Raw genomic sequence first — 72,089 nt, forward strand, 5'->3', positions numbered from 1 at the left:
GTCGTGGTAAGGGGAGGGCGGAAGGCTCAGTTGTCCCTCCTTCGGTGTCCCAGGCCGCAGGTACCTATCGATCCTGTTATCGCAGATATACCGATTATGTGGTAGTATCTGATACCCTTGAGGGTTTGGGTGTTCTAGGTAGTGGTGCGGCTGCAAGTGGAACTGCTGCGGGTCCCCCTGTTGCTGGTGAGAAGAGAGAACCAGAGCAAAAGGCTGCTGGTGGTAGTGAACCGAAACGTCGGAAGCTGCAGTCTAAAAGGGCTGCTCCGGCGCAAAAGAAACCTGCGGTTGCTGTTGGTAAGTATAACTTTTTGCATTGTTTTGTATGCACAATGTGTTAGATTAACAGTTATTGTTCTTTGTATTGCAGAATCCGAAGATGCAGGTTTTTCCTTTTTTGATTTTCCTTCGTCTCCCGTGCATACCGCTGCTGCGGACGCGGAGGTGCCGAAGGAACCTGTGATGCCCAAGGAGCCTGCGGCACCTTTTGTTGGCGATCCCACCGTGCAGGTGGAGAAGAAGGTGGAGAAGACTGCTTCCCAGATTTTTGATACTGTGGATTCCTCCGACAATTTGATCTCTCCCAATGAGGGTGATGGATTGGACTTGAGGTTTTCAGATGCTAGGAAACAGAAGTCTGATGCTGAAGTGCGGCAGCATGGTGTTGAGCCGCAGAAAGCTGCTGCTGGTGAGAAGGTTACCGGTTCTTCTTCCGGTGGTGCGGGTTATGATGGGCCTCCTATTCAGCCTGGGGAGTCTGAATTGGAGTACTATTACCGCACCTACACGCAGGATCGAAGTACCGCGTATCATCGACCCCCCTGGACTGTTATGCAGGGGGATGATATTTCTAACGATCTTCCGCGTGCAAGGAGATTTTGGGTGGTCTGGGCACCCCTTTTGAAACGGAGAGTGCCCGTGCCGCACCCCGTGAGCTGCGCATCAACCAACTTTCTACAATGCTAGTAGGAAGTTCCATTGTGGCGAATGCCATTTTGGAAGACTACAAAGTATTGGGCCGCAGGGAAGAAGAAACTGCTCGTTTGTGGGCTGAAGCGGAAGAGTTGGTGAAAGCTGCTCGTGAGGGTGCGGAGCAGCTTGAAAGGGATAGAGCTGCTTTTGAGAAGCAGAAACAGACCTCGGAGTGGGCTGCCACTGCGCAGCTGAAACAGGTTCGTACTCTTGCCAAGCTCCTTTCTGATGAACGCAAGAGTTGGAATGAAAAGTTTTCCAATGAGCGCAAGAAGTGGAATAAATCTTGGGCTAAGCAGAATGACAATCTGTTTCGTGCTCGTCAGGAGTTGACGAATGCCAAGACGGCGAACACTGCTTTGGGCAAAGAGAAAGCTGCAGCTGAGGCGATTGCAGTGAAGGCGCAGCAGGCAGAGGCCGGGGCCGTTAAGGCGCTTGAAGAGGCCAAGGAAGCGGGGGCTCGTGCTGCAAAGGCCCTTGAGGAGGCCAAAGAGAGGGAGAGCCACTCTTCTAAGGCTCTTGAAGAGGCGAATGCTGAGCGCATCCGTTTGGATAAAGTTATTGGCAGCCTTCAGGTATGATTCGTTACCTCTGTTGTATATTTCTCTGCCTTTTGAGAATGTTTACTGAGTAAACTGTTTTCTGCTATTTGAAAGGCTGAAGTTCAGGTCCGGGAGGTCGCGGTTACGGACCTTACAGCCCGCGCGACTGTTGCGGAAGAGCGGGCTAACGCTGCTGTTGAGGCCAGAGATGCTCTGACCTCTTCGTTTAACCAGCTTGAGGCAGACCGTGAGTGGATGCGGGTTCACGGCATCGCACATGTAAGTATTATCTGACTTTGTATCAAAGGTTGACCATATGATGACCTTGTTATCCTTTTGTTGCAGATTGTTCAGGCCATCATGGATGCTCCTGAAACCGCAACTGGTCTGGAGTTGGTCAAGGAACGTGCCCGCGATGCCGGTTTTAAAGCTGGTTATAGCCGCTGTGTCGGTCATATGAACGTCATGTCTGAAGGTGGTTTTACCGAAGAGCGATCCGGGTTTCGTGACGTGGACACCGAAGGTCGCCTTAACGCGGCTGTAGCCTCCTTTTATGATACGTCCCTCTCTTGTATGGAGAAGTTGGACGAATGTTTAGAGGCTGTGGATTACGTTGACCGGTTGCGGATGCTGTATGCTGATGCAGAAGAGGAAAATCCCGCTGGTGGCGGCCAAGATGGCGCGGGTATCAGTGGTACAAAATAGGGTTTAGGTTGGCTGGTGTGCCCCCTTTTTTGCTTTCCTTTTGTAAATGTGGGAAACTCTATGTAAATCCATTAAGCATCGCGTGGGTGCTTGAATTTTTTGAATATAAAGTTTGTTGTTCAATTTGTACAAGTGTTTTTAATTCTTGCATGTTTGAACGTATATATGCGGAACTTTACCCATTTGTGAATGGGGTCAAGTATACTCCATACCTTTGTCGTATGAGTACGCGTTAATTCCATTGTTTACCTTTTTAGGGTTTAGGAATTGTGTAAGTTTTGTAAAAACTTGTCTATCCAGCCGGATAGACACTTGATATTCTGTCTTTTGCTGGCTTATTACAATATTTGTGTGTGGTTGACACTTTGTGTGGGTATCGCGAATGAAGATTTTGCCAATCTGTTTTTGCGGATACCGCAAAGTGGAACACGCATTTGTAATAGTAGTAACAAACAATATTGCATTGAATCGTTCGTTTATTTAATTGCAAATGGCCTGCGGCTCGATAGGTTACATGAAAATGTAAAAATATGGCTTACATGTAACAGCGTCTGAGCTGTTGTGCGTTCCATGTACGTGCGATAGGTTCGCCTTCTAACGTTTGCAATTTGTACACGCCTTTTCCCAAGACCTCATTGATGAGGTAGGGTCCTTCCCACTTGGGGGCAAGTTTCCCTGGGCGTTCAGCATTAGATGCTTCATTGTCACGGAGGACGTAGTCTCCCGGGTTGAAAGTACAAACGCGGACACGCGAGTTGTAGTACTTTTCCAGTTTGGATTTATACTTAGCCTCATTGATGGCAACGTTTTCACGCCTTTCTTCCAAAAGGTCTAAATCGATCCTGCGTTCCATACTGTTGTCTATTTTTTCAATAGCCAACATTCTGGGTGAAGGGAGGCCTACTTCCGCGGGGATCACCGCTTCTGAGCCATAGACTAGGCTGAAGGGTGTTTCCCCATTGCTTGTTTTTGGGCTTGTACGGTGAGCCCATAGGATACTTGGGAGTTCATCGACCCAGCCACGCCTGGCTGTTCCCAACCGTGCTTTGATGCCTTCGACTAGACTTTTATTGATACTCTCAACTTGGCCGTTTCCTTACGGATGTGCCACGGATGAAAATATATGTTCAATGTGTAGTTCTTCTAGCCATTTTTGAAATTCGTCAGCAGCAAAGTTGGTGCCATTATCGGTAACGATGCACATTGGTAGACCGAAACGGCAGATGATGTGTTCCCATATGAATTTTCTTGTTATCATAGCAGTGGTCGAGGCGAGCGGTTTTGCCTCTACCCATTTTGTGAAGTAATCAACCGCTACTATGATAAATTTGACTGCACCTGGTGCGTCAGGGAAAGGTCCCACAACGTCGATTGCCCATTTCTGGAAGGGCCATGCGGTGGTGACCGGGACCAAGTTGTTCTTGGGGCGCAAAGTTTTTGGAGCATGTCGTTGACAGTTGATACATTTGCGCAACTCTTTGACGGCGTCCAGGTGCATGCCGGGCCAGTAATACCCAGCATTCATGATTTTGGCCACTACCATGCGTGGTCCTGCGTGTATGCCGCACATACCCTCGTGTATCTCTCTGATGAGGTATGTGGCATCCTGAGGGTTGACGCATCGTAGGAGTGGCCCTAGGTATGATTTGCGGTATAAGATACCGTCTCCCATTTGGTAGTGGCACGCTTTGTATTGTAACTTGTGTGCCTCTGACTTGCTTTCGGAAGTCACACCTGATTGCAGATATACAATAATTGGTGTCATCCAAGATGTTGTGCCGTATTGGATGACGTTGACCTGGCGCAGGGGTACTGAAGGATTTTGTAGAATTTCGATACGTATCTCCTTTGCCAGGTATTGGAAGCTGGTGGATGCAAGTTTGGAGAGTGCATCTGCGGATTTGTTTTCACTTCTGTTAATATGTCGGATATTAAATGAAGTGAACTTTGATGTTAGTTGCAGGGCTTGCTCGAGGTAGAGGATCATGATATCCCCCTTTGCGGCATAGTCGCCGCGTATCTGTCCCGCAACCAACAAAGAATCGACGTGTGCTTCCAGGTGTTGCACGCCGAGCTTGACTGCTAAACGTAGTCCTGCCAGTAAGGCTTCATATTCGGACTCGTTATTTGTGCTTTTGAAATCGAGGCGGATTGCATATGTAAGTTCTTGGCCATCAGGGCTGACGAGTCGCAGACCTGCGCCCGCACCTTCTTCGTTGGAGGCCCCATCGGTAAATAGTGCCCATGTTTCTGAGGAAGATGGTGTTGGTGCGGGGTTTTGTGCTTCTTCGCATTCTTGGATGCGATTCACCGGTACTTCGGCGGCGAAATCAGCTAAGATTTGGCCTTTAATCGCGGGGCGCGGTTTATAGTTCAGCGTGTGTGCGCCTAGCTCTATTGCCCATTTTGCTAATCTCCCAGAGATGTCAGGTTTGGATAGGATCGGGTCGATCCTGTAATTGGTTAGCACCGTGATGACATGGTTCGCGAAGTAGCGTCGCAGCCGTCTTGATGCGTGCACTAGTGCTAATACCAATTTTCCATTATTGAGTACCTTGTTTCTGGGTCGTTGAGCATCTTGCTGATATAATAGATGGGTGTTTGAACCCCCTCCCGTTCCACTATCAACACCGCACCCACCGCGTTGTCCGCGGCGGATAGGTATAATATGAGTGGCTCATCCTTGCGTGGTGCGGTTAAGGCTGGGAGTTGTATCAAACACTCCTTCATTTCCCGGAAAACGTTTTCAGCCTCTGCGGTCCATTGGAATTGTTCTTTCTTTAAACAGTTCCGCAGGGTCTTGATGAAAGGATAAGACTTAGCTGCATGGTTGGCTAAGAATCTGTTGAGTGCTGCTAGCCTGCCGGCCAGTCGTTGCATTTCTTTCATCGTTGAAGGCGATGGCATGCGCTCGATCGCCTGAACTTTCTCCGGGTTTACCTTGAATCCATCTTTAGTCACGATGAATCCAAGGAATTTGCCTTCTTCCATTCCAAACGAGCATTTCCCTGGATTAAGCTTTATGTTAACGCTTCGCAGAGTCTGGAATGTTCTGTCAATGTCTGTGAGCATGGTATCTTCTTCCATGCTCATGACGACTAGGTCGTCCATGTAGATTTCGACACTTTTGCTTATTTGCCCGCGGAAAGTGTCACTCATCAATTTTTGATAAGTTGCGCCCGCGTTGCGCAACCCAAACGGCATTTTTGTATAACAGTAATTCCTGGTAGGAGTCCGGAATGCCGTTTTGTCTTCATCCTCGATTGCCATTTGTACCTGATGGTACCCTTTGTAGCAATCGAGGAAACATTTCCATCTGAATGGTGCGAGATTATCGACTTTTTCGTCGATTTCTGGAAGCGCGTAACAATCCTTGGGGCAGGCTTTGTTAAGGTCTTTGTAATCGACGCACATGCGCCAGCCCTTGGATGGTTTTTCTACCATGACTGGGTTGGATAACCAAGTCTGGTATTTAACTTCCCGTAGGATGCCTGCGGAGAGCAGTTCTTCGACCTGCTCTTGCATCGCCTGATTTTTAGCGGACCCAAGGTGGCGTTGGCCTTGGATCACCGGCTTGATACATGGTAAGGTATTCAAGTGATGTTGCGCGATATCACGTGGGACCCCTGTCATGTCTGCGGGTGTCCACACGAAAATGTCTTGGTTCCTGAAGAGAAGTTGCTTCAGGTGCGCTTTGGTGGTTGGGGACAAGGCGTGACCCAATGTAACCTTTTGTTCTGGGTATCTCGCGTTGAGAACCCATTTTTCTGGTTGGTTGTTGGGGGTGGGCCTTGCGACCTTGGTCGGACGTACTTCGTCCGACATCATGACGTCCCTGCGTGCATAGATTATCGCGACCCCCGATTCGGTTGGGAACCCGACAGCGGAGTGGGGGACGGATGTAATCATATTAAAATCTCCTTGGGATTCTCTCCCAAGGAGTACGTCATATCTGGAGTTGTGAGGTAAAACCATGAAATTTACCTTTTCTGTTCTTGTGTGCCTTCCGCTGGTAAGACGCACAGGAAAAGTGATCTGCCCCAGGGGAAAGACAGTTTCCCCTGCGAACCCGGCCAACGGGTAATCTACTGCTTGCAATCGATCTTTGTCCTCCTGGTCGAACTGGTTGAAGCATTGTTCGTAGATTATATCAGAAGTACTGTCCGGGTCGATGAATAGACGCTCGGTGCAGTAGTGTGCCAGTTGGCCTGTAATAACGACGGCGCGCCTATCGCGCGGTCCACCTCGGACTTTTGGAAAGACGACTTGCTCGTCTTTCCAGTCATTGTCCGGCCTTCTCGCCGCTTTGCGCGGCCTACCTTTGCCTCCGTTGATCATGTGGGTGGAGGCCACGTACATGGTTTTCTTCCCGAAGGAGGTACCTTCGCCATGAGGGGTGATGCGCTTGGTGGGTTTTTGTCCACCTGGCAAAAGATGTTGCAGTTTCCCCTCTTTTAAGGCTCGCTCAATCTCCAGCCGGAGACTGATGCAGTTGTTGGTGGTGTGGCCCGAGTCCTTGTGATACTCACAGTAGAGTGTGAGATCCTGATTTTTCTTGGACTTCATTGGTTGGGCCGGTCGCAGGAATTGCGGGTCTGCAAGAAGGACCTCGCTTGGCGACATAGTGATCTCGGTCCAGTTGCGGTCCCGAGAATCTTTCTTTGACGCCCAGTTGTCCCGTTGGGCGTTATAGTTCCTTGGGTCGAACGGGTTGGTTCGCGGGAAGTATGGTTTGGAAATACTGTCGCGATTTCCCCCGTCCCTGTTGCGTTTGTTGTTGCGCTTGGACCCTTGGTGGGAGGTTTCGGCTTGGGGCTGTGCCTTTGCCAGATGCGGTTCAAGAGACCGCTGCGTCTGGGCATATGTCTTAACCGCGGTCATGACATCTTCCCATTTTTTAGGCAAGCCCTCCTTGCCAGAGATGGTCATGACCATCTGCTTGTCCCTGACGGCCTTGATGAAGTGGTTCCGTGCCATTTGGTCTGCCACGTCACCTATCTCCAGGCACTCTTTATTGTAACGGACGACGAATGCTTCGATAGATTCGCCGTCCCTACGCCAGATATTCATGACGTCCATCGAATCTCGTTCATGGCGTCGTTGCTGGCTAAAATGGGCGAGGAACTTGGTGTGCAAGTCCTCGAATGATTCCAGTAATCCTATTGGCAAAGAATGGAACCATGCCCTGGCCAGGCCCGTGAGGGTCTGGGGGAAAAAATTACACCAAGTGGGTTCATCCCACTGGCCATTGCACCCCGCACCCATGAAAATGTTCATGTGGTCGTCCGGGTCGGTCGAACCACTGTATTTCCCAACATTGAATGGGAATTTTGTTGTAGTGACATGGGCGCGGGCAATCCGCGGGGCGAATTTGGAATTTTCGGCCGCTGCCTTTGGTCTGTAGGGTTTATTCTCAGGGCGCTTTGCAGCCCTGAGGTATGTATTGCGGGGGTGAGTGGGAGGAACATAGTTGCGTCCTCCTGGTCTGCTGCTGGTGTCATGCGAATCCCCGCGATATGTATGGTCGTCCGGGTCGGTACGACCATACCCTTCGGTGTATGGCTGTGGGCCCAACCGGCTCTGAATTCCAGAGCCATGTCGGGATGCGGATCGTTGCCTGTCCTCAACGTAAGGACCTAGGCGGGTATGCACTGGTCCCCTGGTGTGGGACCCGTATGCGGAATCATACTCGTTGATTGTGTGGATCGAACAGTAAGATGATCCGCGGTCTTCACGTCTGCTTCTCGAAGCTGGACGTGAATGTGCCCTGCCTTCGTATTGTAAAATACGATCGGCAGGGGTGTGCGGTGCCGGGGTGGGCCCAGCTTGTATCTGCGCTTCCGCACAAGCGCGGTTGTATGTTGCTGTCAGCAAGGCTGCCTGCTGGTCGTACCAGGCATGAACGTCCATGCCTGGTGGGATCACAGATGCGTACTGTGATAAGTCATGTCCAAACGTAAGGGAGGGACCCCTTTGTGTGGACGTGCCGATGTGTCCGGGTTGCGATGTTGAGGGATTGACCCCTAACGGACTTAGATTTGTGGGATTTTGGTTATCCCCAGTGTTGTTTTGGTGATCAGTCATGATCGTAGGAGAGGGAAAAGGATGGTTTGAAAAGTGCTAAGAGTAGCGGTGGGCGCCAATGATGAAACAATGGTTAACCGGGCAGGGTTAACTCACTGGTCTCGTCAAGAAGGGTTAATCCATTCCCCTCGAGGATCGCTGGCTGGATCACCGGTGGGTTGATCTCCTGCACAAGGAAACAAACCGTGACTCGTAACAAGGAGGATGGGGTGGGGGGTGCTCCTTGTTACCACTCTCCGGCGTGAGAATCAGTAGTCTGCTTGGGAAGCAAAGTATGATAGTAGTAGTAGTGAGACAGTTGTGAAGAGATACCTCAAACCTGGTTTGGGGTTGGTATTTATAGCCGAGGAGTGAAGGAGGAGGATGATGGACGGACTGACGACGTGCTGCACCTTTGCAGGTGTGTCAGGCTTGTCGGTTGTGGATGTTATGCCACGTCAGTCCGTTGCTTACGTAGCCCTGACAGGTGACTGCCATTGGTGCCACTTGCACTGTGGTGTCAGTCCCACTTGTTGAGCTTATAGGATGCGGTGCGAGCCGCATCGCTGCCTGCGGTAACATCTGATGTTATCGCGTCTCTTGCTTGTGATCAAGAAATATGCGAGATGCGGTGTTGGCCGCATCGTCGCCTGTGGTGACTGTTGCTGTTATCCAGCTTCCTTGTATTGATAAAAGTGTTCACTGGACGCGGTGCGAGGCCGCATCGCTGTGAATACTTCCGTTTTCATACACCAGACGTGATGCTATGTCGCATCACTCTACTGTTCTCATGTTCCAGGTAAGTCCTCCTTCATCACTAGTCAGATTGGATTCAACCCTTGTGTCGACGCGTTCTGGCATGGGTACAAGTAGGTTGTTGGCTGGTGGGGATTTTGATAAGGGTAATAGTCACTCGCGGTCGATACTGACGCGAGATCTGGGACCATACCCCTTCAGTATGTTAAACCATTTTTTAGATATTCATGTGGGGTTATAAATGTCATTTTCCAGCCAAACTTTTTTTTTCTTCACAACATTTCAGCTGCCAAACCCTTTTTTTTTAACTTGCATACCACATACATGCATGCTAAGTCATTTTCCAAGAATCCTTTTCTCAAGTTAAACCCATTTTTGTCAACATGCGCATATGGAGGCATTGCTCATACCAAATCATTTGTTGTGTTATATATGTATATATACACACACATGCGCACACACATGTATATATTGAAACCATGGAACAAGAAAAGGTGTCACATATTATGGCCTTATTCCCATTTTGTTATTTGGATTTTGCATCACTTTTTCCAATTTTTTAAATGTTCTCTACTACCAATTGATTCTATGTTTTCTCCATTGTCTTTCTCTTTAAAGTAACATGGGGGTAAAGATGCCATTTCTTTAGTTTGTCCTTAAAAAGAGAAAAAAAGTAAAACATATATATAAAAAGATATAAGTTGATTTTTTCCAATTTGTTTAGTACAAATGAGAGTGATGTACGAAAGAAAAAAAAGGGTGCTACTTTCTACACCCCCCCTATTTACTTTTTTCACCCCCCTCCTCTCACATACTTACAGGTGGGGCCTGCGTGGGACCGACAGTTTTCCTCTCACAAGGGGGGGGTATAATCAGGAAAGAGGGGGGGTGCGTATAGAATGAGCCAAAAAAAATGACAAAACATATATGAGGGAGATATGTAGCCAAAATCAAATCCACTTGCTAATGGACCCTCTTTTAGAAAATACAACTCTGGTCATCATTAACACAAATTTTCAAATTTATTATAAAACTTTATATTTTATACATAATTTGAATATTATTCTCCTAAAAAGAGAAAAGAAAAAAGTATTTTCTTTAAAACATATATATTACTTTTCATAAATAAATTACATAAAGATTCTTATTTTGAATTAAATTATTTAGAAAATAAAGAAAACAGAAATATAATAAATAAAATAAAAGAAAATCCTTGTCACATGACTCCTTCCCCACACTTTACAAATTTTGATGGAGCCATGAATATCACATCACAGTTGGCACCCTCCCTCAAAACCAGGTAATCCATCAACAAAATGCCAAAAAGAAAAGGTTGTCTCAGCCCTTTTATAAAAATTCCATCACTTCTATTATATAAACAAGTTTTTGGATCATCCAAATAAACCTCTTTTATTAGTAAAGATTGTAACCATTAAAAGAAATGATTTCCATTACGAGCATAGGTAGTAATCTCATATTTTAAAGTCAGTTAGTAAGAAGTACTCGAATATAGGCGACGGGGACATGAAGAGAAAGAAGAAAAGAGAAAATGGACGGTTAGCGTTACATCTTTCTTTAGTTTGTTTAATAAAATGGTTACAAAAGTTATTTCATAAACTTAACAAAAGTTATTTCTTTAGTTAATTTGTTATAAACTCATAATAAATGAATGGTGAGAACCATATTTGTAAATAACTATAACGTTTACCTAAAATGCCTTTCTTTTGCATAGGCTATAACCAGGGCCGACTCTATAGTCTATTTGAAAAAAAGGCTTTGATCCCCATTAAATTTAAAGACTGACTTTTTTAATAAATAAAACTAGTATTTTTAAAGCTGGACAAGAAAAGTTGAGCTTGAGGTATGAATGTATGATGCATAGTCTCATAGATGCATTAGGGGACTAGGGGTGGTTCACTAGTGATAGAATTTATCACTCACAAGCACCAATCAAGTTTCGCCATGTCATTGACCATTTTTCCATCACTCACAACCATTTTTAGTAGGGGTGGTCATCACTCACCACCACACCCAACAATTTCCCCCCAACCAACAAATACCCTCACAAAAATAAACCATAACGCGTGAAGAAAATAACGGAAATCGGTTTCCGTGGAAGATTAACGCGTTGAAGAAACGACCGGCGGTGGGTTATAACGCGTTGAAGATGATTCCGTGATACTATCACGCATGTGCCCCGGGTCCTCTTATTGTAAAGCTTTTGTTGTGGGAGTTCTTTTAATGACATTTTCTATGACGCTACTTTCTTCAAATAAGACTGGAGGGTATGGGGGTCGGCCTTGGACCGGCGAGGCCTGACGTCGCACCCCCACACCGCCCCATGTGGTCCATCCCGTCTTCCCCGTCCTCCAGCCGACGCCCAAGCCGGGCCACCTCTTCACACACATACCTATACATACATACATACATACATATATATATATATATATATATACATATATATATATATATATATATATATATATATATATATATATATATTTAGTCTCATCCTCCACCCCTTTGGTCCATCCTCTTTAGACCCATCATCACTCCCCGTGACGTGACAGGTGACGTGGCGGCCCATCCTCCCCACTCCATACCTTCCGGTCTAAGGGTTCAGTTTGTAAGCATTTTATTTGTCACATCTCTTTCCGTCATTAATGTGAGAGGACATATTTTTCTTATTCATCAATCTAAGATAGTAGCTGTCCTAAAAAGAAAATTGAAAAACGGTAGTTGCAATGTTTTGTTAGAAAAAAAACTGATTATGAATAAAAGTTTATTAAACATGTAAATATAGAAGACTAAATATTATTTAGAAATATGTATATGAAGTTAAGTAGTTAACACACGGTGCAGATCTAGGAGTAGGTTTAGTGAATACGTGGATTAGTCGTGATTTGGTCATTTTAATGGTTTTGCCCCAATAGTTTAAAAATAGCCATTTTCCTCCCTGATTTTTCTAACTTATCGTCATTTTGCTCCCCGCCTCTAACTCCATCCAAAAAATCTATTAACTAGAAGGGTATTTTGGTAATTTTATAGATAAAAGGAAGGCCATATAAGTCTTTTCACCTAAATAAACCTATAACTTGTTTATTTACATGTATATAAGTAATTTTTTTCTAATCCCCCATCTTTCCAACCACTCTTTCTACCGGCCACCACCATCCACCAACACCTGCAACTACCACCTGCCGACCACGACTACCGCGATTTTTAACTAAACGTTTTAATTGAGTTAGAGCCAGGAAGTAAACTACTGAAACAACCCTACTTTTAATTGAACGTTTTAACTGAGTTAGAGCCGGGGAGCAAACTGGCGACAAACTCAAAAGATCAGGGAGGAAAATGGTTATTTTTAAACTATTCGAGCATAACTGTTAAAATGACCAAACCACAAGGAGCAAAACGAAAGTTAACTCTATTATTTATTATTCTGATATACAACCGGATATATAGGATGACTTTTGAGCTAAAAATTATCTAAAAGACTTGAAATTCAAATTTCTTTTGGTAGGTTGACTCAGAACTTTTACAACTTATTTAAGAACAACATTGCCAAGGAATATGATGTTTTTGGTTTGTTTTATCACATGATTTAATATTAGTTCTAGTGATTTATATTTAGTTAAATGTTATGATACTTTCATTGATAAACAAAAATAGAAAATTTGTCACTTTGTCAATGTCTAAGTGACATAGAAAACAGAAAATACTTATTAGGTTTGGCCACTAAAAACGTTATTTACTAGAAAAAAAAAAGTATAATGTTTTGATTAGGCTGGAAGGTATGGTTTGGGTCATTCCTAAGATGGACCGTTACGTAGACCGCCACGTAAGTGGGTGTGAGAATGAGTCTAAAGGGGATGGACCTAAGGGGTGGGGGGATGAGCCCCTTTATATGTATGTATGTATGTATGTATGTATGTATGTATGTATGTATGTATGTATGTATGTATGTATGTATGTATGTATGTATGTATGTATGTATGTATGTATGTATGTATGTATGTATGTATGTATGTATGTATGTATGTATGTATGTATGTATAGGTGTGTGTGAGGGAGTGAGGCCCGGTTTGGCCGGCCACTGGCGGACGAAGGAGACGCCCCTAGGACGGCGACGGAGCAGGGGTGTGGGGAAACCGGGCCGGCTGTGGAGGGATGGACGTGGGGCCGACCCCATACCTTCTAGTCTTAAACATCAAGTACTTGAAATGTCATTAATATAGCACACGAATCTAAGACAAAGATATTCGACAAAACATAATCATTGACAAAATATAACCATTTTTGTTTTCTCTCCTACATTTTTGCTTTAGATTTATGATTTATCCAATGATCATACTGTTCACAGGATCTTCTCCTTTCATGGCATGGATTTTGTCATTCATCATCATATTTTTATAACAAAAAATGTAGAGATAAATAGAAAAAATATACAAATGAGATTATAAAAGTTTGGAAAACGTTTTGAGCACACCATCAAGCTTTGAAAACGCCAAAAAGCCCCATCTTTTTAAGTGTTGTCACTTTTACAAAATTCTAGGAATAATTTTTTTTTTTTATAAACAACCTGGACGTCTAGGATTATTGATACAAATGAATCACTCTTTCGTCCGAAAAACATAACATGGTGACCCGGCGTTCCCACCTGTAACTAGGAGAACCATCAAGCTTTGAAAACACCAAATAGCCCCCATCTTTTTAAGTGTCGTCATTTTTACAGAATTCTAGTAACGCCAAAATTTTCTTTTATGAACAACCAGGCCTAAAATTTTCTTTTATGAACAACCAAGCCTGGACATCCTGGATTATCCTGACAAATGAATCACCATTTCACCCAAAAAACATCATATGGTGACCTGGCGTACCTACCCACGAGAAAATCCATACTTGGGAAAGCCCTCAGCTTAACCCAAAATAGAATTTGTTTTAAGTGAGACTCCAAGCAGTGACCTCAAATTCTTGATTTACAAATTTTAATGGGATGTAACAAGTATTATATTTTATAATTATTATTTTTTTTTTATTAAAAATGACTTCACTCAAAACTGATTTCTTTCTTTTAATATATTAGTTGGTTATGATTATTATTTATAACTCAGTGGTCTAAACAAATTAAATAATGAATTTAATTTTGTATTTATTTCATATTTTTTTTGAACAGTGAATTTCTTTTTGAATGACCCAATGTCACACCGCCTAATCGGCGGCCCTAGCCATGTCTGCCCAGACTTACGTTGTCTTAACCGGGCCTGCTCTGGGTTGACCAGACTTGGTTACGGCGTTCCCCCGGAAACTGTACTGCCTCCACACGAGAAGCCTCGCTAAAGTAACAACCGGATGAAAACCAGGGTGCGGCTCAGGACCGAACCCCCCTCGGTGGGTTTGTCACCATCAACGCCCAATATCCACCCCAATATGACACAAGTGGGAATTGAACTTAAGTCTCCATTGGAAAACCAAAGTCTCCTACCAATAGGCAATAGGTGAGGGATTGTATTTATTTCATATGAAAAAATTGTTTGAACATGCTTTATTTTACACCGTATATTATAAGTAATATCTATTAATTTTAAACTTAATATTCATCCTAAGAAAAGAACTAAAATATAATTTCTCTTCCTTCTATAATAATTCACTAGTTTGGCACAAAATCATTTGATGATGTTTAAAGTAGCCGATTGTGTACAAGACACTTCATGATTGTTTACACTACGTGTCCAAGATACTTATATGGTTCATAACTTCATATATTTGTCCTCGAAAACGGAATGGTTTTAAGCCAACAAGTTTAAACTCAACGATAAAAAGTAAGAAGCCACTTTTATTATATAGTTTTCTCTAAATTTTATTTAGATAGGACAATCCAACACATAAAAACTATCTACATTTAAACCGATGACGGTTTGGCCTGCAGATCCAACAAAGCTGGCCGGTCTGATTTAATGTCTACAAGACAACAGTTAGCAGTTCGACATAGAATTTTCGTAAAAGTGGTTTAACTGCAACGCGAACACCTCTACGGTCCCAATGTTGCAAAATGCGCTCCCTTTGTATTTATTTTAAACCTTTTATGTTATAACTACTAAAGGGTTTTCTCTATGCCACTTTGGTTGTGCTACATTTGAAAAGGTAAAGATTGCCTTATTGTATATTATACCACAAGATAAGTCAAGATTTGAACAAGAATAACACACTCAAGGTCATATTCACAAGCTGTTGGGAGGGAAAATGAACCAAATTCCAATACAAACATAAAAGTGTGGAGTACATTTTGTCACCTTCAATAAAGCAAGTCACATAAAGACACAAAATCAATCACTTCCACAAACCAAACCAAACCAAATCACAAGTAAAAAGGTAAAAACAAAAGCCTATGATTCTATGAAAGCTTCACCAACAATTTAAAATTTTCATATTATCTCATATTCAAACCAGTGTACAAGTCACTTCATAACCTAAACTAATTAGAAAACTTACCACCATTTAGATTATTTCTTGATGGTAAACTTACATTAACAGATGAATCATCAAACTTATGATTATCATCTTTCTTTGACCAAAGCCAAATCTTGGAAACAGAAAAGCTTTCACCTTTGCTTCTACTACTAATTTTCTTCCCATCATTACCCCCATCAACTCCCTTATCTTTCTCAATCCCCAAATCTTTCTTTCCAATATTACCCCTATTAGGGCAAAACACCACTTGCAACTCAGACTTACCCACCACATACTCATAAGATCCCATAGAAAAACACCTTCTTGCATCAACAACATTCATGTTACTACTACTAGTCTCACCAACTTCTTTTCCAATATCATCCCCATTTGTGGCTCTAAACTTGCCAAGTCTAACTGGAAACACCCTCTTCTCAACCCCCCCTCCAACTTGCTTCAAATTACCAGAATGCCCTTGATCATCTTCTTCCACTAAATCATCAAACTGAAAGTCAACCACTTGACTTTCTGCTTCAGGGTTGAAAAGGGTACCCCTGCATAAAGGACAAGTAGAATTTGACAACAACCATGTGTCTATACAATGGATATGAAAAGCATGACTGCATAAAGGCAGCAGCCTTAGTTTATCTTGTTGTGAGAATTCACAAAGGCAGACTGCACAATCAAAAGGCTCATGTAAGCCCATTAAATCTTTGTAAAGAAACACTGGTAATGCATCAATGAAAGCTTGATCTAAACCAGAATCATGTAGAGTGAAAAGCTGTTGTAACTGTCTTTCATATGCAACAGCTTCAGGATCACTTGGTTCTTGAAATCTTGAAGATTGTTGACCAGAAAGTAATGATCTTTTCTTCTTGATGAGACATCTTAGAACAAAGTGAAGTAACACAAAGATGAACAACATTATACCCAACACAATTACAATGTTTCTTGTAAAAGTTAAGGTTAATTTAGGTTTAGGGTCATTAGAAGAAGATGAAGGTGGAGGATAAACAGGAGGTGAAAAAGAATCAAAAGATGCAAGATTTCGTTTCATGAGGCGCATGTTAGCAGATATGAAATGCTACAAAAATCATCAACCTGACAGAAGGTCAGAATCTTGGAGAAAACTTATGTGTGTGTGTGTGTGTGTTTTCACCTTCAAGTGTGTGAACTGTAAAGATTGGATTTTTAGTAGGTTGGAGTGTTCTTGGATCAATACCCTGTTCAAGAAATGCAATAAAGAAGCAATTCAAATACAAATTTGATGAAATTACAAGAAACCCATTTAAAATATTAAAAAAAAATTGCAATCAAACCCAGATCTTGAATTAAAAAAAAAATCAAAATTTTGGGAGTTTTAGTGATCAAGATCAAGACTTTACAATACCCTTTTGGAAGATAGAACAACCAACACTTTCTTCATGAGTAGATTAAGTGACACATGTGATTCTTGAATGTATGTTGTTCAAGAAAATCTTGAAAAAAAAGAGGGTTTTGAGTGAGAAAATAAAAGAGGATTTTATATTATATTGGGTGAGCGTGCGTGTTTTTGTGTGATGCATACCTGGAAACTTCCAAAACAAAATCTTATTTAGGCCCATGGTAACAGGAAGGTAGGATCCAGCAGGGATTGTTTTGTAATTTCACAATGATTGTGAATGGGAAAGATGTGAGAAAGTATGCTAGTTATAGAAAAAGTGTACTAGGATTTAATGGTTTTGAAATTTTTTAGCTAATGGGCCTAAAATCACTATATGGGCTTGATGGTGTATTAATCAGGTTGTTAATTGTGATACAAACATGTTAGCGGACATGATTTGACACGAAGTTAAATGAGTCGGTGTGGTGAACGAGTTCGGGTTATGAACGGGTTCACATGTTAAATGTGCCTAACCGGGTTTAACATGTTTAAGTTATCTTGTTAAATAAGTACACATGTAAGAAAGTATGCTATAAACGTGTACTTTAATGCTTTTGAGCCAATGGGCCAAAAATCCCTATCGAGGCTTTTGGGTATGGTATGTTAATGCGGACATTGGTTGTCAACTGTGACACATACGTGTTTGTGTACATGATTTGACATGACTTGAATGGGTCACTAGTGAACAAGTTCGGGTCATAAATGAATTCACAATTAATGACGCAATATAAAACGTGCCTAATCGGGTTTAGTCTGTCTATAATAAACATAACATATTCAACTTATCGTGTAAAATAGGTAAGCAGGTTGACACGAGTACACAGAACATTTATCAACACAATATTGCTTTACAAATAAATAATTTATAATTAAAAATGCGGTGTAATTTTGATAACATTTATTTTATCATCGAACAGTGTTTTATTATTTCTTAACCATATTTAGTAGATTGTGTCAATAATCGTGTTATCATTCATGTTATTGAATTGCTTACATTTAATGTTTTAGATATGGCATTTTATTTGCGTTATGAATTGGTTAAATTTAATCGTGTTAAGCGTATCATGTAACCCGTTTATCAAACATGCTTGTGTTGATTTCTAAATAATGACACATTTAGTTAATCTTTTGTATTCTCATTTACTTGCCGTGTTAAATGTGTCATGTCAAACACGAATAATACAGCACAACACAATACGATGCATATTAGGGACTCTAATTGGGATAAGTTATTTTGTAATTTGAATTTTTTAATTAGAAAAGCTTGTGAACGTCACTTATATATAAATGTGTACTAGGACAATACATTTTGTGTGAATGGACCAAATATCACAATGAGTAAATTATTCTAAGTGTTAAATGTGTAACAAAAGCCTACTCCAGGGCCAAGAAAGATAGAGATTGGGCTGAGGTGCCAAGATTGTTTCTTAGTTTGAAAGCCCATTAAAATTAGCTAACGGGCTAACGGCTAACCACCAAAATACCCATATCATATCATACTAGTCTAATATGTATCATATCATTTTACAAACAAATGCACTTATAATATAATATATTACATTTTGCAAATCATGCAGCTCAAGTTTGATCTTTAACTATGACAAACTTATATTTTGTAGAAGGAAAAGATCATCAAGTAATAAGAACCAGGAAATATATCTTACCCCAATAAAGTAAATGATTGCATAAATGAATGACAACACTATCTATTTATACCCCTCTTAACGACCTTCGGTGGGTAATAGCAACATGATATGTGGTCTCTAGGCCTGTAAACGAACCGAACGAACACGAACATAAACATGTTTCTGTTCGTTTATTTAGCTTTAGCCGAACACGAACACGAACATGAACATATAATCGAACACATTTTCTTGTTCGTGTTTGTTCATTAAGAAATCAGGCATGTTCGTGTTCGTTTATGTTCGTTCGTTTAAAAACTAAACGAACAGTTCATGAACATAAACGAACACAAACGAACATAAACAAAAAAAATTAACTGAACATATTTGAACAAACATAAAGTAACATGATTGAACAAACATAAACGAACACAAATGAACGTAGTTGAACAAATATAAACAAATACAATTGAACATTAGTGAACGCAAACAAAAAGTCTAATATATAAATATTAAGTAAGTGAATAGTTACGATGTAAGAAAAAAATTAAAACTTTATTTTTTATTACTAGAAAATTCAATTACTAATTAGTTACATTTATATAAGTAAGTAAAAACCTAATATTTATATAGATACAACTATTTATGTATTTACTAAAATTTAAATGAGCATAAACAAGCGTTCACGAACATAAATGAACGAACATAAACGAACGCTCATGAACATAAATGAACGAACACAAGGTATGTTCATGTTCGTTCATTTAATTAAACGGACAAAATTTTTTGTTCGTGTTCGTTCGTTTATTAAATAAACGAACATAAACGAACTTCCCGCCGAACAAGTTCATGAACTTTTCATGAACGTTCGGTTCGTTTACAGGCCTAGTGGTCTCCTTCCGGACCAATGTTTTTAATAAGTTGTTACATATGCCACTATCTATTGATTATTGATTTGAAGACGCTTGGTTTATTGTTAAGTGTCATCTTTGCCATAACGAACCGATTCTCTTCTATTCGGACCAAACCACTAACTAACTACCACCTTCTTATCTGGACTGAACCAATTTAGGGTGTTACCTTCAAATTTAGTTCCTTCTGTTTATAACTTTATATCATGTTCGGTCCCTAATTTTAGTTGACGTTACAAATAACCGTTAAGTCAATGTGAAATTACTGTTTTACAAATAAAACAAAAACTAATAATACTATTAAAGAACTTCCTCAATTTTCTGGCCACTATATAGATTACCGCCAATTTCCCTTGATTCGAGAAAAAAAAAGAATAGTCACTGAGATTTGATCAAAACATTTGGGTTCGTCACTTTTAGTCTCTCACGTTTCATTTTTTATACTTTGAGTAAATTACAAGTTTTGTCCTTTATGTTTACATCAAATTGCAGGTGCTGTCCTTTTGCCCAAAACTTTACAGGCGGTGTCCTTTACCTTTCAAAATCTTGCACGTTTTGTCCTTTAGGCCAAACCTGGTTAGAAAACTCAGTTAACAGAATGTCATGTGCAGTGCACATGGGGGTAAAATGGTCATTTTCCTTTCACCCCTTTCAATTCCCCCTTTTATCATCTGCATTTATGATAAATCCCTGTAGGACGGTGTTTAAAGCCAGTAACGCCGGCTTCCATTGCCTCTGTTTTCTTCAAAGCAGATCAATCTTTTATCCCACTAATGTTCTCCGGCTGCTTTCTCGTGTGGTTGTGCCATCTCATTTCCGGCTATGGCAACACTGACGGGGTAGATGACGGTGGGGCAGAGGGACGGTGGAGGAAGAGCGAAGACGAATAAAGATAGGGACACAGACTAATCCTTCATATATATTTTCAGTACTAAACCAAAAACCAGTGCTTTGACATAAAAGGTCAAACTGTGACAGCATCTTCAGCACTAATTAATCTTTCATATATTTTTCTACTGCAAACAATAGGTCTTAGATCATTGACATTTTGGGTCCAAACATCATATATAATTAGTATGAAATATGATCTTAGAAACCATATTAATCAAGTAATTACTCTTTTCTAACAGCAGGCAATTAAGTATTAATCATTTTAACATACTGATTCTACAGGTTCGATGAAAGCTCGAGCCTAAAATACAAAGCTCGTTTAGGCTTGCGAGTCTAAACGAGCTCAAACAAAATATTCGTTTTTTTACACAATTTTATTTTGGTATTCTATGTAATTTGCCCTGATTAATTATTAATGAAAATAGTAATTTTATAAGGAAAAAATTTTGGTATTGTAAAATCGTGTGAGAATATCTACATGTTCGTTTTGGTAGATCTTTTTACCTTCAACACCAAGAAATTCATCTATACGGACTAAAAGAAGCTAATGAGCGTTTCTAGAACTTATTGTTGAACAGTTTCTTAGATCATTTATTAACGTGATAACGTCAAAGATTCGTCACCTGCATCAATTAAACTTACGAGTTGTCTGAGACAAAAAAAAAGTAAAAAGAATTAAGAGTTACCTGAGATATATTTGTGCGTCAATGCTTCCTTTTTCTCTTTTTGTTAGGGTGTAAAGGGTGCTCACCTAATAGGTGAGTCCCCCCTCTTACACGTAACCAACTAGAATAAGCCACGTCAACTCCCCTCTAACACTCCCCTAATACCCCTTTTTGATGGCGGCACTCCCCTATTAGGGGAGTTGGTTTCGAAAGTTGTGCCATCTTCGAAAGATGGTTTCGAAAGTTGGTTTCGAAAGTTTGTCAACGGTCTCCCTCGAAAGTTGTGCCATCTTCACGCGGTGAACCCACACCCAATTCACACCCCGATTCGGGACCCCGCAGTGATGGCGGCAGTGTTCCCGATCGGGGAAACCCAACACCGAAACCACTCCCCGAGAACGCCCCGTACACCCTTAGGATGTGTAGAGAGAGGGAGCAGTGAGAGAAGAGAAAGAGTGGGAATTTAGAGAGAGAAAAGGCAACATTTTGTTTTGTTTTTATATATATTTTTTAAATATCTTTTTTATACTTACACAATAGTCCTTAAAGATAAGTTTTTTTACACAATGGTCCTTGATAAGATGAAATGACAGCAATGCCCTCATGTGCAAGGCATATGACCAGATTTAACAAAAAAATCTAACTGGGTTTGGCCTAAAGGACATAACGTTCAAGATTTTGAAAGGTTAAGGATAGCGCCTGTAAACTTTTGAAAAAAAGGACAGCGCCTGCAATTTGGTGTAAACATAAAGGACAAAATTTGTAATTTACTCTTATACTTTTAATCTAATTCAATAAAACTAGGGTAAATTACTTTTTGAGTCTCTGCGTTTTATAGGTTTTAACCACTTGAGTTCAAAAGCAAAAAATTTAACGACCTGAGTCCCCATAAGCATTTTCTTTAACCATTTGAGTCCAAATTTTTAATACTGTTAGAATTATTCTGTTAACTTTTGTTTAATGACCAAATTACCCTTGTACTTAAAAAAACCATTTTATTATTATTAAAATTATTCCATCCATTATCTCCAGATTCACATCTCTCTCTACCTAATCACTTTCTCTCTCTTATCTTCTCTCTCAACAAAACAACCACCACCATCACCACTCCACCACAACCACCACCGTCATCGCCGCACCAACACCGCAGCACCACCACCTCCACCAACACCGCAGCACCACCACCTCCACCAACACCGCAGCACCACCACCATTGTAGCCCCTCCACCACCGCTGCACCACATCGGAAAATGCTAACGAAGAATGAAAGCCAAATCGGAGACGATTAAAGCTTACCTGTGACTACTACCTTACATCGTTGTTGTCAGCCACCATTTACCTGCACTATTTGCTGTTGAAGTTTGCTTTTTAAATCAGAAAATTTTTGGGGATGTGATTCAGATTGAAGATTTTGGGGATGTGAAAGATTATAGATCTGGTTTTGGGGATTTTGGGGGGCGGTGGTGATTCAGATATGGGGGGCTGGTGATTCAGAAGATGCGGAGGGTCAATCCAGACTTTAGAAGACATAGGGGTTACTTGAGATTGGTGTCAAAAAGTGTATAAAACCAGTGTAGTACCCTATTGTATGAGAGTTAGGTTCAGTTTATTCCTTGTATTTTTGTTCTCATCGACAAGTATCATCATTTTTTAAGCTGTACACACACTTTTTCTGAACTGACTTTTTTTTTTTTTTTTTGGTACAAAGATGAGTTTGGCTCCAAAACCAAGAGGCTAAAAGGAATTGGTATTGGTGCTTCTGACGTTCCTATTTCCCTTGATGACTTCCGGAAGTTGTATGAGCTTTATTGAGAGAGATAGAGACAAAGAAGAGAGAAATTTAAATAAATTAGGAATTAAGGAAGCACTTGGAAGATCAAGTTGCAACCATTAACCAATTACAGAATGAACACTGTGTAGCCACTGAGCTTCATGAAAGTTGTATGAGCTTTATTGAGAGAGATAGAGACAAAGAAGAGAGAAATTTAAATAAATTAGTTTTTTATTTTTTAATATAGGGGTAATTTGGTCATTTAACAAAACTTAACTACAAATTCTAACTGTGTTAGAAAATTGGACTCAAATGGTTAAGAAAAGTGCTTATAGGGACTCAGGGCGTTAAACATTTTGATTTTGGACTCAAGTAGTTAAAACCCCCAAAACACAGGGACTCAAAAAGTAATTTACCCATAAAACTATGGTTAATTTTTTTCTGCTAATTATTGTCAAATGACCAAATTGTTAAATAAAAATTAAGGTTACATGTACTATCGTCCTACACACCGTTCACCACAGCCACCATCAAGCTTCGAAGACCATACAAAAATCAGGGGACAATGATGTGCGAGAGTGATTAACATCCTTCTGAATCGAACCACCGCCACCACCACTGACTATAGTTGAGCGAAAAAACATAGTAATTTATATAACCTAAAGGGTAAGGGAATTTTGAAGTCGAGAAGAATTACATTTCCAATTTAAATCATGTCTCATTTTAACGATTACTCTTTCACTTCTTACACATGAAAAATACTGAATAATGTGTTCACAATTACTCTTATAGTTAATGTTTAATTCGGTTAATTTGTTATTTAACTAGTTTTTTTCTCCCGCGCTACGCGGCGGGTGCTTGATTCTCATGGTACGTGATGTGACTTTGTTCGTTATCAACTCGATTCAACGAAAACAATAGAAACAACTAATGATACCGATTCCGATAATACCAATAAAAACAAAAGAAAAAAAAGGTTCACTCCCACCATGCTACGTGGCGGGAGTATAATCGTTTTTCTCTCATGCTATGTAGCGTGACATTGGTCGTTATTGGCTCGACTTATTAGAAACTATAAAAGCGAAGATCTCTATATAAAAGCGAATATCGATATGGGGTTTTCCTCTCGAGCTACGCAGCGGTAGTATGATCGGTTTTCCCTCTTGTTATGCGGCGTGATTTTGGTCATTATCGGCTCGACTCATCTAAAAACCACAAAAGCAAATATTGATATTGGTTATGGTAATACCAATTAAAAACAAAAATATAGGTTTTTTCACCGTGCAATGCGACAGGAGTTTGATCATTTTCCCCTACTAAATAGCGTGACTTTGATCGTTATTGGCTCTACTCATCAGAAACCATAAAAACGATGATCAATAAAAGAAAACATTCATATCGATTCCAGTTATATCAATAAAAAATAAAAGAAACAGTAATAACAGAAAAAAGAAAAAAAACAAAAAAAAGGTTAATAAAAGAAAACAAAAAAAAAAACCATCATTAAAAGTAAAAAAAAAATCATAAAAGACAAAAGACAAAAAAATAAAAGTTAAAAAATACAAAAATACAAAAGAACTTACTGTTCCTAACATGTTTCATCAATTGTTATTATGTATAATGTATAATAATATCTATATGAGTAAATAACTTATTAATTATTATATAACCTAACTCATAATCATTTCAGACAACTCAACTACTTACATGCTAACTACATGTATTATCTTATATCCCTATTACCTATTACCTACTAAAGGATATGATCCCATATTTAAAGTATCAGACTCGGACCCGATCCACAATATACCGAGTTACCGACCCATAGGGCATGGTAATCTAGACCATGGGTCACGTGACCGGTGACCAATAGACCCATATAAGAACGAGGCGACAACTGAGTGCCACATTAGTAGTGGTTATTCCACATGTCTAAGCGGCATTATGTGCACTAGCACAACAATATAAATACATGACGATCCAAAGGAAAAACATCTACCCTGCTTTTACCTGCATGATCATTAAACAAATACTTACCTTTACGCCAGAGGTTGGTCACACACACAAAAAAAAAAACTCTCATTGTAGCGAGACTAAAGGTATTCTATTTTATAGGGATTCAGCTTGTCTAGGGTGCTCTAACTCCATACCCATAGACCATACCCTTTGGTGGAGTGACATATCAATTTAGTCGTGCATGAGACCGTGGGATATGATGGGGCTTGGGTTGGGTTTGGATTGGGGCATGAGTTGACACGTGGAAAGTTTGATAACTCAATTCAAAATCCATTTTGTATGGGGTATGGTGGGCGTGGCTTGGCTGGCGTGGCCAAGCCACATCAGGTTTTTTTTTAATATATATATATATATATATATATATATATAATCATTAAAAACAACATAAACATACAAAATAATTATCAAAATAAAAAAATATCATTCTTCGTCATCTTCGTCGTCTTCGTCGGTTTCGAACCCAGGAATCGTTGAAACATGATCCACTAAATCAGATCGAAGATTGTGATGTATATCCTTTGACTTGATCAAAAATTCATTTGCCGCTTTATCTTCGTCTGTTACGTTACCTGGTTGTGGGTCAACGTCATCATAGTAGGTAACGACCGTTCTACCTTCATCCTCCAAAATCATGCTGTGAAGAATGATACACGTGTACATCACGTTTCCAATCTGATCCTTGTCCCATAGTCGACAAGGCATTGCCAATATGCGTCACCTTTTCTTCAAAACACCGAATGCTCGCTCGACGTCTTTACGTGCAGCCATCTGGACCCTGTTAAACTTTAATCTCTTTGGATCTGTGGTACCGTGTCTTGTGAACGATTTTACGAAAACCCTCCACTCTGGGTAAATCCCATCAACTAGGTAGTACCCATACACGTACTCAACCCCGTTTACAAAGAAAGTTCCTTTGGGTCCTATACAATTTACCCGATCATTGAAAAGGGCCGAGTGGTTTATGATGGTAATATCATTATGTGAACTTGGCATACCGAAGAACGCATGCCATATCCAAAGATCTTGGGACGCAACCGTTTCAAGCATGATGGCTGGCATCCCGTGAAATCCACTAATCTGAGCGCCTTGCCATTGGGTAGGACAAAGTTCCCAAGCCCATTTCATACAAACTAAACTACCTAGCATCCCGGGTAGCACATGATAATCTGCGTGATGTTCCAATATTTATTGCATGTCACTAAAGGAAGACTTTCTCAAATATCTTTTCCTATAAAGTTCTAGAATACACGAAAAAAAGTTGTGAAGACTTTCTCTAGCTACACGTGCAGACATTTTTAAATAGTCATCCATAATGTCCAAACTATTGTCGTACGCTAACTGCCTAAGGGCGGTCGTCACCTTTTGCCACGTACTAAATCCTAATTGCCCGGTTACATCGGGTTTTTGTTGGAAATAAACATACTTCTCCTCAAGATCTCTAGATATCCTTAAAAATAAGTTTTTACTCATACGAAAACGACGCCTAAACATTTTTTCATCATACTTAGGTTCCGCTGAGAAGTAATCGCTTACCAACAAATTGTTAGCGGTGTGCCGTTTACGAGCGATGTACCTTCTCCTCCGTTTAGGTTGTTGAGTCTCTTCCTCAACGTCTTCGTCTTCCACGATAGCTTTCACCACCGCCACGATCGTTTGTAGAAATATTTCCGCCCCACCGTCAGACGATGATGACGATTCACTATAACTTGAAGAACTCATGGCAAAATTGTGTTTTATGTGTTTGATATTGTGTGAGAAAAATGTTAAATATGGTAAGGTATTTATAAAGGAATTTTTTTTTAAAAAACTAGCCCCCAACGGCTAGGCCAATGGCTAGTTTGAATTGGCCATTCACAGCCCTCCATGTCAGCTTGCTTCCTCCGCCCCACGCCCGGCTTGAAACCCAAGCCCCAAGGGCCACGCCCCAACCCAAGCCCACCCGGGGTGGTGGCTTGGGCGTTTTCCCCCAACCCAAGCCCCATACCCCATAGTCTGAATATGCATTCACTGGCATGAAAGACGGAGCGCCAGTTTGAGTAAGAAGCTCCGGTTTAAATTTTGAGTCAACAAATTAGTTACTTTAATTGAAGAACTATTAGTTTAGCCAAACCTCTAGCTCAAGTGGTAGGAGCACTTGAGTTCTTCTTTGAAGACTCAAGTTCAATTCTCATTTGGTGCAAAAAAGGAGTGAGGCACTGGTGGACGGTGATAGGAGACCCAGGGAAAGCTGGGTTCGATCCTTGAGCCAAACGAGTTTTACCGGTAATTTTACTATCGTGCCTACGGGCAGGTAGGTTATCGGGTTTTCCTCGGAATTGGTGGTGGACGACTCGGGTTACTCTCGGAGTACTCCGTTTGTCCAGTAGGTACCCCGAGAGTGCTCGGGATTGATTTGTTGCCCGTTTAAAAAAAGAAAAGAAAAGTGTAAACTGCCATTTTGGTCCCTGTGGTTTGCCATTTTAGTCCAAATCTCAAACTTTTTAAATCTAGGTCCCTGTGGTTTGCATTTTGTTGCCATTTTAGTCCAAAACTCAAAATCTATCATTTTTGACGGTTTTAAGGCCCCTTTTTTGTCTTTATCTGTAGGGGTAGTTTGGTCCATTTAATTTTCATTAAACCAATTTATTTATTAAAAACCCACATAATATAAATACCCTCTATGGCAGGCCAATTACATCATCATCTTCAACCTCCCTATCGAAACCCTAACCAGAGATCACACCTAAAAAAAACCCTAACCCATGAGCACCACCGGTCAACCACCATCTTCTATCAATGATTCAACTCAGACCAACCCAAGAGTCGATGGCAGCAACACACCCTCCTCTCTCACTAGATTATCTCTCTCTCTACCCTCGAAAATCAGTCTCACTCACACCCACACCATTAGATATACGATTTGCATATTCAGGTGTTCAATTAAACAATATCCATGGCTTCAATTGTTCAATTTGTGATGTGATTGTTTCGACGGTGTCTATTTGATCAATTTCTAGGGTTTTTTTTTGTTGTCAAATTCGTTGAATACGTTGTTTGCTCGATTTATTGGTTTAGGGGAATGGAATTGTTACCGGTGGATTCAAAGGCGTCCAATACGGGCTTGATTTCTGTTACTAAAACTCTGTTACTAAAGGCGTCCAATACGGGCTTGATTTCTGTTACTCTATTAAAATTCCTCTAGATAAACCACCATTGTCGTTCTTCGATCTCCTGTGGGTTAGGGTTTTTTTTGGGTGTGATCTCTGGTTAGGGTTTCGATAGGGAGGTTGAAGATGATGATGTAATTGGCCTGCCATAGAGTGTATTCATATTATGTGGGTTTTTAATAAATAAATTGGTTTAATGAAAATTAAATGGACCAAACTACCACTGCAGATAAAAACAAAAAAGAGGCCTTGAAACAGTCAAAAATGAGAGATTTTGAGTTGTGGACTAAAATGGCAACAAAATGCAAACCACAGGGACTCAGATTTAAAAAGTTTGAGATTTGGACTAAAATGGCAAAACTGACCAAACCACAAGGACCAAAATGGCAGTTTACTCAAAAGAAAAACTATTAGTTTAACATGATACATAGCGTAGTAAAACTGTTTGGTAGAATCTATTATCTATTATATATAATAAATGTGTTAATTTTTGCTGATGTGTCAAGCTAGGAGCCCTCTAAATTTTGCTTTTTGGCGGGAAAATCCCGTCCCTTTTTTCTTTACGAAATGGATCTCCCGAAATCAAAAACCGACCCATATGTTCGGATCTTATAAAAGGCTTCTAATTAGACATTCTTCTCCTTCACCGCTTCATACTTGAAACCCTAATTCTCTCATTCGTTTCCTTCCTCCTCCTACGCTCTAGCCGTATCTGCCCTTTGATTCATTGTTAGGACAACATCGTGGTTTCTCTCCATTGATTCATCTCTAATCGTTCCATTTCACCATCGCAATCTTCATTCAAATCTCTAAATTCTCTCCATTGATTCTTTGTTTTTTTTTTCATATGATTTGTTATAGAACACTTGATTTCAGATTTATATCCTTTGTAAAACCCTAGGTTTCACATTCTATGAAGAAATCATACATCGTGAGTCAACGATCCTGAGATAGCATCATCAGGTATCAAATTAATTTGTTCGTAAGTATTAATATTGTTGTTAATTTTGTTCTTTCTAAAACGTAGCTCTCAATCACACAAACCCTAATCCTAATCATCATCTACTCTCGGACATCATCAGGTTAGTTGTATCAATGTATCATATTTCTTCTTCATCTGTTGAATCTTTTTCATGTTGTTTAGATCTGGTTAATTTGGGATTAGGGTTCTTACAAGTCCATCTCTAACAATCAAAGTCGTGAAGACCATCTCTGATATTATATTGTTAGTATCCGGTTAATTTGGGATTAGGGATTTTACAAGTTATTGTTTAAATTGAAGCTAATCTGTTGCTTTTGAATCATCTACGGTTCGTATTTCCATTGTAGTCAAAATAACTTATTTCTGTCTTAATCTTCGATTTCAGTTATCACGATATTGATAAGAATTGTTTAACAATTTATTACAATATTCTTATGCTTTGAGTCTGTTTTAAGAACCCTAATTATTTTGAACAATGTTTTTACTGGTTCATCTTCTCTGTTTCCACTAGATTAGACAGAAGAGAACTTTGAAGTGTCATTGCAACACAAGGTATCAAATTTTGTGTTTTTTTGGGTAAATTGTTAATATTTTAACCTTATCAAAATTTGTGTTTTTTTGGGTAAATTGTTAATATTTTAACTTTATCAAATTTTGTGTTTTTTTGGGTAAATTGTTAATATTTTGACTTATTCTTGAAACGTATAGCGAACATTATTACAGCCATTGAGAAAATTTCCAAACTTTTTTTGGTTTGTTGTGTTATGTTATGTTTGATTTGAGAAGATTACCGACGCCTTGTGATGGTTGGCTCCTTTATTGTATTTTTTATTTCATATTTGCATTTTTATTGAGATAAATTGATGGAAATAGATTTTTTTTTCAGGTTATAATTCTTTCAAGTGTTACCTTAAGGCTGTCAGAGAACTTTGCTCAAAGCATACTATATATTAATGTTTACGGATGAATAAAAAGTGTATTAGAATGACCAGGAAGAATGTTGGCATGTGACTGGGAAGGTGTACGCCCGATGTCGTTGTAAGTGTTTTTCCCTTCTATATTGTTATTTATGTGGATTTTCAATATAATTATCCAAGGATCGTTCGCATTTTGTATTTATTTGATATTGGGGAAAACATTGAGTGGCGGTTGTTGAAATTATCAAGTACTTTTCTAAGTTGTTAAAATTTCAAAACATCCCATTTTGACAAGTTTAACTACATAATAGTTGTTAAGTTGTGCAGGCTGTGAAAAGCTACCATAAACTTTTGATTATCTTCGGTTAGAGTACAGGTTGATAAAGGAAGTGTGGCCTAGGGTGAATCGATGGTGTAGCGTGATCTCAGGTTCAACGTGTTCGGTGCAGAAAGTACTTGCGGTTCCTTCAAATATCTCGCAGCCGGTGGTCATCAAGAAAGTTATTCGGATGATATATATGGCGACTCTTTTATTCATATGGCTGGCTGTAAAACTAAGATCTTCTCCAGGAAGACGAAATTGTGGGAGGAGGTTTTCAACGAGGTTACCAAGGTAGTCGTTTTAATGTTTGAAATTTATGTTTTAAAATTCGATGTAATTTAATCCAGTTAAGTTTGAATAATTTTTTCCCAGTTTAACATATTATTAAAAGTCAAATCGGTACCTAATTTATTTAAGTGTATTGTTAGTAAGTCATTACCTAATTTATTACATTTGTTCAAGTTTATTTTTAATAAATCGTTACCTAATTTATTACATTTTAGTATTATAATTTAAAAGTCAAATCGTTACCTAATTTATTTAAGTTTATTGTTAGTAAAGCGTTACCTAATTTATAGCATTTATTACATTTATTCAAGTTTATTTTTAATAACCAGTTATTTTATTGTTATAATTTATAACTTTATCTAATTTATTATATTTAAAACCAGTTATTATAGTATTATAATTTATAACTTTATTTTTAAAGACCTTCGTTTACCAGTTATTATAATAGATTAATACATGTCATTAATTAGCTTCCTAAGTTAAATGTACGATTTACAATCACGAATTACTACCAAACAACACTATCAAATCTACACCCACTTGATATACTATCTTTCGTTGCAGGTGAATTATTTAACTGGATCTGTTTCTAGCCAAAAATAAGGATTATGTTGAAGCTAAGCATCAAAATTTATTATCTTCACACAAAATCTTCCAAATTTTCCTCCCTTGGTAAGCCATTTAAGGCATAACTACTCTCTATAATAATTGCAACTTCTTAATGTTCTATATCCTGATGTTCTTGATTGAAAGCATTGTTCTAAAACCTTTTTGTTTCCTTTTTTTCTTCATTTTAATAATGAATTTATCACGTTCGATAACGGGCTAAAAGGCCACCAGGTAACAACCATTTTGACTTATTTTAGTATCTATAAGAATCCCAACTATAAGCTGAGTTCTGTTTAGCGTGTTAAGGATAAAAATTTCGTAGCCTTTTTATTTGAATATTTTCAATGTACATTAGATCTTACTTTATAAAAAAAAATCTGTTACTTTTAGCTGTTTGTAATGACACAATGTTGTTTTGTAATACCACAGATTTTCAAGTTTATTGGAAAAGATCTCTCTTATGTGCAAGTCACTATTGGTACCCTTATCTTTCGTTTGACTTTCTTATTCCTTTTTTTTTCAATTTAAGTGATGATTTGGAGTTTTCGATACATATATAGATGGGTTGATTTCTGTATGTTTTTATATTTGATATGTCAAGTGTTAATTCGTGATCTTTGAAGTAGTGATCGTTGATGATTGTGATTAGGGTTGTGGATACTCACGGCGGAGTAGTACCAGTATAAGTAAACTTGGTATTTCATTTTTGCTACCGTCGTTGCGGCTATCGGTGGTTCTATTTTCGGCTATGATCTCGGTGTTTCCGGTAAGTTTTCCTTTGATATCCTTTTCTATTCATCTCTCGTGAGATTTGTGTGATTGGGTGTTGAAAATATAACAATTCAAATTGTTATCTAAGTTATTTATTTCTTTTGTGTAGATAGATGTTAATGTTAATTAGAGACTTGATGCGCCCATGATAAAGTCTGAAATAATTGCGTTTGAACTGGGCTTGAAGCAGGTTTGTGGTATTCATGGGCTGCTGTGATCATGTTGTTGTGTTCATAGGCTGCTAAGTAATGGGCCGGGCTTCTATAGAAGACACATGTTATTCCGGGAGCGCCTCGCTGAAAATAAGGTCAAATAAAATTAACAACTTATAAGGAAACGAGTCAAATGGGTCAAAGGATTGACCTAAATCATTTAAATAAAAAATATTTTCTGAGCATAATAAACATTTTTTTCAATATGTTTAACACTGATTATTTATATTCTGTTGTTCTCCAGGAACTATGTGGAGGAGGTGCTATTCTTCAGTTGGTTCAAAACACCCTAAAACTGCCAGAACATGATGATCCACTTCTTGCAAGTGTCGTTGATAGGCTTAAATCAAAAGTTTTATCTATAGTAAGCCCAATCATGTGTAGGCATTATCTACATAAGTAACGGAACGTTTCTTTTATTTCAGGGTTTATGTTTAAATGTATTTTTTTTAAAAAATAAAAAACATATCATTTCTCAACACACATATTCATAAAAAAGATTTAAGGGTGTGTTGATGACTATTGAACCCGTATATTATTGTTGTTTTTTATTGTAATTTAAATTTTCCTACCCGGGGAATAACCTAGTATTATCTATAATCTTAAAGGGAGGAAAGTCAGTAGAATTTCCCACCGACCCCCTTACCTTTGAACATTTGCCTTTTTAACCTTTTTACTATTAATTCATTTTTACACTTGAAATTGCAATTTTAATTAGACTACCATTTGTATTGTTAACCTTTTCACTATCAATCTGTTTTTACACTTTCTTAACATTTGAAAATTACAATTTTAATCCCTAGACTACTACTTTATTTTACAAGTATTATAACCCATAGACTACTATTACAAGTTTTACAACAACTTTTAAAATTTGCATTTTCAACGCCTGCACTACTACTCCATTTTGTGCATTTGTCTCTTTTGTTCCTTTACTTAAAAAAAACTATTTTTATATGTGTATTTTTATGTACGGGTCGGTATAAGTTCGAGTTGGTAAACGTTTCAAAGTAAACTCTTTTTGGAAACTCCATTTTGTGTTTGCCCCTTTCATTCCTTTAATTTAAAAAACTATTTTTACATTCGTATCTTTATGTACGTGTCAGTATAAATTCAAGTGGTATATCGCATTAATTTTTTTCGGAAACAAGTCAGGTATTTGCCTCTTTCGTTCCTTTACTTAAAAAAACTATTTTTATGTGCATATTGTTATATATGTGTCGGTATAAATTCGAGTTAGTATACGTTTCGAAGTAAACTTTTTTTGAAAACTTGATTTTTTGTGTTTGCCTCTGTCATTCATTTACTTCAAAAAAGTATTTTTTACGTGTGTATTTTTATGTACGTGTTGGTATAAATTCAAGTTGGTATACATTTCGAAGTAAACTTTTTTTGAAAACTTGATTTTTTGTGTTTGCCTCCGTCGTTCATTTACTTAAAAACTATTTTTTGTGTTGGTATAAATTAAAGTTGGTACACGTTTCGAAGTAAACATTTTTTGGAAACTTGATTTTTTTTGTATATGCCTCTTTTGTTCCTTTACTTAAACAAAAACTATTTTTTACGTTCGTATTTTTATATACATGTCGGTATTAATTTGAGTTGGTATACGTTTCGAAGTAAACCCTTTTTGAAACAAATAAGGTAAAATATTATATGTTTCCGTTCTTATTTTATATACACTAGAATTACGACCCGCCGCAATGCGGCGGAGATTCTTTAGTTAAATAACTAAATCGATTTAGGACGCGCACGTTATGTTGAACCTGTCAAACGGGAAAAAAATAGACGATGTAAAAACGTTCACCCACACACGCACGTTGCGTCGTGTTAACTCGCAAAATTTAGAATGAAACGTAAAAAGCTAAACCAAAGACGCACGTTGCGATGTGTTAAGTCACAAAATTTTGAACGAAGCATAAAGCGAAAAATTTACGGAAAATGAAAATTATAAAGGACCAAAGTTGAAAGTAAAAAAAAATGTGAAGATAGATTGCAAAAGATAGAAAGTTTTGTGTTAAAAGTAAAAAAAACAAATAATTTTGGATTAAAAGTAATTTATAAAACACTTTTGGGTGAAAAGTGAAAAAATAAAAAAAAATTATTTTTGAAAAACCCTTAAAGCCAAGGTTACAGCAACCATATGCATAACCATTTTTTTTTTGAAAAACCCCCCAAAGCCAAGATTACAACACATAAGTAAAAAAAATCAAAGTGGTTAAATCGCAAAAGATGAAAACTTTTGAATTAGAAGTAAAAAATCAAATTAATCAAAGGGGTTAAATTACCAAATATTAAAACTTTAAACTTAATTTGTCAAAGATTAAAACTTTAGGGTTAAAAAGGAAACAAAGTTAAAAAATTTTAAACTTAAATTGTCAAAGAATAAAACTTTAGGGTAAATTGTCAAATATTTAAACTTTAGGGTTAAAAAAGAAACAAAGATTAGAAGTTTATACTTAAATTATCAAACATTAAAACTTTAGGGTTAAAAGTGAAAATTTCCTTTTTTTTTGAAAGACTCCCAAAGCTATATGTACAACCAACATGTGCACAAACTTGTTGGTTCTTTATATAGGTTTTAATATCTAGTTGTTCTACGTTTCGCCGTAAATCTAGTTCCGAATTGAGTGGGGTCAAATATAATACGTATTCATTCGACGGTATAAATTAGAGTTACTCTACGTTTCAACCACATCACAACTTGCTACAAGTAAAATTTCAATCCTTAATGTGACTGTCTCTTTTGATTACATGTGTCAGTTTTTCCTTTATATGTTTTATGCCTCTTTTTTGTACATATCTTATGTATGAGTGGGGTTACATATGGATACGTTATGATTGTACAATAAAAATTCGATTGCTTTAGGTAATTTTGATCCAATCACAATGCTGTTGAGTTAAATTGGATACGTCAAAACACGCGCTTTCACATGGTTAACACACCACATAACGCTTGAACAAATCCATTCGATATTTAAAATGTATTTGCGCCGCAATGCGCACGAGTCTAATTACTAATTAGATATTCATAAGCCCATGGCTTTATAGCCTAGTGGTATCTTGGGGGTGAGATATGGCTTTGGGACCAATAGGTTCTGAGTTTGTTTCTCACAAGGGGGTTTTTCTCATATTTATTGGGTTTTCTCCTGAATTTGTGTATATGCATTTTGCCTAGTGGAGATGGATATGATCGGGTAGTTCTGCTGGTATCACGATGATACTTTAATAGTTCGTTAGTGATCCAAATTTGCTGTTAAAAATAAGTTAGATATTCATAATTTAACATTTATTGTTACGTTCTCTGTTCAACTTTAGTTCACTTTATTATTTTCATCTGTTTATTGGAAAAAGGAATTGATGTTTGATAGGGGAGTTCCAAGAGCACAATATGCAAGAAAGGGTTGCCACCCTAGCCATGTGCAACTGTGCAACACCTCATGAATCACCAATAATGTCATTCACATGCATATATAAGTTGATGTGATACTATCATTTATGCTGATGAATTCACATATAACAATATCTTTCAGACACTTGAGACGTACACGTATTTATGGTTTGAGTTGTTCAAACATAAATGTATTATGATGCATTAGACTAGCTATTGGTTCCGGTAAGCATCCGAATTCATCCCGCTGTAATATCATTCTATCTGGTGTTGACTGAGAATTGGATAAAGCTCTCGGTAAAGCTACCTAACCCTGTTGTGGTCCAGGTAAGGTGAGCAGGGGCTTCCACGAATTTTCATTTTTTTTTATTTTTTTTGTTTATTCTTTCTAAATTTGTAAACTAATATTAATAGAAAACTAATTTTTATAAAATATCACATTAAAATAAAAAGAGTGCAACCATCAAATAATTAATGCTAGTCTAATACAAGATTACCGGGTCGTCTAGCCCACAAATGCTCGACCAACTCATGGTAAAGGTTTCCGTGTATCTTATGGTTCTTGATATTCTATATGTTTTGGAGTTTTTGTTCATCAATGATTGTCGATTCACCCTGTGAGACATCACCTTGTTAGTTTTGACAAATAGCTATGCATTGGTCCTCGAGAATCATGTTATGTAGAATTAGACAAGTGTAGACGACATCCATTATTTTCTCTAGTGTCATAAATGGGTTGACAATTAAATGAAATCTTTCTTTAGAACTCTAAACGCTCTTTCAATATCTTTGCTTGTTATTTCTTGCTTCTTTGTAAAGTATTTTCGTTTGTCATCAATTTAGATAAAAAAGTTTGAACAAATGTCGACCACTCGTTGTAAGTACCATCAACCAGGTAGTAGCCATACTTAAAATGTTCCCCGTTTACATAAAACGATTGTGCGGGCATAACCCCGTCGATAATGTCATCGAATATTGGGATTTATCGATAACATTTAGGTCGTTATTTGACCCAGCAACTCCAAAAGCGCATGTCAAAACTAAAGATCATGTGAGGCCACAACTTCAAGTAAAATTGTCAGGCCGGAGTGGTCACCTTGGTGGAACTGACCTCGCCAAGCTGTATGACACATTGCCCATCCAACATGCGTATAGTCGAGGCTACCGAGCATTCCAGGAAAACCATGTTTTTCACCGTGAACCTCGTATATGCGTTGGATATCAAACAATGTTGGTTCACGCAAATATCGTCATGAGTAAATGGATATGATACCTACGTACAGATATATAATTTAAACATGTGTTGTCAAATTTAAACTGAAGATTTTAAAAAATAACATTTAAGTAAAGATATACATACATTGACAAAAAAGTGTAGTGAATTGCGCTCAATTTTTCGGACATTTCTAGATATTCATCCATTTCGTCTGACAAAATCTCATACGTTAGTAGCCATAGAGCGGCAGTACATTATTGTATAGAAGTGAACCCGAGTCTACCTCTCGCATCTTCCCTTTGTTGAAAAAAAGAATCGCTCAACAGATCATTCACGAAAATGCATAAATAATTGTCTACACATTCAAAAATGTTGCCTAAAATGTTTTTCATCGTAAACGGGACCGGGGCTAAAATAGTGATGTATCAATGTTTTGTTAGCTCCCTCTCGATTACAATCAAGTGATGGCTGTCTCATTAGCCCTTGTCGCCTTTGAGACCGCTCAACCAAGTAGTTAACCGTTATCATACCTGCTTCAATAATGAGATCGTTTTCTTCGGAAGAAACGGATAAAGAAAATGCATTCCATTCCATTTTTTGTGAACATATAGAGAAATTTGGGAGTAAATAGGGGTTTTTAAAAAGAAAATGGGAAATTTGGGTAAGAAATGAATATTTATAGAAATTTTGGATTTTTTTTTATAAATGTAACGGTCGGCACAAATATCTACACACCCCAACGTTCGAATTCTTTCACTAGCCCCCTCACTTTGGCATGCTCTTGCCCCCGTTAACAGCTCGATGTTGTGGTGTTCGCCACCTGGCTAGCGGCTTCGCAATGGGTAGTCTTAGTGGTCTGCACCATTGTTTAATTTTAGCAACTTCAAAAGCTTAATTACATGTAGATCAACAGTGTAATTTTGAAATAATTAACAATAAGTAAAAACTCTAAAAACACTACTAGAAAACTGCTACTATTCCTAGTTTCCTATGAAAAATTTCTACGCATTTTCTACGAACGAATATGCCGACACTTTTCCCACGAAATTCTGACGCACTAGAAAGGATCTTAGTCTTGGTCGACTTTGATTGTTTTTATAGTTATCCCTTTGTATTTATTGTCTGCATTCAACTTGTTCATGGTTTAATAATGTATTTATTGTCTGCATTCAACTTGTTCATGGTTTAATAAGGGCAGGCAGGGTGGAGCCGTGATGGGCCTCCAAAACACTGCCGCCACCATTACTTTTCACGCGTGAAAAGTTGTTTCCGTGGAAAAGTTCACGCGTTGAATTTTGTTGAGTTTGTGACCGTTGGCATTATTTGACCGTTTTTGAACGGTAATGTTTAATAAAAAAAAACCTTTAAACCATTTATATATACTTCACAATTTTTAACCATTTCACCCACACCAAAACACAAACACATATAACACATTCTACATATTTCTCAAATGGATTTTCCTACGGATTCGACGTTTCCGATGGACAGCGATAGCGATACCCAGTCGTCTTTTGACAATGAGACTGTAACACCCCGAAATCGGGAATTTGGTAATTAAACCATGTTAATAATAAAAGAACAGGTAAAATAATGTTAGTGGTAAAAGTAAACCCGGTGAATATTAGGAATTTAATACATAAACCTAATATTAAATAAAAAGTGAATAAAAGCTTTTGAGGAAATAAAGATTATAAGAGGCCCGATTTAACGGGACTTAAAACAAAACAAAGTAGTATCTCCCCCGAACCCGCTAAGTAAACTAAGAATGTTTAACCTAGTTAAAAAGGGGTAAATATTATTGAAAATAAGTAAGTTGTGGCCTACTTAATAACTAACTAAACATAAGGGACCAAAATGGAAAACTTGGAAGTTTAGTTATTAAAAAAAAAGAAACAAAACAAAACACACACTAAGTGTGTGTTCTGGAATGAACGACCAGGAGAAGCAAAGGGTGCCAAACCCTAGTTCATCGAATAACATCAAATTGAAGGGCTAATCGGGGCTCAAATTCATGAATGAACGCGGATTAATGATCACTCAAGCTAGAAGATCATAAGGTATGTCGAATTCTTGACATTCGTGAAGTTGGAAAATTTGAAGAAACATCATAATCTGCAAATTTTGTGTTAATCATAGAAGTTATGGCTGAACTATGATGTAAAGTTGCTTAGGAACAAAACCCTAAGTGTAAATTATACATGTGTTGTCAAGATTTGAATGTCTAGATGATTTACTACACTTAGATAAGTAGGGTTCGAAATTATGATTAGGATGATGATGATATATGTATGCTTAGAATCATCATATTGAATAGTAGAAGCAAGATACTTGAACAAATTATTAGTTGAGTGTATGTTCTATACAAGAATTGAAATGGGTTTTGTATGTTATGATGAAATCGGTAATTTCAAATCATGTTAATAGATGAATGAAATCGTGTTATGCACTAGTTTATATGAAGAATTTGAATATATTAGGTGTTCGGATGAATGCTAGTGATATGATGAAACGGGTCTCACTTATAGATGAGAACCCTTAGTTCTTGCAAAATGAGTGAATAAATTAGTTTTGATAATCGTTTGAACTAGTTGAAGTGTTGAAAATGCAATGGACTTGGTTAGAACTTTAGTTAAAACGGTGGCCTAAAAATAATGCCTACCGGATAATTAATGAAATGCCTAAACTAGTTGTCGAGCTTGAATGTGCATTTATAAGCTAATGGGCGTTTGACTTTTAAAAGTCAAACTGACCTCCAATACGATAAATGATAATGTGATATGAAATGTGTAAGGTGGAATAATTGTATTAAATTATGGTTAATCTAACCACCTTGTGAATATTGAATAATAGTTTGGCGCTTAACAAGCTAGGTGGAAGCAAGGGGAGAAAACGGGTCAAACGAATCAAGTATGAGAAGGAAAAGAGCATAACCGGATGCAAGGTAAGTAAAGCTTACACCTTCTAGAATAGAATACTTACTTGTATAATGGATAGCATTGTGAATAATAAAATGGACATGGTTTTCGCGGACGTTTTGTCAACAAAATAGTTGTTGACAGCAAGCAGGTCCGTATTTGCAGAAATTGTTTCGGGGTCTTAAACACTTAGTTTTGAATCAATATTTGGTCAGAAGTGGTATAACAATATAAATGATGATTGGTAATTTTTATAAACTTTTCGGAAGTTGTTTAACGTGGTTTTCGCAGACGTTTTGTCAACAAAATAGTTGTTGACAGCAAGCAGGTCCGTATTTGCAAAAATTGTTTCGAGGTCTTAAACACTTAGTTTTGACTCAATATTTAGTCAGAATTGGTATAACAATATAAATGATGATTGGTAATTTTTATAAACTTTTCGGAAGTCGTTTAACGTGGTTTTCGCGGACGTTTTGTCAACAAAATAGTTGTTGACAGCAAGCAAGTCCGTATTTGCAGAAATTGTTTCGAGGCTTTAAACACTTAGTTTTGACTCAATATTTGGTCAGAATTGGTATAACAATATAAATGATGATTGGTAATTTTTGTAAACTTTTCGGAAGTTGTTTAACGTGGTTTTCGCGGACGTTTTGTCAACAAAATAGTTGTTGACAGCAAGCAGGTCCGTATTTGCAGAAATTGTTTCGAGGCCTTAAACACTTAGTTTTGACTCAATATTTGGTCAGAATTGGTATAACAATATAAATGATGATTGGTAATTTTTGTAAACTTTTCGGAAGTTGTTTAACGTAGTTTTCGCGGACGTTTTGTCAACAAAATAGTTGTTGACAGTAAGCAGGTCCGTACTTGTAGAAATTGTTTCGGGGTCTTACACACTTAGTTTTGACTCAATACTTGGTCAGAAGTTGTATAATAATATAAATGATGATTGGTAATATTATGTATTGTTAAGTGTTACAAATACAGGCAATCGGAACGTATGAGCATGTTTTGCCAAGGTTGGCGAAAGGTAATGCAATGTATTAAAAACGAGTCAATGTTGACCCGTGCCAGGTACGCACAAGGAATGATACTCTCGTGAAGGGTACATGTACCAACCATAATATGGATTATGGTTGGAGGAAATAAGAGTTTTTTTTAGAGTTGATAAAATTATAGTTTTGACATAAATACCCATAACGGGTCAAATAATTCGGTTTAAGAACCGGAAATTTGAATTCGAAGGAAACAAGAATTTTGAATTGGATGGAAATATGTTTATAACTTGTTGTGAAACTGTCAAAACTAACTTTTATGTTGGTTTTGATTTTAGGAATGTCTTATGGAACTCCGGATGAGGATCAAGCAAGAAAGGAGAACCGAACACATGTCTTGAAGCTTCCGCAACGATCTTATTTTGTTCTAGTTTAAAAAGTGGATATTGTAAACACTTGAAATTATATTTTGGAATGTTTTTAAATTATGTAAGAAGTTTAACTTGGAAAAGTTTTTGTAAGCTTGCATTTTCGTATAAAATGCGTGTTTAATATTATAATATTGACTAATAGAGACGGGTCTTACAGAGACGCTTAAATATTTTGTGTCGGTGTATAACGGACTTGAATCAAGTTCGTCCCGCCCAAAGAAGAAGATGGTGGATCGTGATCGTATACATGCCAATGAAGTGTTAATGAACGATTATTTTATGGAGAATCCGGTCTACAATGTCGAAACGTTTAGAGATCCGTTTCGTTTACCAAAAGAATTATTTTTAAAGATTGTTGGAGACATCGAAGCAACCGAAGAATGGTTTCAAGAAGGTTACGATGCGAGGGGCAAACCAAGTTTTGCACACGTCGCCGTTGTTCCAAACCGTAACGGATGGTACTGCACGCTTCTGTCCATTCTATGTTAACGGACGATATTACAGACGAGGCTTTCTTCTTGTGAATGGTATCTACCCATCATGGTCTGTTTTTGTGAAAGCTCCTTCATTTCCTGTCGAGGCTAAAGAAATCGTGTTCAAAACGTTGCAAGAAAAGGTGTTGAGAGGGCTTTTGGTGTTTTAAAGGGTAGATGAGGCATACTAAGCCGACCGGTTCGTGTGATGAACAAGAAATCAATACATAGCATAGTATATGCATGTATCATATTACACAATATGCTAATCAAAGAAGACGAACGTGCAATATCTCCGGATTGGGTGTCAGATCCTCCTACACAAGTTCACATTCCAGAAAATATCCAACAAGACTTGCGTGATGAAGAAACTCACTTTCGGTTGAGATACGATTTAATCGAACTAGTAGGTTCTTTAGGTCTGGAGTTTCCTGATTCGGATGAGGAGTAGAGTTTCTTTATTATTTTTTTAATTGTAGTCTAAAATATTTCTAGTATGTTTAATTGAACTAGTATGTTTTAATTTTAATGAAATTTATAATTTTAGTGTTTTATTGTTAATTTATAATTTAAAAAAAATTTGTGAGTGATGGAATTCCATCACTAGTGATGACCACCCCCACTAAAAAAAGGTTGTGAGTGATGGAATAATGGTTGATGACATGGCGGAACTTGATTGGATGTTGTGAGTGATGAGTGATGACCACCCCCACCCCCTAAGGCCATCCGTAGCCATAAGGCCCCTTTGTGGGCGTTATGCGACATGTGGCACGCCATGTCATCACGGGGCTTTATGGGGCGTTATGCAACTTGAGGCCGTAGTCATAAAGCCCCTTTGTCATCATTACTCAATTAATTAATTTTCAATTTTTTTTAATTAATTTCTAACTTTTTTAAATTTAAACCCTTTAATGTTAAATAAAAAACATTAAATAAAATAAGTTTTCATAATTGCAGGGACCAAATATGTTAAAAACCAATTTTAAAAGCTAAGTTTTAAAAACAAATATTAGATATTTGAGACTTGAAGGGACCAAATATGTTAAAAACCAATCTTAAAAGCCAAATTTTGAAAACAAATTTTAGATATTTGTCTTCTTCTCCATTTGTCTTCCTTCTTCTTCCTTCGATACCTGCAACATAAACAGAGCAATATATGTATGTATATATGTTTATGGGAAAACCAGAAAATAAAAAAAAAATCAAACAAACAATACATGGCGCCGCTATGGAGGTCGCGCCCTACCCCATTTTCTCCTTCATACTGCCCCGCGTGGTGGTGTTTGGCAGCGCCATTTGGTGCCTAAGTAGCACTGGAACGGGTACAGGATCGGGGTACGGGACGATACGGGAACGGGGAACGGCAAAACTCAAAATTTCAAGATACGGGTACGGCAATAAAAAATATAAAAAAAATAAAAATACATTAAACAAATTCCAAAAATACTACATCTTCCAAAGGTAATTAATTATCAATAATCAAATCATTTTCAAATTCCAGTTCATCTAGTGAGAGATCGGCAATCGATAGAGAATTAGAGATGATGGGACTTGAGAGTTTAGAGATTAGAGAAGTGAATATGATAGGTCTATTTATTTAATGGTCGGTTGTGGAATTTGAAAGGGTAAAAACCCTAAAAATAAATGGAAACGGGCTGGATGCTTCTACCAGATACGTCCCTGACATTGGAAACGTTTAGGAAACGTCCCCGACGAGTACCCATGGTGTTTCCGTCCCCGACAAGTACCCGAGACGGGTATGGCCATATAAATGGAGTCCCCGTGCTACATAGTTGGGCGCTATGCCCACTCAAAACGCCCCACTACAGAAAGAGTAATAACTAATTGTATTTCGTATAATAACTTGGATATTATATATATGAGCACATATATGGACATGACTATATGCATAAGTGATCACTCATGAAATACATTTACAAACACAAATCAAGCATTTAGGAGGACAATAAAAAGAAAAAAAATTAGTGGCTTCGTATATAAATGGCATGGAAAATCTCATTTGTATATATAGATATTTATCAAACACAATATAATTATCTTGGCATACATATGCGTCTAAAAATATATATAGAACTTAAATATTGAAATGGATGAGAGTTCTATGATGGATTAACATCGGATAGGGCTTGAAGCACATCGACCTGTAACTTAAGATGCATAATGTAATTCGCGGTATGAACAAAAAGGCGATCCGCATTCAACCCTTTTCCTCCAGGTACAAGCTTTTGCAACTTCTTCACCTTCCTAACCACCATTGTGTTGATTCTTCTTGTTCTTCTTCCTTTGCTTCCGGCTCTCAAACTGGATTTTACTTTCGTGAACCCGCCGCTGTAATCCATCGTCAATGTCTGGCAACGGTGTATTGAAAGCTAACAAGCACAACCGGTTATGGATATTGTAATCACACTCAGTTGTTTTGGATTTTAAGAGAGATGTGGGGATATGGTGTATGGTTTTGTAAGAGGAGATGGTGGTTTGTATATGAAAGAATTAGATGGGTAGGGGCCCGGCCAAAGGAGAACATGTGAGCCAAGCCAACTTTAATTAGTAATTTTGATTGATTTGTGTGGTTTTATATATATGTTTATCATTCTATATCTTCTTTTGTAGTATTTTATTTTATATATGGTTTAATGTTTTGTATTGAAAGGCAAAAATGGTATAAAAAGTAGATCGAAGACCCACGCAAATTTAGAACCAAACTCGATCGCACATAGTTTAGGTCTTAAAATGGGTTTGATTTGAATTAATGTTGCTCATAGTTTACGAAATCGGTTTGAATTGAATTAATGTTGCCAATAGTTTACGAAATAACAGAATTATCTAAAAGATAAAAACTGAAAATTATCAAAGAAAAAATATAACTACAAACACTACTAGAAAATTGACTTTTATATCTGGTTTGACACATCGGTGGTCACCTATGCGGATCCCTGACATATAACTTGATCCATCCATAATCATCAGGGGCGTAGCTTAGTGTGAAGTGGGGGGTGCACCCGCCCCCCTAATGTTTCGGTTAAAAGTGTAAAATTTTCTATTTTCCGTTCGAAAATTTTAAAATTATATAGGATTGTCCCTCCCATTATTTTGGCTAAATATTTATACAATATATAAATTGGGTCTCATGACTTTCCGCCCCCTCAAAACTTCTGGTCAAGCTCCGCCACTGATAATCATTGACGGATCCTCGTAAGTGCTGACATATTAACCAACAAAGAATAAGAGTTATGATTTTCTAAATGTATAGTTGGTGAAGTCTTTATTAACGTCGAATTTCCTATATAGGTAAAAAACCCTTAGTAGTACGAGACGAGATTATCAACCTTTATCAATTTTTCTTTTGTATATAATCATTTCAATATGTTGTTTTTAGAGGTGGTCAAACATACCCCGTGTCAACAGGAGATATCAGTTGTGGTGTTTGCCTAACATTAAGTTTCTCTTAATCCCACGTTATAGGGCCGTTTAGTGGTTGAAGAAAACCGGAACATACCGAACCATGATGTAGAATTCAAAATTGAAATTTCTATGAACTTGAAGTGTATCTAGATACATCTAAAAATGAAGAAATATAAGACTTCGATAACCATATGAAATGCCCAAATTTGAACACGTACATGCCATATAAGAGGTGTTGTACAAATCAGAAGGGCCACAATTCAACTATGATAATTATACCCTATAGCCCATGTTTGCATGTGAATTGGCAACTCATATTGATCTTGACTTGTCACGTAAGTTAAAATAGCTTCGTGTCCAAGAGAATAATAATCAAGGGAATGTAAAATTTGTACCTTGATGATAGAAACTATGTATGCAAAAGACAAAATAATGATAGATAAATTCGTTAAACGCTTTTTTTAGTTTTTCTAAACTTACTAAACCCATATATTATGCAAGTTTCTAATTCCATTTTGGAAGTTGGTAATTTTTTTAAGATTGATAAAATAAAAAACTTTCAATATCTTAAAGAGGTGTTTTTGTGAAAATATAGTGCATTTTAAATGATTTACACAATATATAATAACCTTATACTTTCTTTTATTAGTGATACATTGCTTTGTTTAAATTTCCTTAAATGTTGAATAACAATCACACACAAATATCCGGATCCGAAACATGCATCTAGTGAACTCGAAGGTATATACGAAATTCGATTATGCCACTATCTTTATGAATTAACAAAAAATGCCCCTAACCTAGGTGATGTATTATGGCATTAACTCTCAAGTCACTCCACCCATGTGAACACCATGAGCACTTGACCATGGTCCATAGTCCATGAGCATGACAAGTGTTCATCTTCATCGGGTTATATTATAACAATGTGCATATACACATGTGAGCGCACCTCCTCATATATCTCACTAATTCAATGATTATGATTAAACGATAACATATATCTCACTAATGATTATGATTAGGGTTGTTGATCAGATTCGGTTAGGAAACAAAAACATATAGTTTTTTATACCTTGATCTTTTTCTTCTTCTGCATTTGAATCATTTATAATATACATAATTTTTTTTTCTAATTATTAATGACATCATCCACATGTAACACATAGGTTTATATAAACGGTGCAATACACGGGTTTTTTTGACGTGATTATTAGAAATTTTCTTAAGTTAGTTTTTAAATATAGTATTTTGTACCACCTTAGATTAAAAACATACTAGTTAACTTGGTCTCGGTGCTTCCTTAAGATTAACCCCTCTAGCTAGGTATCGATATAGTGTCATCGATTCCATACATCATAATTCTTGTAGCAACGTCAAGGTCCATGTTTCGCGTCTCAAGAAAATCAAAACATGATGTCGAATCCCGAGTAGGAAGAAACCCTAAAGTGTAGGTGCATCAATGTAAGAAGAAATGTGACTTCATATTCTAGGGTTTCAATGGCCATATGAAATGCCTCATTTTGTATAGTGCATGTAATGTAGAAAGAGTTGTACAATTCAAATGGGCCACAAGAAGACATCCCATGGTACCCTAGAGCCCATGTTTCCATGTGACTTGGCAACTCACATTGATCTTGACTTGCACGTTATTAAGTTTAAACAACTTGGTATTAACAAACAAAATGTATCTCAACTGACTTTTTAATCAAACTCATCGAGACAAAATGAGACTCTCAATTGTAACTGTTTGGATTGGAGGTGCAAAAAGATTGATAAATGATACCTATATAGACGAACTAGAAACTAGCATGTAGTAATAAAAGTATTTGGATTTAATTCAGACAGATTTTTAAACTAGCTATAATTATAACCTGCGTATAATTGGATTTTCATTAAGAAGACATGAAAACTGAACGAATGCTACACATATGTTTTGGAACATTGCTTAATGTTTGGAACACTGCTTAAATGTGTTCATCCTATATTTCATGTGTCATGTATGACGGTATGTGATCAGTTATGGTGCCAAAATTTACTATTTCCTGTCGGTCGTTTTTTCAGTTATATATGTATATTTTCTTTTGACGTTAAAAAAACTATACATGCCCTATGTATAAAAGTACTTGACACACTTTTTTTATTTAAAATTGTAAGACTAGAACAAGTGAAGATATATTGCTCTTTTACTTCTTCAGTTCTTTTAAATTTCCCGAGATAATTATTTTTAAATAACCCTAAAAAAAGTGTGTAGAATCAATATTAGAGTTAATTATGCTAATGGAGCCCGTGCTTTGAAGATATTCAATTTTTGCTGATATAGTTTAAACTAGTGATTTTCTGCCGCACTTCGCGGCGGAAATTCGGCAGAAATTTGGTTGGTATATGTTTGATTTGTTACGATACCGACACTCACTATAGTAATCAAAAGAGAAAACCTTACATCAATTGAAAACAACAAAAACGAATATCGATACTATAGTAATCAAAAGAGAAAACCTTACATCAATTGAAAACAACAAAAACGAATATCGATACTGGTACAAATGTTGTTTAGTTGATATTGGTTCACTTGGTTTGCGTTCTATGTTTATTTCAAGATTATCATATAAACTTTACTGAAAACAGCTATTGTGCCGCTATCATACCAAACCAAACCGAAATCGACTGAACAACAATTGTATCGGTACCGGTATTTATTTTAATTGTTTTTGTTTTCGATAAACTAAGATCGTATCGCTACCATATCGTACCAAGCTGGACAACATCGGTACCGGTATGTAATAATTTTATGGTTTCCTAGTTGATAACAGATATCATGTCGCCACCTTAGTGAACCGAATTGAAACCGAACGAATAACGTTTGTTCATTATCGGTATTTATTTTTATTGTTTTTACTTTCGATAAACTAACATTATACTCCTATCGTGTTGTACCAAACAACATCGGTATCTATACACATACTCATTTTTATAATTTCCAGTTTCAATAGTTTTTCATTTATATAATTCTGTCTGTGACGTTAATTGAATATCGGTACCAGTATCGTGACAATTCGAATCGAGCTATACCATTCAAAAAACATCGGTATGGATACTGGTGTCCATTATTATTGTTTTTAGTCGATGTAAAACACGTGTTGATTTCTATACTGAGTGCATGAAACATACCGGTACTTTAACGAACCAAATTGATACTGATCCAATGCCCGCTTAACATACCATCACGATACACAGACAAATAACATGGAATGTTAAAAAAATTAATAAACATACATGCAGATTTAAAACACTTTTAATAAAAGTTAACGCACGTAAGTTATTATAAAAATTCAAATTGACAGCTAAATAAAATGCTACGAATAAAAAATAAAAAAAAACAAATGCCTAAGAATTTTATTACTAAAAATATCAAATGAATAATAGATAAAATATTAAAAAAAAACAACTTTAAAAAAGAAATCAATTACTATCATCATAATTTTCAAATAAAAGATTACTAAAAAATAGAAAACAAATGCCTAATAATTATCGATTACTATTTATTAATAAAAAATCAAATAAATAATAGATAAACTATTACTAAAAAACAAAAATAAATATTAAAAAATCTCTAATTACTATTCATCACAAGTTTGTATTAATATATATAAAATGTTTAATCACATTTAATTTTAATGGTTATAAACTTGTTACTTAGGTCTTCTCCATGGTTGAATTTTTACAACATTTGTGTCCTTAACAGCTAATGTCGTTGATTTTTTTAGTTAAATCAAGTAAATTGATCAAACTACCCTCAGTATTAAAAAACAAAAATAATTAAATCAATTTTCATAATTCTCTCTCTCTTTCTTTCTCTCTCTCTCTCATAATATATACATCATCTCTAACCAGTGGCGGACCTACCCACAGTCATAGGTGGGCAGTCGCACCCCTTAAAAAAACTTACTGTATATTTTAGGCAAAAACCCGACCGCTCCCCTTGAAAATATGATTGAACGCCTCATCCACACCACCACCACTATGCATCACCGCCACCACCACCACCCGAGTTAAGATCTAGTGCAGCTCAGTCAACGAGATCAACTCATTCTTGTTCAAATCGTACAACTCAAACGCCTCATGGAGCTTATTCATGCCTCCATCTTCGTTGCCGGGTTTTCCTTTACAGACCCCAAATTGCCGTTCGGTGAACCCTAGTTCCCAAATCGCTTGTAATTATTGTCTTCACCAAGTGCTCCTAAATCTCTTGCAACACCAGATGTCTTCTCCATCGCCTACAACGCTGATGACCGGAGCTTCACTATGGGTTGCCCTGATCCAAGATTTGAGGTTTTAATCTTGTTTATTGATCTAGAGAGAGAAATGATTCGGGTGATAGTGTAGCTAGGAAAACGAATGGTCGGGGATGGTGAAATCCAATTCTCCGATCAATGTTTTTGTGGGGTACTATGGCTAATCGTGTAATTAACTCATAATATTATTACAGTTGTTGTTGCTGTTGTTGTTTCAGAATTTAATTTTTTAAAATGGTTCGTCATTGGGGTTTGTAGGTGTCGACACGTGGGAACAGGCCCCTTCTGGTCATTGATTGTTTACTTTCGTTCACCTTCTCAGTCCCCAATCCCCAAACGGTGTCATATTTTAAGGAGCAGTTCTCCAACTGCTCTAAATAGCATCTTTTGAAGCGATATATATTTTAGGCTAAATTGCACTTTTCGTCCTTTATGTTTCAATGTTTCGACATGCGCTGTACTTTAACTTTAAAAATTACACTGTATGTCCTTTGTGTTTGCAATCATTAACGGGCGGTGTTCTTTCAGCTAAACTCAGTTAACTTTTTTATGTTAAAACCCCTCACGTGTAACTTTGTAAAACTCCTTAATAGCAGGGACCATATGTGCAATATTCAAATTTTGTTTTAAATTTAATTATCCTCTGTTCATACCTCTGTTTTAAACCCAAATTGAATCATCTTATATTTGAACACCCACAACGGGTTCAAACCTAAATTCGAATACGCAAGAACATTTAGTTCAAAATCAGACCAAATCAGATAAAATCAATGTTTCAAAATTAGATCACCCAAGAGCTGAAGCTTGTAACCCACAACTGGTTTAGATATGTTCGAACATCGTTACGTTACTGTACCAGATCCGCCAGATTCTCTCTATATGTCCAACGTTCTCTCTCACCAGTCGGAAATTGCAACCATTGTTTTTCTCTGTATCTCTGCTTTGGGTAAAAGTAAAATTGATAGTGTGCGTGTGTTTGAATTTTAAAAGGAGGAAGAGAGAGTTGGTAAGGGTATGTTGTGTGGGAGAGATGTGAGAGAGAGAGAGAGATAGATCTGATTTGATTTTTTGTGGAGAGGTTGGTAAGTGAGTGATGTGGAATTACTGATCGTATTTGATTTGATTTTTTGATGAATTACATATGAAGATTGAAGATTGTATCCAATTCGTCATCATCAAATTGCATCAATTGTATCAAAAAATTCATCATCAAATTTAATTATCCAAAATTCATCATCTGAGAACATCATCATTATCATCATTCGAATGCTGTTTCGAATCAACACATTATCCATCCGAGTTACATATAATTTATATGTTTATCATCAATTTTCATAGTGTAATTTTTAAAGTTACAACATATCATCCATCCGAATTACATATGAAGATTGAAGATGGTGTCTGCCGGAGATGATGAAGAACTGATGTTGCAGGTGAACGAAGAAGACGACGAAGGTTCGAAGGTGGATGTAGTCGGAGTTTGATCGAAGATGGTGGTTACCAGAGGTCCATGACGGTGGTTATGGATGAAGATGGTGAACGGAGGTGATGGTACTGTGGTGAAAGAGATGACCGGTGGTTGTTGTGAAAGTGAATGTGAATGGTGGTTCTGAAGATGATGATGAACGAGATGAAGATAACGAACGTTGAAGATGGAGGAGTGAACAGAGGTGTTCATTGTGATTGTGAACAAAGGATAACTAAATTTAAAATAGAATTTGAAAACAGCACATATGGTCCCTGTTGTTAATTAAGAAGTTTTACAAAGTTACACGTGAGGGGTTTTAACATAAAAAAGTTAACTGGGTTTAGCTGAAAGGACACCGCCCGTTAATGATTGCAAACATAAAGGACATACAGTGTAATTTTTAAAGTTAAAGGACAACGCATGTCGAAACATTGAAACATAAAGAACGAAAAATGCAGTTTAGCCTATATTTTATAGGGTGGTCTCTAAACCGCTTCAAAAGGTGATTTTCACCGCCTCAAAAAGTCATCCATGTTCTAGTGGGTGGGTATGTTTGTCCAGAAAAGATATAGACCAATAGATTCGAGCCATAAAAATATATGATTTACTCGATGCTTTTACATACCAAATTGCTTAAAATACTACTAATTATACATAATCTTAAAGCACAAAGTTGGTGCCTTTGCCACCGACCAGATCACTTGCTTTAGTCTTATTGGTCCACATTGCGCCTTCACATGAAACCCATCTCCAAATCAGCTTCTACAGAAGCAGAGAACGAGAGATGGTCAGCTCTGTTCATCAAAAACCCTTAGCGGTCGTCTGGTGGAAGTCAGATGTTTTCCTCCAAAGCATTTACAAGAAAATCTCTGTTCATGTAAAACCCTCAGTTCAACCACCGCCTCCACCGAAGAAGAGACGAGACAGACAAATCATCATCACTCTTCACTTACCAAACCGGTTTGGTTGTTCTAAATAGATTTTTCTATTGAAATTGGGAGCTCCATCTACATTCATCACAATCTTTGCAGGTATTCACATCGTTTTTTTTTTTAATTTTCCAATTCGTTAATATGATTAATTACATTCTGGTAGATGTGCTAATGCTTGTAGTTGGCTTTGTTCATATATGTGTATACTATTTATGCAACAAATATCTTTGCAAATGGTTAAGTGTGTATGGCATGTATCATTGGCATCATTAGCGGCAATTAATCAATGTGCTAGATTCCCAATTGTATCCATCTTTGGCAACAAATTTGAACCCTAATTTTGGGAATTTCAATTAACTCTCAGGTTCAGAGAAGATATTAAATAGCTCATATGCAATCCTCTTCGTTTTTCTGTGATATATCTTTTGAAGCATGTTTAGGACCGTTTCAGTTGAAATGGTAATGTCACTAATTGATTTCGTTTGAGAAATCTAAAGAAGTTGATTTAACTTTATTGTGTTTTAGTTAATGTTCACTGATTTGTAAACTTGATAATTTGGGATTTTGTTCAAATTTTTTTTCTTTTACTTGTCTATTTCATGTCTTTCATCGTGGAATTTGAGAATTTATTGGTTTAACTAGGGCTTTGTTTATTTGTTGACAGGATTATCTATAGAAATAGAATAGGAGTTTGGTTCAGGAACTTTGCTACAGTGATGTTCAGGTAATTAATCTATGGTCTAATCTTCCTTTATAGTTATAGATGAACTAGGTTAGTAATTAAGGTTTAAAAAAGGGATTCAATTCATAATCGGGTCTTGACCCGAATGGTAAATCCAGCCAAGTATTGCCATCGGTCTGCTGGTAGTTGATGTGCACAAAATGCAACATATAAATTACATCAATTGTGGCATAAAACTAACCCTTTTTAGTACTAATGTTGGAAAAAGTGTGCTTTTGTCTTCCTTTTGTATTTTCAGGATTAAATGAGCTCAAATGAACAAAAGAAGCAAAAATACAGCTAAATCTAACATAAATACAAGAAAAGGAACAAATGTGGCATGCCCGACCTCCCGACAGCATCTTCCCAAAAGCAAAACAAGAAGACAGAAGGCTGAACACGCCCCATGCTCAGTGAGCACGGGGGCGTGCCCAAGTGCCAGCAGAAAAGACAAAGTGATAGAAGCTTCTACAGCCCACCACGGGGCCGTGCTCAGCGGACACGGGGGCGTGGTCAACTGTTGCAGACGCATTTAATGAAATTGCGAATTGCAATTAATGAAGAGAGAGAGTCGGATGGACACGGGGCCGTGCCCAGGCTTCTGTTCAGCCTATAAATAGGAGTGCTTGGAGCTCTTGCAACTCATCCCTTGGCACACCACCTCTCTCACACTTCACCCACCACCCACCACCATCACAACACCATCATCCACCACCATCATCCATTGTCTATCATAGAGTATGTGAGTCGTCTCGGGATCCAAGATTGATCGTAAGAGTTCTTGACAATCAAAGGCCATGTTTGCCTAAGTCTCTTACATCACTTGGTGAAGACAAGTGTTTAGTGTAATACTTTTTTATTTTTAATCTTTTGCACTTTTTAATTGGTTTTGTATTAATGACTTTAATTACTAGTTTCTTATGTGGAGGCGGTCATAAAGAATTAGAATGCTATTTTCTAAACTATAAGCCCCACTATATAGACCCATCGTTTTCCGGTAGCCTTAAGAGGGGCGAAAGTAAAAATAATCCTTATCTCTCCCTCGAATGCGCTCAACCAGATATTCTAGGAGAAATGCTCCTCGACGAACTATTTCAACTAGAAAATCTAGTTCTTAATTGGTTAAAAGAACTTAAGATGGATTTCCTTAATTCATCTCAAGACGATGACCAAGAAGAATTGTTGGGTTCGCATTCAAATAAAAACAACCTCGTTGCTCCCAACAATACCTTCCACTCTAGCGAGGACTTGGACGATAGTCGTCCCTGTGCCAATTGTGTCGTGAAGGACTCCCCATCGACTTCGTTCGATGCATACATAGACCTGAGCGATTCGGAATACACCTTCTTTAACGAGAGCTCGGAAAAGGGTTGGACTTGTCCACCTACATTTAGCATAGGAATCACCCTCACCGACAACCTCTTGCGTTCTCGTCTTAATCTAGAGCAATTAAGGTATCTTAGGCACTTTGGGGTTGTTCCATCCAGTAAGGAACCGCCCGATCCGGATAAAGTTCCTTGAAAACAGGAAACTTCCATAAGACAGCTTCCATACACGGGGCCGTGCCCAGGTCAACACGCCCTCGTGTCCACGAAAAGATTCTCTTCTGATTTCATCAGAATACGGACAAAAATGTGTCAGGATTCTGTCTGCACACGGGGCCGTGCCCAGCCAACGCGGGGCCGTGTCCAGCGTGCTATCGTTTTCTATAAATGCAGCAAGATTCTTGCTCATTTGGACCACTTCAAAAGACAGAGATTCCTGAGATCTCCACTCATACTATCCTAGGTATGTTCTAAAAGAAGGTTCTCAAGAGCCATCTTGTCTTTTCCACTTTTGTTCATTACCTTCTTCCTCAATTTTCAATCACTACCTCCATTAAAGTTTGGAAGCTTCATGATTCCAACCTTTATTGTGGTGTTTGTAATGTTATTATTCAAGGAATCTTGTTTAAAATAAGTTGTGCAACTTTGTTTTGAATTATTTATGCTTAAAATTAACCTATAAACCAAGAAAATAATTTAAAACTCCAAGATTCCTTGCTTTGAAAACCTGCAGACGACTGGACACGGGGCCGTGTTCATTGAACACGGGGCCGTGTCCGAGGGACTGTTTCGTAAAAATTAAGCTCTTTTCGGTCTGTTTTCCCAGAATGGCGAGCAGAACAAGCGGAACGTCTTCATCGCACTCAAGGAACAACCGACAGGGGAGGAGGTCATCAACGGCGGAAGACTCTCTTGTAAACTATGTTTACGCCTTAACAGAAGCTATTGATGAAATGACGGGGGTGGAAGAAGCATTGGTCGACCATATCAATCACCTAACGGTGGGACTGGAAGGGTGTATCCGGGAGGTCAACCTCTTGCACCAGAGGTTGAACATTCTCGCATCTCCTCCTTTGGTGCCTATAATAACCCAAAGGGCATGGAACGTGGTGCCTGAGGTCATCATACCAGCCGAGTGGTACACCATGCACCCGGGGCCTCCTCGAGACATTTTACAAGGGGTCCCGGTTGGTGTTTCCCCTCCTCCGCAAGATGTTGAGGAAAACGAAGCCGCCTTCTTCCTCCCAAGAGAGATAGAAGAATGGCTTTAACGACATCTAGGAAGATAACCCTCGGCCAAGAGTCATACTACACTTCTCAATACCGGAAAACTAATTCCAGAATTTTGGCTCTTCTTTGTTTTTAATTTTCTAGGAACGTTATGTATCTCTCTATGATTTGAATGAAATGATGGTTTGTATGTTTGTTGTAATGAATAAAACACACTCGGGATGGTTGAGTATAACAAAGGAGACGAGAAACATCACCCCATACACGAAAACAGGGCCATCCGACAAAAATTTCTTCATTACAGCAAGTTCAGCACGGGCCGTGTCCGCCCAACACGGCCTCATGCTGCACAATCTGCAAAAATCGCCCAGTTCAGGTAACTGGACACGGGCCGTGTTCACTGAACACGCCCCCGTGTCCAGGCTTCTGTTTCTCTTTACTAAATTTTGTCACTGGCACCTGAACACGGGGCCGTGCCCGGTCACCACGGGGCCGTGTCTAGAGTGCCAGTAACATAAAATTTTGTTTTTAACACCATTTTACACATTCAATCAACCTAAAAACTTATTTTTGGGACACATTGAGGACAATGTGTAATTTAAGTGGGGGGGGGGGGATGCTAAAACTTTGAATCTTGCAAGTCCTAATTAACAAGCCTTACACAAAACTCTATTGGAACCGCTAATCACCCCAAATTTTTTTCAAAAAAAATTTTCATTTTTTTTACTTGTCTAAGTTTAAGTTGGGAATTTCAAGTTCTAACAAGGTTATATTTTTACAAGTTTACAACCGATAGCGTCGTGATAAAAAGAACCAACATAAGAAAATTATGAAACGGCATGACAAGCTTAGTTAAAATTTGATTATATATGCTTGATCACATAAAAACTCATTCCAACAAAAGTGATTTTTGAGCCTTTATTGAGCATACAAATACATATCTTTACACTAAATGCTCATTTTTCGTTTCTTGTGTGAATAGCCGCTTGGTTCGTACGACTCTAGAACTTGCCACGACAATGCGTTCCCGGTCCTTACCAACTTAAACCCGAGTAAGTAAATGATGGAGGCCTTAGGATTAACCCTTTTTTTCTTTTTACACCATTATTTTTCTTTTTTTTTTTTACCACCTACCCAAAATCCTCCTAGTTAACCCCTTTGAGCCTAAACCTTTTCATTTCTTAACCCAAAACAATCACCCTTTTTACCCACCTAAACCTTTTTATTTTAACCCTTTCTTTAAGTAACAAAGCTCGGTTTTTCTTATGACTTTTCAAAAAAAAAAGTTGATGAAACCAAATAAACAAACAAGTTCATCAAAATTAACCTTGTTTGAAAGAAATGGTTCATCAAAGTAAAAAAATTAAGATTGTGAAAAATAAAAGGTCTTTAAAAAACCGATGCTTTTTACGCTTTTCGCCCTTTTACTAACCACTAACCCAACCACCCACCTTTAGCCCAAGCCTAACCCTTTACCCAAAAAGTCCTCTTGATATTTACAAAGTTATATAGTTAAAAAGGAGGAGGATTGATTGCTTGACAAGCCTATGGTAGGAGTAAGTTCCATGCCGCTCTCGAGTGATTCACTAAAAATACACTTTCGGCCGAGTGTTGAGTGATCCCCCGTGAGGTATGTGAACTTGCATATAAATGGAATTTTAAAAAGGCATGTTATGCCCTAATAAGTAATTTATCTTATGAAACGTTTTTAATAAATCATGACGAATAGGATTGTAAATAAATAAAAATAAAACTTAAATAAAGAATCTTGGAAATCCCGACACTCTATGACAAGTCCAAAAACCTTCTCTTCTACCCATTCCATTTGGGAGTGAAAAAGCCACATTATAAAGAGTTTTGCTTGAGGACAAGCAAAGATTCAAGTGTGGGGGTATTTGATGTGCACAAAATGCAACATATAAATTACATCAATTGTGGCATAAAACTAACCCTTTTTTAGTACTAATGTTGGAAAAAGTGTGTTTTTGTCTTCCTTTTGTATTTTCAGGATTAAATGAGCTCAAATGAACAAAAGAAGCAAAAATACAGCTAAATCTAACATAAATACAAGAAAAGGAACAAACGTGGCATGCCCGACCTCCCGACAGCATCTTCCCAAAAGCAAAACAAGAAGACAGAAGGCTGAATACGCCCCGTGCTTAGTGAGCACGGGGGCGTGCCCAAGTGCCAGCAGAAAAGACAAAGTGATAGAAGCTTCTACAGCCCACCACGGGGCCGTGCTCAGCGGACACGGGGGCGTGGTCAACTGTTGCAGACGCATTTAATGAAGAGAGAGAGAGTCGGATGGACACGGGGCCGTGCCCAGGCTTCTGTTCAGCCTATAAATAGGAGTGCTTGGAGCTCTTGCAACTCATCCCTTGGCACACCACCTCTCTCACACTTCACCCACCACTCACCACCATCACAACACCATCATCCATTGTCCATCATAGAGTGTGTGAGTCGTCTCGGGATCCAAGATTGATCGTAAGAGTTCTTGACAATCAAAGGTCATGTTTGCCTAAGTCTCTTACATCACTTGGTGAAGACAAGTGTTTAGTGTAATACTTTTTATTTTTAATCTTTTGCACTTTTTAATTGGTTTTGTATTAATGACTTTAATTACTAGTTTCTTATGTTGAAGGTAATTCTTCCTTATCGTTTGTCCGTGGTATCTTGGCATTATTTTACTTTCTATATAAAATAAAAGATTTTCACCATTCATATCTCCACGGTCTATATGGAGATATGTTGGCTACCTGGTCGGGGGTTAAGGGAACGGTTTGGTAAGAGTCTTGCCATTGTTCAGTGTATAGATCCTGCAAAGGACCTGGATCAAATTTAGTAGGATCTCCTTCAATACCCAACGGCATTGGATGGCGGGGGTCCAAACTCTTTGATCCCCTCATAAGTTAAACTACTATTAAAACTTTAACCCGGCTACTTAGGACTGTATCCCTGCTGACTCAGACTACTTAGCCGAGGGTAACGTCACCTTCAAAAGAGGGGCCTACCACATTATGCATTAATAACTTAATTAATTATCTTTCAATAATCCGACCCTTTAGGATTGTATCCTTGCTGACTCAAACTACTGGGTTGAGGGTAACGTCACCTTCAAAAGAGGGGCCTACTACAATAACTAAGATAATCTCTTAAACAAGTGCAAAAGTGCGAAAATAATCAAAGGTTACACTACACACGAGTCGGATCCAAGTGATTCATCTTGTCTATCTGTTTTTACTTTTATTTTCTTTTTCAGCATTTTAGTTAGTTTTATTTTTCTAGTTTAAAAACTTTTTTCTAACATTTTGATTTGATTAGACGTTGAGGATAAACCGGTACTAAAAGCTCTTGTGTCCTTGGACGACTTCGGTATCTTACCAACACTATACTACGTCCACGATGGGTGCACTTGCCCATATGTGTGTTTAGTGTTAGTAAATATCGTGCTTATAAATTTAAAACTTGGCTAAAAAGTGTAAAAAGAGCTTAAAATATACATCTAAATTATATCACACTTCACACGCATCAGTAGTTCGCAAAAACGGGTCTGAAACTATAAAGACAATGAACTGAGAGTTCAAAAAAAAAAGATTCCCGGTTCATAATATATTCATATATTAGGAATCAATTCCATCCGGTCCAGACTAGTTTATGTAGTTTTGGGTTTGATGTGTTTCACTTGTGAGTATAGGAATACTCCAGCAAGAGCAATTCCAGTGCCTGAATAAGATAAGTTAAAAGTCTTATATAAAATAAACAAAGGTTGAATTTGAATTTAATTGAAAGAGGGGTATCATGGTAAATGATTGTAATGACATGAGCAGATATGTTTATTTTCCTATGGAGTTAGTAAGTGAGATGGGTGTACGGAAGAAGAAGATAAAGGCTACGATTACCACCACGCGCTTCACACAGTTGCCAACACTATGTGTAACTGGAGATACTCTTTGCAGTATCATATAAGTAATCTGTGTAATAAACACGTTAGAATTTACACGGGTCAAACAAGTCATCTTTGTTCGCATAGAACTTTAGGCTCAATAGAGGGCGTATAAATACCTGCTGATATGCATGAAAGCAGATTGAAGCGAGTAGAGATATTATGAACACTTGTATATCTTAAATGATAAAGTCGGTGGATTTATCAAATTGATCCTTTTACATTTTAATTTGAACCCCTTCTTTTGTTTCTTTTCTACAAATATGGTCCCTTCTGCCTTCTCTGTGTACTTATTATTATAACTATTATTAGTATTGTTATTTCCTCTTTAACTTTTCATATTTTGGGCTGGATAATTGCTTTATGGACTGTATGCCTTTGAATTTGTAATATTTTTATTTTCTTTTTTACATTACTTCTACTTATGCGTTAATTTGAAGGGAAATAGTTTGCTTATAATGAAGAAGAGAAGTTTGTTCATCGTTCGTCCAACTGTAAAAAGTTAACATTATACTTTTATATCAAATCAAATACGATACTTAAACTATAAATCATCAGGCGTTTTTGAGTTTAGTTAGCATGCCCATAATATTCATTTTCATATACTTACTTTAAGTTCAGTTAGCATGCCCAGAATATTCATTTGCATATACTTACCATTAACTATAACATGGTTTTCCCTTGTCTTTCAATACACGTGGATCATCACATGGAAGGCAAGCGATAATTACTTTACGGTTGATCTAATCAGTGGTGAAGCTTGACACGAATAACCCGGGGGGGGGGGGTGGGGGGCGAAAACGTATATGCCCAAAAATTTCTATAGAACCGGGGGGTCGAAAACCTATATACCCAAAAATTCCTATACGAAAACTACATATATAACACTACTGAGCGAAAAGTTCGGAGGGTCCCCCCCCCCCCGCGCCCCTTCTATACTTCGCCCTGGATCCAATCATAATGCTTATATAGGTTACGTTAAGTTCAATCGGATACGTCGAAACACACTTTTTTATAAGGTTAATTAACGCATTACATAACGTCGAGACTATTCTTGTAACAATTCTCATTAAAAAAAACATAATTAGAATGATAATTAGATAATAAGGAAACCCTAATTGAGACACCCAAGTGATTCTGCACTAACCCTAAAATTTTCAGAACAATCAGAATTAGGATCAGGGCCCCTAAAACTCAAGGGGGGCAAACCCTAGTGGATAATTATCCATCAAATTCGTTGTCACAATTGAGATTAAGAAAATTGTTGAGTCATGCAAGCTAGTCCCGAACCCAGCTAGTCTATGTAATTAGACTGCACCCTTTACGAACCGTAAAGGGAAAAGCCATACGGTCCGTAAGTCTGTCCAAAAATCAGTATAAATAGTAGACATTGGCAATTGATTTCTGTGTTGAAAACGACGTACAAATTCTCTGTAGACGTCAAGATATAGCAAGAACAGTCACAAAACACACACCTTAGTACCAAATTACTGCCGCAAAACAGGGTAATCACTCGATCGCTATTACGATTCATTTTCCGACCGATCAATATATCTAATGAATGTTTAAGTGCCGCCCACATCAGGGTGATACTTTGTCGTTCGTCGTTAAATCGATGGATGTTTAAGTATCGCACTTTGTCATTCGTTGTGAGAATTTAATCTCGTGAGTTATCGTAACTGCTGTATTGATCACTAACCCGGTTTTGTGTGCATTATTACTAAATTAGGTTAACAGGGCTAATCCATATTCTGTCCGTGTTAAATCTGCAATGTGAGTCATTCTCTTTTTATCAACTGTTTTACAATACTCCAAATTATTTTCAGAATTATAAATTACAGTGATTAAGTTTATGTAATCACCAAATTACAGCCAGTATGTGGGGTATTGTGCACATTACTACTGTTTTAATCACATTAGGTGGGCGAACCTAAAATTAAGTGATATACGTCATTCATTGGGGCAGCCAATGGTGATATGACCACAGTCACAGATATGGTCGAGTGACAAATACTGTGGGTAGTTGGTTGATATCTGAAACATATGTAAAAACTCTTAATACTGTAAATTATAATAAATGTGTCGTTTTAGTAAAATGAATGATTCACTCAGTATTTCCCCGCTGACAAAACCTTTTTCAAACATGTTTCAGGTGATCTATTGTAATTCAGGAAAAGTGCTGGGAAGCAGTGCAGGCTTAAAATAGTGGCTCATTATAAAATAAAGAAATATGTTTTGTAAAAATAAGGATTTCTCAATAAAACCATGTTATTGTAAATTACCGGGGTTTTGTCCCGAGTTGTGAAATATAATAAATCGGGAAAAAGTTTTTAGCTTTAAAACGATCCTAATAATAATAAATTTCCGCTGCTAAATAAAATCACATAATTAAATATCACGGGATTTCTGTCCCGCGGCTCCTGAAACGGGTCAAACCGGGTCGAGGGCCGTGACAGAAATGAGGTGGTATCAGAGCCACTGAGTTAAGCTAATTAAGTATTTAGAGATACTTAATTTTTCCTGATTACTATTATGTGATTATGTGTTTTATTAAACTGATTATTTGTTAGTTACAGTATGGGTAAGCAAAAGCTGCAAGATATCTATCTTAAATTAGATAGGTCAGTCTATGAAGAGGGAAGTTCATCTTTAAAACTCCCTACAATTCCTGAAGAAGGAATATTTGTGCGAAAGGCACAATATGAGAATCCGCTTTCTCCTAGAAAAAGGAGTATAATTATTAAGAAAAGTAAAGAGCAAATCCGAGAAAAGAGGATTAAAAAGGAAACCCAGGAATTAATCAATAAATCACCTTGGGAAGACAAGCTAGATGAGAAATGGGCAAATTTGTATATGCTAGCCACAGTAGCAGAACATGCAAATCTATAAAAACCCTAAGTCTAGTGATTCCCAGTAAATACATAAATCCGAGTGTGTTCTTTCCTGTTATTTTGTACAAATAGTGTGCAATAAAACTTTGATGTTTATTTGTTAAACTTTGTTCCAAAGTTTTAACTTAGCATTTTTGTGCATTTTGCATATATGCTACGCAGCATGAGTGAGATATCTGAAGCTTTTCAGAACCTCAATCTGTACCCGGTGAATATAGAAGTTTCCCAAGATTTTACTGGATACTTTGCTGATGTGGAACAACCCGTAGAATTCAATGCTCCACCTTTGCCAAAGCCAAAACGAAAGAAAAGAAAGAATTATGTGTGGGGAAGTCGTATACGTAGGAAAAAGCCAGTTCCGATATTTGCTAAAATAAATAACCCTTTAGAAAAAGGAAAAGGAATTGTAATCAAGGAGAGTGCTAAACAGCAAGAGATGGAAACTGAAGTTAGGAAAGATTCTAGGCAAATGGAAATACAATTTGAGGAATATTCTAAGGATATAGAAATGGAAGTAGGACAAGGTTCTAGACCAACTCAGGTAGAGATCGGAGAGAGTTCCAACCGAAACCAGGGAATAACTTTCCAGGATGAAATAGATTTTCTATTGGAAAGTTGTGAGACTATTCAACCTGTCAATCCTAATATTTTTACCTATCCTGCTGAAAATCCACTCCCTATGAATCTTGAACCAGCAATCCCAGAACCAATAGTTCATTCCCAACCTATAGAAATGGACGAATGGTGGACGAATGATTGGCAATTTCAAAATATTGCCAACGACCCTTATTCCTTTTTTTCCACAATTCGATCCAGAACCCCTACCTAATCCACCAATGAGTAACGAGAATATGGCTGAACTTCGCCATTACGGTGAAGAATTGATGGATGCAGGAAATAGAATCAGGGAGATAGGGGGACAAATCGCCTGGAAATATGACGAAAGGGAACTTCGTTTTTAGGACGACAAGTGACGAGAGATAGGAGGATGGTAAAACTATAGTTGTGTAATAGTAAAAGTAAAGAGTGAAATCAGTCTGTAACATAACTCCGAATAAAACTTTGTAAGATATTGGTGTGTATTGATGCATACTATAACCAATATAAAATGAAATCGAGAAATCGATAGTTTTGACTATACGTGTATTGTAAATTATGTGATTGTTTGTGTATAATTGCTATTTATCAGATACTAATAAAAATTATATATATATTCAGATGGAAAATATTGGTAATGAACCAGAAAATGAGGTTAATCAGTCGGAGCAACATCCAGGGGATCAATATATGACTAGACAAGATATTGAAAATATTGTTGCTCAAGGGATAGCCAATGCTATTCCAGCATTTGTTGCTGCTGTAAAAAGTCCAATCGAACCGCAACATATCATTCCTAGTAAACGTACTTCTGAAGATAACTTCAGTAATAGTATAAACGGGGGCAATAATCATGTTAATCATGATAATGAATCTCAGCACACGCCGCTCCCTAAGAAATAGAAAGCTACAACACCTGGTTGCACTTTCAAAGAATTCCTTGCTTGTAAACCCACTGAATTTGCAGGCAATGAAGGGGCAACTGCATCACTGGGTTGGTTAGAGAAAACCGAAGCAGTAATTGCAATAAGTAAGTGTGCCAAAGATGATCAGGTCATGTACGCTTCAAATCTGTTTAAAGAAGGAGCACTTGAATGGTGGAACACTGTGTTACAAGCTAAAGGAAGAAATAGGGCTTATGCCATGACTTGGGAAGAATTTAAGAGTCTTGTCGAAAGAAAATTCTGTCCTGAGTATGAAAAGGAACAAATGGCAAATAAGTTCCTAACTCATCGGATGTTAGGTGTGGATTGTCGTGGTTATACTTCGACATTCTTTGAATATGCTAGAGTGGTACCAACACTGGCTTCGCCAGAACCGGTACTCATTTCTCGCTATATTTGGGGATTAATTAGCGAAATTCGGAATATCGTTAAGGCTGCGAGACCTCGCACTATTGACGATGCAGTAGAATTAGCTAACACCCTAACCGATGAACTAATACGCACAAGAGATGAAGACAGGAAGAAGGAATTAGCTCAGAAAATTTCCCAAGGATTTAGGGTGGGTAATAGTAGTAATTTCAAGAAAAGAGGAGCAGGGCAATCTTCAGCTCAGCCATTCTGCAAAATTTGCAAAAAGAAACATATTGGAAAATGTAACAAACTTTGCAATTTTTGCAAAATGATAGGACATCGTGAAGAAAACTGCCGAAAGAAATCCATAATTTGTTACAATTGTGGAGAAGCTGGACATTTCAAAACAGAATGTCCTAAGTTAGCCAAACCAGTAGATAACCAACCCAAAGCGACCGAAGGAGCTACTAAGAAGAATGCTAGAGCATTCCAGCTAACCACTCAAGAAGCAGAGCTCATCCCGGATGTGATAGCCGGTACGTTTTTAGTTCACAACGTTTATGCAAAAGTATTATTTGACTCTGGTGCAAACCAAAGTTTTATAAATACTTTATTCTGCCAAGCTCTTAAGTTACCTTTAACTACCATTAGGCAGATTTTTACAGTCGAAACCGCAGATGGGAATTCAGTAAAAATCAATCAGGTTTTGCAAAAAGTAGGAATAGAACTTTTAGGTCATAAATTTGCTGAAAACCTATTACCTATGAAATTAGCTGAATTTGATGTTGTGTTAGGAATGGATTGGTTAATAGCCAACCATGTTCAAATCATTTGTGATAAAAACTCTATAGAAATTCAAGCACCTACGGGAGAAGTAATCATGATTACAGGAGATAAACCTCGCAAGCCACTGAAGTTCATATCAGTAATGAAAGTTGCTAATTATGAACGAAAACAAGGAATAGTATATATGATTTCAGTAATCATTAATACTAAAGGTAAAGAACTTAAGGAAATTCCTGTAGTCTCAGAATACCCAGATGTATTCCCAGAAGATTTACCTGGGTTACCACCAGATAGGGAAGTAGAATTTAGGATTCATCTAATTCCAGGAACTACACCGATAGCCAAGGCACCTTATCGATTAGCTCCTACCGAAATGCTAGAATTGAAGAAGCAATTAGATGAATTACTAAGCAAAGGATTTATACAACCTAGTTCATCCCCTTGAGGTGCACCAGTGTTGTTTGTGAAAAAGAAAGATGGATCGATGAGAATGTGTATCGATTATAGAGAGTTGAATAAGGTTACAATTAAGAATCGATACCCATTACCTAGGATTGATGATCTTTTCGATCAATTACAAGGCGCTAGGTACTTTTCTAAGATAGATTTGCGTTCCGGATATCATCAATTAAAGGTTCAAAAAGAAGACATACCTAAAACTGCTTTTAGAACTAGGTATGGACACTATGAATTTACAGTCATGCCCTTTGGATTAACTAATGAACCTGCAGCATTCATGGACATGATGAACAGGATCTGTAAACCATATTTGGATAAATTTGTAATTGTTTTCATAGACGATATACTTATTTATTCAAAAAGTCAGGACGAACATTGTCAGCACTTGCATGCACTCTTAACTTTATTAAGAAAAGAAAAGTTGTACGCTAAATTCTCGAAGTGTGAATTTTGGCTACAAAAAGTGCAATTCTTAGGACACATGGTGAATCATGAAGGTATTCACGTAGATCCTGCTAAGATAGAAGCAATTACCAATTGGAAGGTTCCGCAAACCGCAATGGAAATTAGAAGTTTTATAAGTTTAGCCGGATATTATAGACGGTTTATTAAGGATTTTTCCAAGATAGCCATACCATTAACTAAGCTAACCTGTAAAGCCATTAAGTTTGAATGGGGACCTAAACAAGAAGAAGCCTTCAGAATTTTAAAGCAGAAATTAACCAATGCACCAATTTTAGCCTTACCAGAAGGAACAGAAGATTTTGAAGTATATTGCGATGCTTCAAAATTAGGATACGGATGTGTGTTAATGCAACGCAAGAAGGTAATTGCGTATGCTTCCAGACAATTGAAAAAGCACGAGGAAAACTATACGATTCATGATTTAGAATTAAGAGCTATAGTTTTTGCCGTTAAGATATGGAGACATTATCTGTAAGGAAGTAAGTTTACTGTTTTTACAGATCATAAAAGTTTAAGGTATATATTTGGGCAAAAAGAGTTAAATATGAGGCAAAAGAGATGGATGGAAATCCTGAGTGATTACGACTGTAATATTCAATATCACGAAGGAAAGGCAAACGTAGTCGCAGATGCCTTAAGTCGTAAATATCACGAGAAGCAAAGGCGAGTCCGTGCTCTTAGAATAAATCTACAAGTAGATTTAATGGAACAATTGAAGGAAATTCAGGAAACGGCAATCAAGGACGATGCCGAAGGAATGAAAGGTTACCTAAAAGAATTGGAACAAGGAAATGATGGAATTTGGAAATTCCACAAAAGAAGAATTTGGGTACCTAAACAGGGAAATTTAAGGTCAAAGATTTTAGACGAAGCTCATAAATCTAGGTCTACTGTACATCCAGGAAACAATAAGATGTACCAAGATTTAAGAAAGAATTTCTGGTGGATAGGAATGAAAAAGGATATAGCCGAATACGTATCTAAGTGTTTAACTTGTTCGCAAGTTAAAGCCGACCATCAGAAACCTTCAGGTCTACTACAACAGTTAGAAATGCCTGTATGGAAATGGGAACTCATAACAATGGACTTTGTTACTAAGTTACCCAAAACCAGAAAAGGTAATGATGCGATTTGGGTAATTGTGGAGCGATTAACCAAATCTGCTCATTTTCTACCAATAAAGGAAACCTTTAGTATGGAAAGGTTAGCCAAGTTGTATGTGGATGAAGTAGTATCCTTACATGGAGTCCCACTCTCCATTGTATCGGATAGAGATAGTCGTTTCACTTCCCGTTTCTGGACAAGTTTCCAAGAAGCAATGAGAACTCGACTCAATTTAAGTACTGCATATCATCCACAAACAGATGGGCAAAGTGAAAGGACGATTCAAACTTTAGAAGACATGCTCCGAGCATGTGTAATTGACTTTGGTGGTAATTGGGATAACCATTTACCCTTAATTGAGTTCTCCTATAATAATAGTTATCATTCAAGCATCGAAGCCGCTCCATTCGAAGCACTGTATGGACGCAAGTGCAGAACTTCCGTATGTTGGGCAGAAATAGGAGAAAGTCAATTATCAGGTCCAGAAATCATACAAGAAACCACAGACAAGATAACTCAAATCAAGGAAAGATTGAAAACAGCCAGAGATCACCAGAAAAGTTATGCAGATAATCGCCGCAAACCACTAGAATTCCAGATAGGAGACAAAGTACTTTTGAAAGTATCTCCTTGGAAAGGAGTAGTACGATTCGGTAAGAAAGGAAAACTGAGTCCAAGATATGTTGGACCATTTCCAGTGATCCAACGAATAGGACCAGTAGCTTATCGCTTACAACTACCAGATGAATTGGCTGGAGTACATGATGTATTTCATGTATCCAATCTTAAGAAATGTCTATCAGATGAATCCCTGGTAGTACCTCTTCAAGACATAGAGGTAAATGAAAAGCTGAAATTCATAGAGAAACCTTTACAAATAGAAGATCGAAAAGTCAAGTTTCTCAAGCACAAGCGACTAGTACTGGTGAAAGTCAAATGGAATTCAAAGAGGGGACCAGAATATACTTGGGAACTGGAGTCAGAAATAAAGCGGAAATACCCTCATCTATTTTAGTAAATCTCGAGGACGAGATTTTTCTTAAGGTGGGGAGGATGTAACAATTCTCATTAAAAAAAACCCATAATTAGAATGATAATTAGATAATAAGGAAACCCTAATTGAGACACCCAAGTGATTCTGCACTAACCCTAAAATTTTCAGAACAATCAGAATTAGGATCAGGGCCTCTAAAACTCAAGGGGGGCAAACCCTAGTGGATAATTATCCATCAAATTCGTTGTCACAATTGAGATTAAGAAAATTGTTGAGTCATGCAAGCTAGTCCCGAACCCAGCTAGTCTATGTAATTAGACTGCACCCTTTACGAACCGTAAAGGGAAAAGCCATACGGTCCGTAAGTCTGTCCAAAAATCAGTATAAATAGCAGACATTGGCAATTGATTTCTGTGTTGAAAACGACGTACAAATTCTCTGTAGACGTCAAGATATAGCAAGAACAGTCACAAAACACACACCTTAGTACCAAATTACTACCGCAAAGCAGGGTAATCACTCGATCGCTATTACGATTCATTTTCCGACCGATCAATATATCCAATGAATGTTTAAGTGCCGCCCACATCAGGGTGATACTTTGTCGTTCGTCGTTAAATCGATGGATGTTTAAGTATCGCACTTTGTCATTCGTTGTGAGAATTTGATCTCGTGAGTTATTGTAACTGCTGTATTGATTACTAACCCGGTTTTGTGTGCATTATTACTAAATTAGGTTAATAGGGCTAATCCATATTCTGTCCGTGTTAAATCTGCAATGTGAGTCATTCTCTTTTTATCAACTGTTTTACAATACTCCAAATTATTTTCAAAATTATAAATTACAGTGATTAAGTTTATGTAATCACCAAATTACAGCCAGTATGTGGGGTATTGTGCACATTACTACTGTTTTAATCACATTAGGTGGGCGAACCTAAAATTAAGTGATATACGTCATTCATTGGGGCAGCCAATGGTGATATGACCACAGTCACAGATACGGTCGAGTGACAAATACTGTGGGTAGTTGGTTGATATCTGAAACATATGTAAAAACTCTTAATACTGTAAATTATAATAAATGTGTCGTTTTAGTAAAATGAATGATTCACTCAGTATTTCCCCGCTGACAAAACCTTTTTCAAACATGTTTCAGGTGATCTATTGTAATTCAGGAAAAGTGCTGGGAAGCAGTGCAGGCTTAAAATAGTGGCTCATTATAAAATAAAGAAATATGTTTTGTAAAAATAAGGATTTCTCAATAAAACCATGTTATTGTAAATTACCGGGGTTTTGTCCCGAGTTGTGAAATATAATAAATCGGGAAAAAGTTTTTAGCTTTAAAACGATCCTAATAATAATAAACTTCCGCTGCTAAATAAAATCACATAATTAAATATCACGGGATTTCTGTCTCGCGGCTCCTGAAACGGGTCAAACCAGGTCAAGGGCCGTGACAATTCTATTCGATGTTTGCAGTGTACACGCGCCGCAACGCGCGCGGGTCTTATAACTAGTATATATATTAAAACACAAGTTGGTGTAACAGTATAGACACAACCCTTCATTTCAAATTTAGTTATAACAATGCGATTTATATTTATATACTATTAATTTTTAACATTATGGTGCATTAGAAGTTGTACTCTAAGCATATATTCTTAGACATTGGTTTTATTTTTAACATTATGGTGCATTAGAAGTTGTACTCTAAGCATATATTCTTGGACATTGGTTTTTTTTTATAAAACAATTAGCTGGTGTGGGTTATTGTTTTGGGCGAACTCTCTTTAATTGTACGGGTACCCATTATCCCCGCCTTTTGGTACCGGTATCGGAACGGTACCGGTATTCACAGGTAAAACACCGGTAAATACTGGTACCGAACCGGTATATTCGGTACCGGTACCCACTTTTCTCGTTTTTCGGTACCGGTACTCAAGGTACCGGTACCGGTTAAATACTGAATATGTACCGTGCTCATCCCTAATCAACATCAAGTATTTGTATTTCCCTCCACAAGACATTTGGAAACACAATGTGATCGCTTGGATATCTAACTTGATACAAATGTGTGTAGTTAATACTTAGGTTTGTGGTTTTAAAACGTAACTAGCAGGTCGATAGAGAAGTATAAAACAGATTCATAGCGCCGTAATTTGTAAGGCCCTAGCCGTATAAAGTAGATTTATTGTGTCGTATTTTGTAAGACCCTTGCGGCGGATCTTACATCTAGTTAAGAATACAAAGTTAAAGATGCAAATTAGTTGCAAATAGTGACATGTTAAACAACGTGACATTTAGTGTGTGACACTGTACATGACAGCCTAAATTTTACATGGAAATAAAAACGTGTATCTCATTTTAGGGGAACATTCTTTGTTAAATTCTCATAAAATATTAACATTCAAAAATGAAAAAGTTGTAATTCATAAAGTGAAAACCCTTAAACATTAACTGTTTTTAAGTTTTCAAAAATATAAAACCGAAACCAAACCACTGGTTTTTGTACCACTTGGTTATTTCGGTTCGGTTTTTACTGATTAATTTGGTTTTAGCTCAGTTATTCGATTTTCCAATCACCCCTACCATTTATACTCTCTTTGAATAATGAAGTTACTAAGGCACGGAAATAAAGGCTAAATCAACACAAACATTTACAAGTATATGATGGAAACATTTATCAAGCAATAAACGATCAACACAAACATTTACAAGTATACGATGGAAACATTTGTCAAGCAATAAACAGGGTGTCGACCTAATCTTTTTTCATGGTTGTAGAACTCACTAGACGCTAGTCGGTCGGTAGGGTATGGACTAGCGATTAATCGGGAGTACTCAGAATTAATCGGATCGGACTTTTTATGTATAATTTTAAGTTTTGTACATAAATACACATATTTTTATACGTAATTTTTTTAAGTAGACAAGTTTTGATCGGAATATCTGGCAGGTTTTGGCCGGAATCAGTGATTTTTTTCCGATTTTCTCGATTTTTTTCTGATTTTTGGCCGGCCGATTAGAGCCGACTTGGCCCGACTAGCAATTAATGGACCGATTAACGAAAATTTAATCTGTAGAGGGCTGACTAGCGATTAATCGGCGACTAGTCGCCGATTAATCGTGATTTTTACAAAACTGTCTTTTTCCATCACCTATCATGGATACTTGTAGCTAAAGCACAATACAAGTGGTATCTTCATTTTTTTGATAGGTTGAGAACGTTGCAAAACAACGCCCACGTGAGTATTTGGTTCATACATTACGAACCACTCACAAACTATGATTTGATATTTTAATTTTGTTGAAAACTTCAATATATGTGACTCTATTTCGCTTATACGTACTTTTGCTGTTGATACACGATCAAAAGTTTCATACGCAATTACTCGTTATATTTAATGAGTGACGATATGTTTGAAGTAAGGGTTGATATGTCATACAATCAGGGGCGTACCCACCTTATGAGGTGGGTGGGCGGCCGCACCCCCTGAAAAAAAAAAATTAGTGGTATTTTTCGCAAAAAATCTCGACCGCACCCCTTGGAAATTTTCGTCCGCACCCCTTGAAAAATTCCGACCGCTCCCCTTGGAAAATTCAGACTACTTCCTTCGAAAATTTTCGTCCGCACCCCTTAGAAAAAAATGCCAGGCATTTATATAAAAAAATTGTGAACACGGATTGAAACCCGATCAAATTATGTACACAAGTTAGCCCATTAACCCCTTTAATAAAATTTAAATTCAATCCATCAAGCTCAATAACTTAATACCCATTAAAGCCTAACCCAACTTTGATGCTTTTTTGTTTGTTAATGGGATAGGAAGTTAGGAACTATGGTTTGATTGTTTGAAAATTGAAATGGACCCGACCCGATCTGATTTGACTGGCTATGAAACTTTGTTTGTTTGTGTTTACTTGACCCGACCCGACCCGCTATGAACCGATTTTTTTTTTATATAGCTAGGGGTCTAAAATCTTTAAAAAATTTCTGCACCCCCAGGAAAAAAATCCTGGATCCGCCACTGCATACAATAAAAATGAATGAGATCCAATCCTATTTTGCGTTCCTTTTGTATCTTGATCTTTTTTATTAAAATAATAGTTACAAATGACCTATAATATAAAAGAAAATAAATAAAAGAGAAATTTTAGAAAGAGTAAATTGCTAAAATGGTCCTTAAAGTTTCATCACTTTTTTACTTTACTCCAAAACTCAAACTTTTTGAAACTGGTCATATTTTTCAGTTGAGTAAACTTCCATTTTGGTCCCTGTGGTTTGGGCACTTTTGCTATTTTAGTCCAAATCTCAAACTTTTTAAATCTGGGTCACTGTGGTTTCACTTTTATTGCCATTTTAGTCCAAAATTCAAAAACCCCATTTTTTCAGTGTTGCAACCTGCCTAGTTTGTCTTTTTGTTCAGGGGTAAATTTGTCATTTCATAAATAAAAAATGTTGAAATGAAAACATACTCTGCGCACACTCTCTCTCTCAAAGCAGATCATCTTCCACAAACCCAGATCAAGAACTCATAAGAAAAACCCTAATCGAAGTGTTAATCATAACAATCAGCCGGATCAACAAGTTCAGAATACAAGGAATCAAGAGGGGGCAATCCAACAACAAAACCAAATAAATCAACCCGCAAAGAGACCAAGAGTGTCAATAAATTCCGACTATCGCTAAATCCCTT

At 37.4% G+C, this 72,089-nt stretch overlaps 1 protein-coding gene and 2 long non-coding RNA genes across 5 annotated transcripts; 2 read left to right on the forward strand and 1 right to left on the reverse strand.

Moving 5' to 3' along the window:
• Positions 1–15,272: 15,272 nt before the first annotated feature.
• LOC110923957 (RING-H2 finger protein ATL47) lies at positions 15,273–17,174 on the reverse strand. 3 transcript variants are annotated; one of them, XM_022168016.2, is made up of 2 exons: positions 17,056–17,174; positions 15,273–16,711 (listed from the first exon to the last, which is right to left on the reverse strand). In XM_022168016.2, the coding sequence occupies exon 2, from the start codon at positions 16,552–16,554 to the stop codon at positions 15,514–15,516; it is 1,041 nt and encodes a 346-aa protein (XP_022023708.1). In that variant the 5' UTR covers positions 16,555–16,711; positions 17,056–17,174; the 3' UTR covers positions 15,273–15,513. The 3 variants fall into 3 exon arrangements, with proteins under 3 accessions (XP_022023708.1, XP_022023703.1, XP_035840441.1); XM_022168011.2 differs by lacking the exon at positions 17,056–17,174 and adding an exon at positions 16,879–17,049; XM_035984548.1 differs by lacking the exon at positions 17,056–17,174 and adding an exon at positions 16,874–17,049.
• Positions 17,175–28,769: 11,595 nt separating this feature from the next.
• LOC110906552 lies at positions 28,770–29,120 on the forward strand. The gene is made up of 3 exons (XR_002573856.2): positions 28,770–28,896; positions 28,961–29,015; positions 29,099–29,120. It is a non-coding gene; the product is annotated as an uncharacterized LOC110906552 (long non-coding RNA).
• Positions 29,121–38,563: 9,443 nt separating this feature from the next.
• LOC110906556 lies at positions 38,564–41,039 on the forward strand. Its single transcript, XR_004881939.1, has 2 exons — positions 38,564–38,701; positions 39,495–41,039. It is a non-coding gene; the product is annotated as an uncharacterized LOC110906556 (long non-coding RNA).
• The last annotated feature ends 31,050 nt before the right edge of the window (positions 41,040–72,089 follow it).

Source organism: Helianthus annuus, chromosome 15 (genome assembly GCF_002127325.2).
Source record: "Helianthus annuus cultivar XRQ/B chromosome 15, HanXRQr2.0-SUNRISE, whole genome shotgun sequence".
Taxonomy (NCBI): Eukaryota; Viridiplantae; Streptophyta; class Magnoliopsida; order Asterales; family Asteraceae; genus Helianthus; species Helianthus annuus.

Bases quoted from the DNA above. Each gene is read 5' to 3' on its own strand.
- LOC110923957 (XM_022168016.2), bottom strand. From the start codon at position 16,554: ATGCGCCTCATGAAACGAAATCTTGCATCTTTTGATTCTTTTTCACCT.